The 67890-nt window shown below is 37.8% G+C and overlaps 1 protein-coding gene across 1 annotated transcript; it reads left to right on the top strand.

Annotated features, from left to right (window-relative positions):
• Positions 1-27584: 27584 nt before the first annotated feature.
• TMX4 (thioredoxin related transmembrane protein 4) lies at positions 27585-66881 on the top strand. Its single transcript, XM_029221951.1, has 8 exons — positions 27585-27886; positions 35514-35629; positions 44534-44579; positions 46209-46337; positions 53181-53226; positions 59850-59951; positions 64567-64630; positions 66487-66881. Exons 1-8 carry the CDS (start codon positions 27702-27704, stop codon positions 66849-66851), a joined length of 1053 nt encoding a protein of 350 aa, XP_029077784.1. The 5' UTR covers positions 27585-27701; the 3' UTR covers positions 66852-66881.
• Positions 66882-67890: the final 1009 nt, after the last annotated feature.

The following is a 67890-nucleotide window of genomic DNA, read 5'->3' as shown; positions in this document are numbered from 1 at the left end:
GAACCTCCATACGACCCAGCAATCCCACTACTGGGCATATACCCTGAGAAAACCATAATTCAAAAACAGTCATGTACCAAAATGTTCATTGCTGCTCTATTTAGAATAACCAAGACATGGAAGCAACCTAAGTGTCCATCAACAGATGAATGGATAAAGAAGATATGGCACATATATACAGTGGAATATTACTCAGCCATTAGAAAGGAATGAAGCTGAGTTATTTGTAGTGAGGTGGATGGACATAGAGACTGTCATACAGAGTGAAGTAAGTCAGAAAGAGAAAAACAAATACTGTATGCTAACACATATATATGGAATGTAAAAAAAAAAAAAAAAAAGAAAAGAAAATTGTCAGAAGAACCTAGGGACAAGACGGGAATAAAGATGCAGACCTACTAGAGAATGGACTTAAGGATACGTGGAGGGAGAGTGGTAAGCTGGGACAAAGTGAGAGTGTGGCGTGCACATATATACACTATCAAACGTAAAGTAGAATGCTAGTGGGAAGCAGCCACATAGCACAGGGAGATCAGCTCAGCGCTTTGTGACCACCTAGAGGGGTGGGATAGGGAGGGTGGGAGCGAGGGAGAGGCAAGAGGGAAGAGATATGGGGACATACGTATATGTATAACTGATTCACTTAGTTATAAATCAGAAACTAACACACCATTTTAAAACAATTATACTCTACTAAAGATGTTAAAAAAATAAGTAAAAATAAAAAATAAATAAAAATTTAAAAAAAGAGCTCAGAGACCCAGGGTCCATCCTGGTTCATCCACTGAGAGGATTCCCTTAAATCTTTTGATTCTCAGTTTTTTGTAGTGCCTGATACATTGTTGTGTGTTGTATGAATAAATAATGTTGTATGAATTTTCAAAGTAAAGGTAGTCTTGAACTTGAATATAAATAAATAAATAAATAAGTTACAAAGCATGAGGAATATAGCCAATATTTTATAATAACTTTAAATGGCATATAATCTATATATAAAAATAGAGTCACTTAAGTTGTAAACGTGAAACTAATGTAATATTGTCAATCAACTATACTTTAATAAAAAAATAAAATATATGTAGTTACACTACACAATATTCAAAGAGCTGTAACAAATTAATAAAAAATTCATAGGAATTTTTTATTATGAAAAAATTCATAGGTGATATGAAAAGGCAATCTATAGAGAAGCAAATACAAATAAACAATAAACATATGGAAATAATGTTCAATTTCTCCAGTCCTTAGAGAGTAGAATTATCAGTAACAGCAAATAAAACTTTATATCTTTCAGACTGGAAAAAAAATCAGTGTGACTACAACTGCCACTGGCATGGTTGTGGGAGAAGGTATCCCCTCCCTTGGCCGATGTGGATGTGTACTGTTTAAGGCACACTTGGAATGCAATCTGCAATACTTATTTAAGTTCAAAATGCACATATTCATACCTCCTGAAATCCTACTTTGAAAATCTATCCCACTGAAATAAAAGGTCTGGTACATAAGAATGTATATACAAGTGAGTTTATTGCAGAACCGTTTGAAATGCAAAAAGATTGAAAACAAAAATTCCCGTAAGTGGGGCAACTGATGAACTGAGGGACATCAATGCCATCAAATGCTGTGCAGCCTTTGAAATAACGGGTTAGATCTCTAAGGTGGACTTGGCGCCAGAGCCACTCTATCCTAAGTGACAAAAACAAATGAATAGAATTGTGATATCGTCACAGTTTTTAAAGTAAACAGTGCTAAACCTTCAAACGTGTGTATTTGTACAAAATTAGGCCAACTGGAGAAAATAGGTATTTTCATTGTGTCCACTGGGAAGCAGATGTTGAGATGGGCTTAAGAATGCAAGTAGTTTTGGGATAGCTAGTACCTGTGAAAGATAAAAGAGGGAAGATGCAGGATAGGATAGAGTAAGCCACAGATTATAATTCAGCTCTGTCAAAGTCTAGGTCTGTCCAATGGGAAGCCCTGAAACAAAGGTCTCCCACTGAAGGAATCTCACATTGGGCACAAGTGACCAGTCATTGGCTCAGGTCTGCCCCAAGTGATGTGTAATATCAAACCAAAAGCTGAGGGGGAGCTAAAGTCCATAGCTTTCAGCAGACTGCATTCCTTGCAGCTGAATGTCTAGCTCCTTCTTGAAAGGAGATGCATTTCCAAGGCTGCACATATGCTGGGATTTTGGTAGGGATAAAAATATAAGACTGAAGGGTGGGAGCAAGGTAGAGGTGACAAAATGGGAGAAGATTATGGTGCTTTATCATTCCCTTGCTTTTGTTTATAGATTAACTACATATCCCTAAACAAAATTGAGTTTCACTTGTTTACTATCTTCATAAAAATGGAATCATATTACGTGTATTGTTTTGCAACTTGCTTTTTTTCCTTTAAAAATTACGTTCTAGCATGACACTTGTTAATTTCTTCTGGATTATCAGATATTAGGTCAAATATCATTTTTACTGGTTTTCAACCTGCAAGAGTCTGTATTTAATTTCTTCAATGAATATAAGAATGAATATTATATAAATATGACATTTAACAAAAAAAATATGTTTTAAGATTCATCCATGCTCGTGAGCAGAGTAATCTATTCATTTTCACTGCTGTATAATCTTCTAGTTATGATTATACCACAATTCATTGTCCCCACCTCTGTTCATGAACAAGTGTGTTGCTCTCTCTCTCTCTCTGGGGGGCTATTATGAACATCCCTGTCTATGTCTCCTGAATTTCCCAATCGTATGTACTGAGGGCTTGAATTGCTGGATTCCAGTCTATGACAATGGTTAGCTTTACAAGATAATGCCAAGGTGGTGTTAAAAATATTTCCATCATAGGTTTTACATAAAAGTATGTAAATTAATAGTGAGGTAGGATGGTGAGATTTCAGATGAGTTTTACTTTCCTCCATGTAATTTGATGTATCTTCTGAATTTTTTTAAGGCAAATATTATTTACGTAATCTGGGGAAAAAAGCTCAGTAAAGGTATCTTCTTGATGAGAAAAAAGTTGAATCTTAAAAAATACAGTAGCCATGGTAACACATGCTGTAATAAGAAAAGCAAGCCAGGACATTTCATTAAACAAACAAACAAACTAAAACTGAGCCATCTATCTGGGAAATGTTACTGATAAACAAAAGCTATCAAAACAGATAAGAAATAATGATCCTTGTATCTTAATCCTAGCTCATTTAACTTTCCTCTGACAGGACTCTTTCCTATTTAAACTGGAGCGGCTCTTTGAGAAAGGCATGAAGGCATGCTGTTGAATGAGAATGAAATATCCGAATGGTTTCTTTTATCTCTGAGAAGCAAGGTGTATAAAACACAATGTGTTGAGCTAACTTTGTGGACACTGTAATAGCCAGAATTCCTCAAACATATCCAGTTTTTTGTTTTTTGTGGGTTTTTTTTTTTACTGTTTTATGGGATACTGATGATTCCGTTTCAGGGTCAAAGTGTCTTTCCCATTCTTGAAGTCATTGAACTGTATTTTTCCAGTCAGTTTAAGTAATAGTATTTGCAAAGATGCTTTTGATGTAGAATCAAGGTATATACTTTGCAAAAATAGCTAGTATGTTTGCTAGATGTCCCTTTGTGTTTTTTCTATATTGTTATAAGAAATCTCTCTTATTTTCATTTTAGAATACAGTTGAAAGTTTGCTAAGTATTAGTTCACCTATCATTGTCCTGGATGAGAAATTTACCAAGTTTTCAACAGAGAAGATTCAAAGAGCACTATTGGCCAACAGAAGGTTTATCAGTCAGTGTCTACTCAGAGGACAGAACCATGCCAGTTTTGTTCACCGTGAGAATTCAATATAAAGTAGTATTAACCCAGCACTGAAGAAATAATAGCACACACACAAAAAATCACTCAATTAACAATTACAGGGAACAACTAGCACCCCAAGGGCTAAGTGGAAAAATGGAAAGTGTTGGGCTAATCAAAACTGGAAATTTAGAGAAGGTATTCTGTGGATGTGCACCTCGGGTCTCTGCATAGGGGATACTGGTGAGTTGAACTTGGAGGAGGGGACCTGTGAGCCTGGCACCCAGACCCCTGAGGAGGAGCAGGGAAGCTGCTGCTGGGATCTCTGGGCTCAGAGAAGGGGCCTTAGGGAGTGAGAAGAACTTGGGCACATATTAAATTTCACTCCAAAATTCAGGAGTGGGTCAGATATGGCCTCTCTCTGGGGAGGCAAGGACAATATAGGGAAAATATAGCCACTGACTGAACATAGTCTGTAGGTCTCTCATCTCATTAAGTGGGCCTCTTCTGTTACATGGTTATTGTGTGATGCTGAGTGACTTTTCCAAGATACACAGGAAGTCACAAGGGCCAAGCAGATGTGGAATTCACTCTGCCTCTCGTTTATAATCACACGGTCCATTTCAGCTTCATCTGATTTTAGACACTTGAAGAAGGATAGTTTTTTCTTTCTCCCTGTGTGTTTGATTACTGTGACAGGGGAACTTTTAAAATAAGTGTAGGAAACACGATTCTTTTAGGAGATGCAACAAAGTATTGATTCAGTGTAGTAATTGTCAACTGTCAAATGTAATAGTCATTTAATTGTGATTTTAAAGAAATAGCATATTTTTGAAGTGATGATTATTAGTTTAAGTAGAATGGGGGAGAATGAGAGCCGAGTGATGACATTCATTCATGTGACAAATATTTATTAAGTTCTCACCATTTGTCAGACTTACTAAATGGGGTAAACAAAAATTGCTTCTTCAAGTGTGAAGGCCAGCAAGTCCTTATTTATATGCCTGTAACAAAGGAGAATATACTGTTGTTTAACACCTACCTGTATGTTATAGTTCATATTCATATATAATATATAGCATATATAATTTATATATTAAATATATATTATTTAAAAATATATACACTACTGAAATGAAGTATTAAAGATTACACAAAGATATAGAGACAAGGATTCTGTCCTCTAGAAATTCATAGTATCTTGCAGTTATCTGAGTAACAATTATATTTGAATAATAAAGAATAATCTAAAATAAATAAATCAAATGCATGAATAATGGAGCACTGAAAAGATCCCGCAGCATCCAAGAAAAGACTGCGTCGTTATGAACTCTATCGCCATCTAGTGGCACAAATCTTAAAAGCCAGCTAGAACCAATCCGCAGAACAGTTAGAACCCCACCTGCCTGGGAGCACTCAGCTAGAGAACCAAATGCCCTAGAATGCGATTTTCTCTCTTTGTTCTCAGCCAGTATGCACTAAAGTGAGTGATATGGAGAATTAACATATGAGCTATAGGCTTATAGGTTCCTTATTTCGACTCTAAAGGAAGGGTGTGGAAGGAAATGGTATCAATGGAATACAAAACATGTTTGTGCACCATTTCACGTAGCGAAAAAACTAAGTTATCGTTATAGGAAATTTTTTATCTTCCTCTTATCACATGAAAGGTACTTGCTGCATCAAAATACGACTTAACAGTATTTTCTTTTAAATAAAAATAAGAGAATTATCAATGATTTTTATTTAAACTATTTGAAGGTATAAGACATTTTTTTCTAAGCTTTGTTTTCCTGATTTTAATAACAGATGACCATCAGATTCAGTGAAAATCATCAACCTGAAAAACTAAAGGAAAGGTAAACTTTTCTAAGGTACTGTGGCATCATATTAAGAAGACACCCATAAGCTTTGGAAGACCCATAACTTGACCTTGTGGGAATGGCCATGTGCATGAGTCTCCATGGGTTTCCTAACTTATGTTAAGATTACAAGCATGTGACCCTATGTTCATAGCAACACTATTGACAATAGCCAAGACATGGAAACAACCTAAATGTCCATGACAGATGAATGGATAAAGAAGATGTGGTACATATATTACTCAGCCATAAAAGAGGATGAAATAATGCCATGTGCAGCAACATGGATGCAACTAGAGATTATCATACTAAGTGAAGTAAGTCAGAAAGAGAAAGACAAATACCATATGATATCACTTATCTGTGAAATCTAAAATATGACACAAATGAACCTACCTATGATACAGAAACAGAAACAGGGACATAGTGAATAGACTGGGGGTTGCCAAGGGGGGAAGGCATGGAGAGGGTTGGATTGGGAGCTTGGGATTAGCAGATGCAAACTAGTATATATAGAATGGATAAACAACAAAGTCCTACTGTACAGCTCAGGGAACTATATTCAGTATCCTGTGATAAAACATAATGGAAAAGAATATAAAAAAGGATATATATATATACACACATGTATAACTGAGTCACTTTGCTGTATAGCAGTAATTAACACAGCATTGTAATTCAACTATACTTTAATAAAAAATACATTTAAAAAAGATTACAATCATGTGTGTCATGATTATAGTAAAAATGATTTTAAAAAGTTTTCTGAGTATAAAAACAGGCGATGTATAAGGTATAAACTTGTTTTGGCCTTAGCTTTTTAAAAAAAATTATTGGAATATAGTTGATTTACAACGTTGTGTTAGTTTCAGGTGTACAGCATAGTGATTCAGTTACACATATATACATATTCATTCTTCTTCAGATTCTTTTCCCATATAGGTTATTACAAATATTGAGTAGAGTTCCCTGTGCTATACCGTAGGTCCTTGTTGGTTATCTATTTTATATATAGTAGTGTGTGGCTTTAATGTTTACCTATCATGTAGACACCGGACAAAATAAGACATGTTGCATATCTGCAGTGGAGAAAAGTGCAGAAATGTTTGCTTTAGTTTAGCTGGTTGCACAGTTAAAATAATCATGCACCCAATTCTTAGGATGCTATGATTATTTCATACAAAACCTCTCTCTCATTTTATTTTACTTTATCCCTCTCACTCTCACCACCAGTATTTTGCCCTAGATCTTATTCAGTTTCTTACTATTTTCACTCCAAATTCTTTTTAGAATCCTCCCTTTGCTGTTTCTGCTCTAGTTCTTTGCATCTAATCACTACACAGTATCCATCACCTTTTGTCTGAGTGTGTTTCTAGTGGTAGCCAATAGGATTGCCTCTATGCTTGAGACCTTAGATAAAAATCCTTACATATGTCATTCATGCAGGAATGTCTCTGATTTATCTTCTCAGAGGTATTTTATAGGGATTTTACAGGTATAATTTCATAAAATAGTGAATTATTTCTCTTCTGAATGTTGCACTGTCCGAACTTGTACCTGAAGTTCAGTAAGGCTTCTGTTTCCCTGTAGCCTTGCTATCACCTGGTATAATAATACCACTGGGGTTTTCTTTTGTTTTGTTTTCTTTTTTGCCAAAAAGATAGGGTCATTATTGTCACATTCCATTTATCTGATCTCTAGTGTGATAAAGTATCTCTCCATAGCCTTGCTAGCCATTTTTGTTTCTATTAGGAATGGCTTAGTCATATTTTTGGCCTATTTTTCTATTGGATGCCCATTCTTTTCTTATGTCCTTGCATATTACTGGTATTAATATCTTACGGATTTTTGACAGTGCATTTAACTTCTCCCAGATTTTGTCTATGATGGCCTACATTGAACAGGAACTCTTAATTATGTTGTAAGTCTAATCCATCCATATTTTTACCTTATGATTTATAATTTTTTAGAGTATTTCTTAAGAAGTTTTTACCCACTCCAAAACTTGTTGAAGGTATAGTGTGAGGAATGGATCCAACTTTATTTTTATTTGTTTATCCAGTTTTTCCAAAACTACATCTTCAAGTCATCATTTCCCTACTGATTAGAGGTACCACTTCTATATTATACCAAGTTTTTTATATATGTGTGTGTTTATTTTCTGAACTTTGTCTTTATTATAATGGCTTTGTAGCATTTCTTCATTTCTGGTGAAATAGCATTTTTCCCAGAGCCCAGAGTCCTAGCCCTTGGGAGAACTCTTGTCTAGAACAAGACCCTTTTGAAGCAGCAGTTTATGGCTAGTTTGGCAAATTCTTCCTTGTATCTCTTCTTTTTCAAAATCAACATAATCATATATATGTGTCAATTCTGCCATGTAAATTTAAGAATAAGTTTTTCAGTTTCTTGAAATAACCGGATTTTGACTGGAACCTCTTTGAGATTTTAGAGTAAGTTAGGGAGAATGAACATTAAAAATATATTAACAGAGATTCTTTTTTTAAGGCAGAGATTATCCCTTCACTCAATATATAGAACTCACCTGATTTGTGATGAAGCCATGGCAGGCCAACCCCGGTTGACCAGGACACAACTGTGGAAACTCCCTGTTGACCCTCATCCTCATGAACAATAACAAACAGTTGTTTGTTATACAATGAAAGACAGCTAACACACTTTGATTACTTCAGGGATTTCTGAGGGTTGAAGTTAGTTTTTCAGATTTATTGGTCTTGCTCTGTGGTTGTTCAGGGTTAGTCTGGGGAGTGGGGCCAGCAGATCTTGCTAGTTTATTCTTTTTTTATATGTTTTCTCTCTGAGTAGAGAAGAATCCATCCTTTTATGTGATGCAGAAGGAAGATGAATTCTGATTTCACCTAGAGCCCAGAGAGCCTACGCTAAGGAGCAGTCTAATCAAGAGCAGAGAGGCAGCAGACACAAGGCTGGGAAAAGAGTGCCAACACTGTGCCATCAGCTCCTGGTGATGGGGGATCAACGCCAGTTGATCTAGTTCTAGATCTAGATCTAGAGCCTAAAACTAGAACTTCAAGGAGAGTACTGAAAGAGAAATGAGGATGGGGCATGGTGGCAGCTAACAAATGCTTAGCCTTGCAACTGTTAAAGAAGAAAGGGCTCATGACAGCTTGTGATCATTTTGTCCCCTCCATCACATTTCTTTGAAAAAATAAATATAAAGGAATAAAAGTATGTTCTCTCGCAGAGAAGGGAGCCGTCTACAAATTTAACAAATCTTATAACCAAAAGAACCTGAGCAATAAAAGTTTGGAAATTTAGATATTTTCCCAAATTTTCATAAGTATTTTATGCAAATGAAGTATTTAATTTTAATATTATAAAGTGCCCAAGTGTTATATAAAGTCAAATGTGTATTACTTTTTAAGATCTTCATTGCACCTCTCTTTTTCATTTACTTTTCTCCCCATTTACCGTGCTTTAGAGCCATTTAAATTTCAAAAAATGTCTTTCTTTTTTTCCCACTCACTTTGTTGCTCTTCTCATGCTCATCTGTTTTCTTTATGTATCATTTGCATTGCTCTTCTGTATTTTTCTTCCTTTTCTCTCAAAATCTACCATCTTCCTTCTCTTTGGAGATTAAATCTTTTTTATTTCAAGATAATTATTCGGCTTTTGCAAATCCTAGTCCTTTTTATTAACTGCATGAAAAATGCTTTTCATTTTAAATGAAAAGAAAAAGAAGACCTAATTTTAAAAATACAAAATGAGCAGAGAACCTCTTTTGGTGCTGAAAATAAGGAAATGATCAGAAAAGGATGTAGGAATGTCAAGGGAACCCAAGCTTCATCTGGAAGAGGCCAAAAGATATAACAATTTGAGCAATGAAATAAATAATGAGAATATGTATTGGCTTCTAACCCATAGAATAAAAGAAATATCCATGCATTCATGGTGATAAGACAAATACCTGAACAAATAAATAAGTGGGAGAAAATGGAAAGCTCTACCTAGAGAAGGATTCTACTTAATAAATGTAGAAGGAATGAGGAAATAGAGGATCGTGAAAAGGCAAACACCAGAGAAACAATTGTTGCAGGCAAGATCCACTGATAAATGCTGAAAGAAGTGGGCAGAGTTTGAGAAGCAAAATTTGTGCATAGTCTCAAAGTGTTTTCACTTTTAGATATTAATTAAGTATAAAAAGGAAAAATAGTAATGTTATAGAGCAGAAACCTGACAGACACCACCTTAACCCAGAGAACAGGGGTAAGTCATTGATAGTAAGACACATTTTCATCTCAACTCCCTGATAGGATGCCCTGAGAAGGGTACAGCATCACTTGTGTGGTGTTCTTGCTACAGATGCAGAACCTCAGGTTAATCCTGAGAAAATATCATATCAACACAAATCGAGGAATATCCTGACAGCCAAGGTCATGAAAAACAAGGAAAGACAAAAAATTCCAACTTCAGCAAAGCAAAAAACAAACCAACAGGGAAAGACTGTGAAATGATTACAGATTGGAGGAGAACAAGCAGACTTGGCAGCTAAATATGATGTAGGATTTTGAATTAGATCTTGGAAAAGAAAAACGAACATTAATGGGAAAAGTGGTGAACTTCAAATAAGGCAGCTTATTTAATAATATTGTACCAATGTTCATATCCTGGTTTTGATAACTGTAAGATGTTAACATCAGGGAAATCTGGGTGAGGAGTGAATGGGAACTGTATTCTTTTTATAATTTTTCTGTAAATCTAAAATCATTTCAAAATTAAAAGTTATATGTTTTGATGTACTATACATAGGTATGTGTCTGTATTAAACATTAGTTTTCTCCTTCTTGGAGTTACATTCTGTGCTGGTGTCAGCTCATATTATTTTTACTTAACAAAGAAGAAAAGGCTCCTTGGTTTCCATGTACCTTACGCTGAACTCCTCATTTGTACCTTAAAAAGAACAACAGCAATAGAACAGTGAGACTTTCTAAATATCTTATAGATTATCCATAAATGTGCAGCATGTTTTCTTGCTCACACCAGAGAACTAAGAGAAGAGGGAGGTTAGAGTTTAGAATTTTTATGGCTGCCTTGATGTTCTATTTCTCAGAAACTGATAAGGAAAATAATGATAAACATCACCCGTCTCTCCCTAAGCAGGGCAAACTGCATCCTTTTCCCAGGGTGATTTATTCTGTGATGGCGGTACTTTTGTGTTGGTGGCTATGTTGGGAGAGGGGTGGGACTAAGAAAGTGAAACTAGAGCTGCAGAGAGGACAGAACCCTCCAGGGAGGTGGGAAAATCTTAACCTAATCACCCTATTCGGTTGCTCCATTTGGAGCACTCCATTTGGTTGCTCCAAAGGCCTCTCTGCTATCAGGCATCCTGGGATCCACTGCTGCATAGAATAACTCCCTTGCTCCCCAGTAGTGAAGCATCTCTCCTTAGCATCTCTCAAAGGCAATAGTCCAATTAGGTGACAATTAGACCACTATATTGAATCCTATTTATCTTTATTATAAATGAGTTAAGATGTAAACACCTGTATATACAGCAGGGATTCTCAACCAGGGGCAATTTTCATCCCCAGGGAACATTTGGCAAATTTGGAAATACTGATGATTGTCAGAACTGGGGAGGTGGTACCAGCATCTAGTGGGTAGAGGCCAGGGGTGCTGATAAACGTACTACAATGCACCAGACAATCCCACACAAAAAGAGTTACCTGGTCCAAAATGCCTATACTGTTGTATATACCAATGACACCATTTTTTTAGGAGCTACTTTAGGTATCGAATCAGAGTTCTCTAGTCCTAAAACCAGCTGGAATCATACATAAAAAAAAAAAAAAAATCACACTGCTAACTTCCTTCTTAACATGTTTGTACTAATGATGCAAGCTGATGCATTACTCAGCCTGATTGTCTCATAACAATAATAATAACAATAAATAATATTTATACAGAACTTTAAACTATCTCAAGATTTTCTCACATGTTACACCATATGAACCTTGGCTTAGGGATGTTATCACATGAGGTTGTTCCAGGGTAGAGCTCCTTAATCTTTGCTGGTAATATCCAAATTCATGTGTCTAGGGGTCTTAGCAACAATCCATGTTCCCACAGAAGACACAGGGGCATCTAAGTAAGTTAATTCTCAGAACCAGCCTTCAAAAGCCCATGGTTCCCTAGAATAAATAGACAAACTATTAATGATCATAGATTATGTATCTAATTAAATTTTTTGCAGTAACTAAAAGAAAATCAAATTAGGTTGTTGCTATGAAGTAGCACAACAATGTTCACTCTGACTTTTTCCATTTTGAGAACAGTCAAGAAAAGAATTATCTCCACCATTAAGGAGGAAGCTATTTTCTGTTAGGTTTTTTTCCAGTTTAATGTAATCATATTTATTAGACTGGAAGAGGAGCTTAAAATTTCCTAAAATTGTCTCAAGTTTTAATTATCATTATGCTATTTTTTTCAGCTACCACTAAATGCTAATGATTTCCAAATATTGATTTCGCCATTATCTGGAATCAAATTACCAGTACCCTGTAACCATCTCAAATTTAACATAATCAAAACCCAAGGAACAATTTCCTTTCATTCTCATAATCCCATCCCCCTTCTTCCTACATGCTCAGTTTTGATAGCATGAATAGCCTCACAGCCCATGAAATCTTAGGGTGCCCTCCAAATCCTTCCCTTTGTTCACTTCCTAAAAACCAACTTTAAAAACTCAGTAGTGGGGCTTCCCTGATGGCGCAGTGGTTGAGAGTCCGTCTGTCGATGTTGGGGACACGGGTTCGTGCCCCGGTCCGAGAAGATCCCACATGCCACAGAGCGGCTGGGCCCATGAGCCATGGCCGCTGAGCCTGCGCGTCCGGAGCCTGTGCTCCGCAACGGGAGAGGCCACAACAGTGAGAGGCCCGCGTACCACAAAAACAAAAACAAAACAAAACAAAAAAGTCAGTATTAGCACTTTTTTATATTTATTTTTGAATTATGATAAATATATAACAAAATTTCCCATTTTAATAATTTTAAAGTGTACAATTCTATGCCGTTAATTACACCCACGATGTTGTATAACCATTACCGTTATCTATTTCAAAACTTTTTCATCACCCCAAACAGAAACTCTATCCATTAAACAGTAACTCCCATTCCTCCCTCCTCAGCTCCTGGTAACTTCTAATCTAGTTTCTGTCCTTACGAATTTGCCTATTGCAGGTATTTCATAAAAGTGAAATCCTATAATATTTGTCTTTTTGTGTCTGGCTTATTTCACTTAGGTTATTGCTCTTAAGTTTCATCTATTTTGTACTATGTATCAGAACTTCATTCCTTTTACAGCTGAATAATATTCCATTGTATGTATATATCACCTTTTGCTTATCCATTCATCTGTTGATGGACAGTTGTTTCCATCTTTTGACTATTTGAATAATGTTTTGTGAGAATTTGTATAAATATCTATTTTAGCCCCTGTGAGTCATCTTATAATTTTATATTTAACTTAATGAGGAACCTCCAAGCTGTTTCCCGCAGCAGCTGCATGATTTTACATGCCCACCAGCAATGTACAAGTGTTCCAATTTCTTAGAAATTGCATTCATATTTATTTCTTATTTTTATTTAAATTGTGTTAAAATATATATGACATAAACTTTATCATCATAATCAGTTTTAAGTGTGCAGTCCAGTGGCATTAAGTACAGAACTCTTTTCATCTTGCAAAACTGAAGCTATGTACCCTTAAACAATAAACTTCCTTTTCCTTCTCCCCCTAGTACGGGCAATCATCATTCTACTTTCTTTCTCTACGAATTTTTCAGCTCTAGGTGCCTCGTATAAGTGGAATCATACTGCATTTGCCTTTTTGTGATGAGTTTATTTCACTTAGCATAATGTCCTCAAGCTTTATCCATGCTGCAGCTTGTGTCAGAATTTCCTTCCTATTTAAGGTTGAATAATATTGCATTATACACCATATTATGCTTATCCATTTAACCAGTTGATGGACACTTGGGCTGTTGCCACCTCTTGGCTATTGTGAATAATGCTGCTATGAACATGGGTGTACAAATATTTTTCAAGACCCAGCTTTCAATTATTTTGGATACAGAACCAGAAGTGGAATTGCTGGATCATATGGTAATTCTATTTTTAGTCTTTTGAGGGACTGTCATACTTTTTTCCACAGTGGCTCCATTTACATTCCCACAAATAGTGCACAGGGGCTCCCATTTTTCCACCTCTTTGCCAACACTTGTTATTTTCTATTTTTTTGATAGTAGCCCATCCTATAGGTATGAGGTGGTATCTCCTTGTGGTTTTGATTTGCATTTCCCTGATGATAAATGATGTTAAGCATCTTTTCTGTGCTTATTGGTCATTTGTATATCTTCAATGCACAAATGTCTATTAAAGTCCATTTTGCAATTGGGTTGTTTTTGTTGTTAAGCTGTAGGGATAATTTACATATTTTTTATATTAACCCCTTACCAGATATAAGTTGGTAAATATTTTTCTCCCATCCCATGGGTTATATTTTCATTCTGTTGATTGTGCCCTTTGTGCACAGTTTTAAATTTTGATGTAGTCCAATTTATCTATTTTTTCTTTTGTTGACTATGCTCTTGGTGTCACGTTCAAGAAACCACTTTTCCTGTGTTCTTTTAAGACTTCAATAGTTTTAGCTCTATGTTTAGGTTTTTGATTCACTTTGAATTAATTTTTGTAAATGGTGTAAGGTAAGGGTCCAAATTCATTCTTCTGCATATAGATATCCAATTTTCCCAGTATCATTTGTTGAAAAGATTGTCTTTTCCCTACTGAATGAGCTTGGCCTTAGTATTGCATTCAAAGTTTTTTTCAAAAATCATTTCCTTTTCATCTTTTCTCACTGTTCTTGTGCTGATTTAGTCTTGAAATATAGCTAGCTTGTTTGGACTATCTCATATGTTTAGAAAGAAATGCTATGTGTATTCTATGTTTTATATATATATTCTATGTTTTATATATCTATATCTATCTATCTATCTATCTATCTATCTATCTATATATATATAGAGAGAGAGAGAGAGAGAGGGAGGGATTGAATTTTTCAACATTCTAGATCCTTCGCCAGCACTGATCCCTGGGCAGAACATAGCAGGATGTCTGGGGAGAAGCATCAGCTATCTTGTGCTAGCCCAAGAAACACCCCCTGGCCGTCTCCTCAGAGATAATTAAGTTAATGGATAGACAAATAATGGAAAGAATTACATCAAAGGCTTATAGAAAAATTTGAAAGAGATTTTCATTTTCATTATTAATTTTATAGAACACAGCTATGATGGGGAAATGTATAGATATTGAGCATAATTATGATGGTAAAACTGTAGGGTTTTTTAATACAATCACATAATATTTCTCACACAAAACGTGGAATTCCATGTCTTACCTGATTTGATGTGATGGAATTGAGACTAGCTATCTCCAATAAAAATAATCTGTGATAAAAAAATATGTAGCTCATATGATTGTGACTCTATTCATTCAAAGATCTTGATGGCCCCATTACAAGGAAGTAGTGGAAAGTCAAGCTCAGAGTCACAATATATTTATAAAGTAGCTGAAATCTGATGGATTGTTTGCCAAGATTTGTTGGGTGTCTACCAAAGTACCAGGCACTGTTACAGGAACTTTACATACATTAACTAGTTTAGTGTTTGTTAGGTTATCTTACAGATCGGGGAACTGCTCTACCATGAAGCCGGACAATTGTACCAGGGTCTCCTAGTTCATAAGAGGCAGTGTTGGTTGGGGTTTGAATCCAGAAGTCTGGCCACAAAGTGCATAATCTTGACCCTTACACTCATAAAGATCATTTCACTATAGTGCTCACTGAGGAAAGACAGTGCACTCCCAACAAGAGTGCATGTTAATGAAACTCCTTTGCTAGTGATTTCTGGGATGGACTATGAAAAATTTAGGCAGAGTTGGTCCAGGAATCCTTCTACTTTAATTCTATATTCTATTCTCATTTACCAAATATTCTAATGCATTCCTCCAGGGCTTGGTTGAGTCTAGTTTTTAACTTCTAAACTGTTCTTTGATGATGACTTAAGATATTTACCATATAGGAGTATTTTAATTTTAATTTGAGAACCTCAAAACCAAAACCTCTTTAAGACCAAAGAAATGAGTACCTAATGCTAGAATTTCAGGCATTACAATAAGTTAAAACACCTTGTTTAACATCCCTAAATTGTATAATATAAGTCATTGCTCTTTTTGTGGAGGAACAAAAACAGTCCTACTGTCAGCACAGTATTGGGGTGATCATGAGTGAGGCTCATCTCCAGGAACCTCAGCCACCTTCCACGTCTTACCAACTCTACTCTGGCTCATGCCTACCTCCTGGGGCTGACAGTCACTTTCATGAATGCTGGAACCTTCCTCATGGCCACCCCAAAGCAGCCAGGCAGGCCATCCAGAGTTCTGACTCCTCCAGACACTTGAGGATTTCAATGAAACATTGCACCTCAGGGCTTGGGTTACAGCATCCCAAGAAGCAGCTGAAAGGGCCAAATGATGCCACTTGGCAGTGCAGGGCATTGAATCCCATTTTATGAGAACTTTGGCCAGTGGGAAAGAGGAGATGCATGAAGCCTAGCCAATAGATTCCCTCTTTTTCCTCCCTCTGATGGACTGGTCTGGCGCATGGATTCTCTTTTCTGTTATCCAGGATATCCCGTGACAGGTGGATATATCTGCTGATGACCATGGCTCTGTACCTCCTGGTGTCTCACTTTCCTTCTTTCCCTCACTATTACTGCTCCAGACTTTTACACACCCCACACATTAAGCATCATTGTTGTCAACCTGGCCTCAGGCTCTGTTTTCCAGAGAATCTGGGCTGAAACAGTTGGCACTGATATCCCCATTTTACAGATAGGGAGAATATGACTGAAACTCAGAGAAGCTGAGTGATTTTGAAGTCACATAAATAACAAGTGGCAGGCCAAATCCAGCCCAAATTCTAGGTCTGTAACATATTACCTCTGCACCTAAGACAAAAAAGTTGTCTTGCTAAGGCAATAAACTGACAAGGACAGGGCTAGTATAATGTCCTGAAGCCTAGCCATTACTTCAGAAAGCACAATAAAATACAATGGTCAAACCTAGAAATGGAAATGCTATTAATTCATTCAGAAATCCCATAAAATCCACTAATATATTTCAGGAAGAAAAAAATAGGCTGTTATTAGGCAAAGCTCCAAAACCAAACACAAGAATCTGTACTGTTCTTAGCCAAAGGACTTTAATCTTGTTACACTCTCTTCCTCACTCTCAATTTTCTCTGTGCCAAATATTCCATTACCAAAATTAAATTGGCGATATTTAACGACAGCATAGAAGCATATAACATTTTTCCATGAATGTGCACAAAATAAGGATTCAGAAATATCATGTTCTACTGGTTATAAACTGCATGTTTCTAATTTACTAATTTTGCTATTTGTATTTATATAATCATTTTAATAGGTAATACATTCACATGGGACAAAAAAGATATTCAGTTTAAAATCTCCATCTTACCCCATTCCCAGCTATCCAGCTTCCCTAAGACACTGTAGTGTATCCTTCTGGGAGGAAGGAGTTAAATCAGCTGGCTGAGATATACTCGTTCCTTTACAGAGAATATGCACCCAAGGGAGAGGCATCTGGACCTCTAGGTAAATAGACTTAACTGATGTCTGTTAGGAGGCAGAGGCACTGTTTCTAAAAGGTCCCTGGGGGTCGGTCCTGGCTAAGGGTAACCTATAGTAAATAGAACCCAGTATCATTGACTTGGGCATCCTGGGAGAATGTCAGGTAGGCTATACCTGGGTATAAAATGAAGATGCTTCCTAATTAAATGCTCCCACTGTGGCAGGTGATCCTGTGGACCTCACATAGAGAGTGCAGCTCTAGCTGATGTGGGGTGGAAGGGGAGGGCCTCCATAACTTCACAGACCTCTCTGTGCTTCATCTGAGCATTTTGGTTGTGTAGGCCCTTGCCACATTTAATAAAGCTCAGGACTGGGAAATATCTCTCTGATTCATGGGAATCTATGTGTTATTTCAACTTCTAAAGAACTTCTCTGCACATACATACTTCTATTCTTTTTCTAACACTTTTTACACCCCTAGTGGTATATTATACATACTGTTCTGTAGCGTGATTTTTTTCTGTTAATTTGAAAATCTAAAAAAAAAATCAAAGCCAGAAAAAGGGGCAGGGGAGAGGGGATCACTTTTAATACCATCCAAAATATTTGTTTATTGTATAGTTTTTACATTTTCTGCATTAAGCAAGTTTGCGGGGGGGTGGAAATGGAGTATATACAAATTGCATTGACACAGAAGTACTTTCATACATTGTGGGATGTGGAAACAGGTACTTTCATCCATTGCTTATGGAAGCATAAAATTGAGATAATCTCTTTGAAGGACCATTGGGCCATGGCCGTCAAAGGTACAAATGCATGTTTCCTTAAGTCAGCAATTCTACTCTAGGAAACTCTTCTATAGATAGACTTGCACATAGGCAATTCATTGTGTGTAAAAGATTATTCGTTGCAACACTGTTTAGGAGAGTAAAGCTTAGAAATAAACTAAATGTCATCAACAGAAAACGGATTAAATTATACATAAATACTGAAGCTGTAAAAAAATGAGGAAGCTTGGGCTTCCCTGGCGGCGCAGTGGTTGAGAGTCCGCCTGCCGATGCAGGGAACATGGGTTCGTGTCCGGTCCGGGAAGACCCCACATGCCGCGGAGCGGCTAGGCCCTTGAGCTATGGCCGCTGAGCCTGCGCGTCCGGAGCCTGTGCTCCGCAATGGGAGAGGCCACAACAGTGAGAGGCCCGCATATCGCAAAAAAAAAAAAAAAAGAAAAATGAGGAAGCTCTTTATATACCTACATAGCATTATCTATAGCTAGACTAGTTATAGCTACACACTACAACACTTTTACATTCGCCCCTGGGAAATTGTTGGTGTATATATTTCAAGATTTTTGTATGTGCATGAACATACTTGTGAATTTTTCCAATATGATATTATACTACTTGTGCTATTTTATAACCTACCTAATTTATTGATTTTTCCAATATGATCAACATTATCTTATGTTAAACAAACTGCAAGAATATGAAATTTTCCAATACTTTAGGTAAAGTAACACATACATGTAGAAAAGCACACAAAACACAAATGTATAGTTCAATGAATTATCATAAAATGAAAAAACCCACTTCACAACACCGTGGCAATCTCTACATCCTCTCTCCTGACTTGTTTATGAATTCATAATCAGTCTTTTTTGGAATAAAATCCCATTTTAACAAATGGAAGTGTTTATATATACTACAAATTTTGTATTTTAAGTATTGCAAAATAGTTTCCATCTGCAATATAGGGCCAGTGATAACTTCACTTTCTGATAACAAGTTAACTGAAACTTATTTCACAGTGTCCTTCTTACTAAAACAGCAACTGCTCATTTACAAATCTGAGCTTGTGAAGGGTCTATAATGTGATACGTGTGACATGAAACTATTCATATAAACTCACTTGGCTAAACATGATGAAGACGTCTAATGAATTAAGGCCACAAATCATTTCTGAGTCTCTTTTCTATGGTTGACACTGGGCTATATGCCACACTTACCAATTTTAGTATCTAGTACACTTTAGTCAAGGACTTATGTAAGTCACCTTAAAGATGGTGATTTGAAAAAAAATGATTAAGAAAGACATTTAAATACTAAATGATGCTTTAAAAAAACAGTAAATTTTGTGAAAATTGTGTTTCTTGGACACCTAGTATTCCATAGAAAACTGACAGATGTACCATTGGAAGAAAAGAAACAAAACAGGAAAGTTTTTTCTTAGAAAATCTTACAAATATAAGTGAAAATTACCACATATGTACATATAATTTCTCTTGTTAGTACGTGGCTTTCACAAATGGTGGGGTCTCTCAATGTGTGTCAGGAAGCCCCCAGACCACACAGTTTATCAGTGACTTTCCAGTTTTCTCCTTTTTTGCTGTTGTGAAGTTGGCCTTGTCTCCTCCAGTCTCACTTTCTCTCAACCTTGAGTGAATCTGTAAATTTAGGGGCCCCTGTTGAAGAGAGGAACAGGAGGTCAAGATATAAGAAAGCTCTCCCTCAGAATGAAAGGTTGCTTTAATATAAGAATATCAGTTAATATAATACAACACATGAATCTTTTGAAGGAAGAAAACTCTATGATATTTTTGAAAAGTGCACAAAATGTATTTGATAAAATTCAACCTCTGTTCTTAAAAAAATTTCTTAGCAAACTAGGGACCAACAGGAGTTATTTAATCTGATAGTGTCTACAAGTTTGTGTGACAGATTACCAAAACATAATGGCTTAAAAAACACATATTTATTATTTCATTGTTTCTGTGGGCCACAAGCCCAGGCAGACATACTAGAGCTCTCTGGTCACGGTCTCCCATATCTGAAATCAACATGTTGACCCCAGTGTTCTCATCAGGATAGCAGGGCCCCTTTCCAAGCTCATTCAGGTAATTGATAGAATTCAGTTTCCTTCTAGTTGTGGAACTGAGGCTCTCAGCTGCTCGAGGCCAGACCTCTCCACAGCCAGCTCACAATATGGGGGCCTCCTTCTCCAAGGCCAGAGGGAGAGTGTCGTTCCTTAGGAAGGGCTAAGAGTTTTAAGCCCTTAGCCCTTAGTAGCTTAAAGCCCTTAGTAAGGGCTTTAAGAGCTTTCAAATGATTGGAGAATTTAATGACATCTGCAGAATCCCTTCACCTATGCCATATAGCTTGACCTAATCATGGGGAGATATCTCATTATATTTACAGGTCCTGCCCACATGCAAGAGGAGGGGCTTATACAGGGTATGTACACCAGAGGCCACCTTAAAATTTTTTCTGCCACAAAACTTCAGACAATTTTTTTCCAGAACTGAGTTTAACAATTAAGTGTATACTAAATCTATATTTAAAATCGTTTGCAGCCATATGTCCCAGAAACAAGTCTTAGAGGGGAAAATATAAGAGAGACCAATTAAAATAGCACTTTAAAATAGAGTAATTAGGGACTTTCCTGGTAGCCCAGTGGTTAGGACTCCTGGCTTCCACTGCAGGGGGCACGGGTTCAATCCTTGGTGGAGGAAATAAGACACTGCCTGCCACGTGGTACAGCCAAAAAAAAAAAAAAAAAGTAATTAGTAGTATACATGACAAAAAAACTGTGTTATCTCTATGGAGAAAATCATAAAACTTTAGCCAAAAACATTAAATAAGGTGTATTTAGTGCTATACATCACTGATAGATTAGAAAATTCCATATTGTTAAAATGTTAGTTCTTGTAAATTGATTTATATATCCAGTATAATCACAATTTTAAAAATCTCAGCAGTTTTAGTTCGTTTGTTTTTAGGATTGGTCCAAATCAATTGATTCTAAAATATATATGGAAAAATAGAGAAATAAGACTATCCAAGTAAATTATGAAAAGCATAGACAAAGGCATACACTTTTCTCTACCAGATATCAAGGTATGTTATAAGATACACTAATCAAAACAGTATAGGATTAATGCAGCAACATGGATGGACCTAGAGATTATCATACTAAGTGAAGTCCGACAGTGAAAGACAAATATCATATGATAGCACTTAGATATGGAATCTTAAAAAGATGATACAAATGAACTCATTTACAAAACAGAAATAGATTCACAGGCATAGAAAACAAACTTACAGCTACCAAACGGGAAAGGATGGGGGAGGGATAAATTGGGAATTTGGGTTTAACAGATACTAGTATATACAAAATAGATAAACAAGGACCTACTGTATAGCTCAGGTAACTATATTCAATATCTTGTAATAACCAATAATGGAAAAAAATCTGAAAAAGAATACATATATCTATGTATGTATAACTGAATCACTTTGCTGTATACCTAAAACATTGTAAATCAACTATACTTCAAAGAAAACATTCAATGATGTGTGTGTGTGTGTCTGTGTGTGTGTGCATTCACAGCAACAGATGCAAACAGTAACTCAACACCAGGTACATCTTTATGTAAGGACTCACTTGAAAACATACATGTTCTTTGGTTATGTTTAAATTTTTTTTTTTTTAAGAAATTTAGTAAGTGCCCAAAAGCATGGAATTGAATCAAGGGTAGTATTTTAAGTTCATAAATTTGCAAAACACATACACACACTTATATCCATATATTTTAGAAGTATTTTAAAGTTTTTAAACCCCTATCTTTAGTATTTAAAACAATAAAGGGTAAGCAATTGTATTGAGTGGTAGTAGAGTATTATCAGTGTTTGCAGTGAGACGCTGGAGTCATCTTGCACCAGCTTGTAAGAGCCAACTGGCAAATTTTCAGAAATGCTTCTAGCTGGTGGATATCAAGTTGGTAGTTTGAAATCAGTCACATGGGAGTACTTAGCACACAAAAATTGGCAAACTCAACAAGTCTGGGCTTCTCAGCCTCAGGGATGTGGGTTGTTGTTCATTTACCAGCAAGTCACTGGCAGTTGGGCAAAATGGTGTTATATAGAATCTATCCTACTATGTTTCTAATTTTTAAGTGTTATGTTTATGCTTTAATAGTAAATTGTACTATTGATTTATGTGAAATATGGACTTTTAGTTATATTTTAGTCATATTTTCTCTTGTAAGACAAGCAAAATTGTTTTCTCAGCTTCTATCAGGAACATATAAGTTACTGCGTAGTGATTATCCCGAAGTATTTTATTAGGTAAAATGAGAAATGTTCAATTCTTGGCCTGTACTGTCTAATATTTAAATGCTTATCTGTGTCTAATTTTGGATTTCAAATATGATGACAAAGTGAGAGGAGCTTGAAATATGGACAAAAATTATACTTAGGAATATAAACTTAAGTTTATTAAATGGTGAACTGTTGTTCTTTACCTTCACTGAAATGTAAATAAGACAAAAGGAAAATTTTTTTTAATGCATGATTTAAGTACCTTGGGAAATATTTGGTTCAAATATCAAGAAATATTTACTAAAATGAGATTTGTAAAATGAATTCTTGTATAGATAACAAGAACTGATGATTTAGTTAACATGTTTTATTGCCTTGGAGCAGAGCAATAAACTCAATGGACATCTTTGTTCCTTCCCAGTTTCTTCTCTACGATAAAAGTAAATCTTGACTAACTGTGTTAAGTACACGAATACAGTTAGCCTGATTTCCCAACCTTCAAATGCCAAGACAACAGATATTTGTTCATAATAAACATGGTTTAGATTTTTTTTTAAGGCTGAGAGTTAAATTTGGGGGTTCTTATGCTTTCTTGTTATCAGGGCATCTTCTCCATCTGGAATTTTCTCTGCTTCTTTTCTTTGTCTGTTCTATTCCTATCAGAGGAGCTCTAAAGCTCAATATCTTCTGTGGCATTTTCTCAACCTTCCTATTCTGAAATGCTCTAGACCATTGAATACTTAGTGTTTTCTGAACATTATTTAACTTTTATTATGCCTCCTCATTAAGAATGGAGACTCATGCCTCTCTTGATCTCACAGAATCTAGCATAAGGCCTGCACATAATATATGCTCCATAAAATTTGCTGAATGAAATGAAGAAACCGCCTGGTATACTGCAATATCCAGGGCCTGGTGATTATTAGAGATTACCAAACATTACACATAATATTTATACTTGGAGTCCTTGATGGTTTTGTTTTCCCCCTTCATGTACAATTTGCCAGATTTGTAGCACACAATTGCTTTGAATAAAATTTGTGCCTCTCTCTTTTCCAGTTCCCATTTAATCCTACTTTAAAATTGACACTAACTTGCCAGGTCCCCAAATATCATGTAATCAGACAATATAATCAGAAAATGAGGGGGCAAGTAGTTACAGAAAGGGAGCTATTGTAATTAGAGTCCAGTGAAGACTTTATAATATTGGGGTGGCTGGTCCTAATCTCAGTTGACTGGACTCCAAGGGGAATCACAGGGAATTATCAAATAAACTGTATTTGCAACTATAAAATGTCCTTTTTCTGATCTGCAGTACGCAGGCACAGGTTTTCATACTCATCTGGCATTTGGATTTCTTCTTCTGTGGGTATTTATTTTCTTTTCTATTTTCCTTATTGGGCGGTATATCTTTTTCTTAATTATTTGTAGAACTTCTTGAATTTAAACCTTTGTGTGTTGTGTGCATTTCAGGTCATTTTGCTCAGTTTGGCTTTACTTAAAAATTGTTTTTATTGGGTGACAAATTTACCAGAATCCTTTTATGGCCTCAGTGTTTCTTGCGTTACTCAGGAAGGCTTTGCCATCAGATGATTATAAAAGTATTCCCCCAAAAGCTTTCCAAGAACATTTGTTATAGTATACTTTTTCACGAGTGGATCTGAAAAATATTTGGATATGTAGATTGAGGTAGAGATATTTTTTTCCTCAATGAGGAGGAAATTGTCCTAACACTACTATGCATCAGTCCAATTGCTCCCACCTATTTGAAACGCCATTTTTGGACATTATTAGTATGCATCAATATTCATTTCCCATGGATGACCACCCTTCCTATAAGTGATGCAGTCTTATGATTAGTTCTGGCCAGTGGACCATGAGCTGAATTGGGATGTGCTACTTCTGGCCTAAGGAAGCCAAAATCTCCTTGCGGTTTTTACTTTTCCCTTTCCCTGCTATGATCATGGGGAAGGTCTCGTGTTGAGGTGGCAGAGCCATAAGACTGAAGCAGCATGTATTACGTAGACCCTGCCTAGTGTTCAGCTTCCCCAGAGTCTCTTAGGCCAAAGAGGATTTTGCATGACAGAGAAAGGAACTTTATGAGTCAAGCCTCTGAAATTTGGGGGGTTGTTTGTCACTGCAATCTAAGTCTACTTTATCCTGTCAACTACACCACGTTTAACATATATAAATATCCATATACATATAGTTTTGTTTATTGAGTCTTTACTCTGATCCATTTTTCTATTTGCTTCTTCTTATACCAATACCTCCCTGTTTTATTGTAACTTTATAGCAGATTTAATACCTGAGAGAGCAAGACCTACATCATTGGTCTTTTTCAAAATACTATTGTCTAGGCTTAAGCATTAACTTTTTATGATAGATTTTTAGAATTCTAAATGAAAGAAGTTGGTTGGATTTTGAATCCTATTGCATTAGATTTACAGATTAACTTGGGGAAATTGACATCTCCACAAAGACCTCTAGCTTTTTTCATATGTCTTGCATGTTTCTTTCTTTCTTTGGGTAGTTTTTGTTGCTCTTGAATGTGATGTTTGTCTATATTACATTTTAAAATTAATTCTTACTGGTATATAGGAAGAGAATTGACCTGTGTATATATCTCTTGTATGCAGCTTTTCCTGAGCTCACTTATTAGTTTTGAAAAAAAATTAGTTGATTCTCTTTCCCCAGCAGGTGGTCCTGGGGTTTCTGTTTGCTGTTTCTTAGAGGCTTATCATGGCTCCTTTTGGATTCATTTCTAGTCACTAGCCTGGAACAATTCAGTTTATTTCAATCATTTATGGTTTCTTCTACCATCTGTTCTAGGAAGTGTCCTATTTAATAATTCTCCCTCCACCTCTTGTTCCTGTAAGGCATTTAGCAAATCTGTTTGTGTAATTAAATTCCTGTACTATTATTACTTTATGGACTAATTTTACAGCATTGTGTAGCTTATTTAATGTTTCCATACCAGTTTCTCCATCCTCAATAGGAAAATCAGTGCATATTACTTCTATAACTTATTACTATGGAGTTTGTAATCTGAATACAATCTCCTTATCCCTCATTGATTATCTTAGTAATATTAAGTCCCACATTGCCAATTTTATCAAGGTCTTTGCTTGTTACTATGTTTTTAAAGTTTCTACCATTGGAATATTTGTTGTTATCTGGCTTCCTTTTCCTACTAGGAGCCATGTGTTTTTGTGTAACCATAGCTGCCCACAGTGCCACCATTGGAAACTGCTCTAGGGACAAAAGTTCTTTCTCCCAGTGCCAAGGACCAATCTTCTATAAACTGTGATTCCATGCTTTAAACATGAAAAGGATTGAGCCCTGACCTAATTATCTAGGCATTATATTTATCTCATTTAATCTTTATAGCCACCTTATGCAGTAGGTTCTATTATTACCTGCATTTAAAAAGAAAATTTGGTGTTAACTGGTTTTAGCCCCAAGTCACATAGGTAGAAAGTGTCAGGCCAATGCCCTAGCCTAGTCTGTGCCACCCCACCACACACTTGCCCACACATGCTTGCTATACTCCTTCCTAGTGACCCTAGTCTGAAGGCCAAGAAATGCAATCCTTGAACACTCATTTTGTGTTAGAAGTAAGGAAGAGCTTCAGCAATGATACTCTCCTTTCCTAACTTTTCATTTTGCGAATTTTCCAGCCTACACAAAAATAGAATAGCAAAAATGAACTTAGCTTCAGCACTGATTGATGTTGTGCTACTTTTTTTCATCCATTTTCCTTCCACCGCCCCCAAATTTTATTTTTGGAGTAAAGAGAATTTTAGACATCATATTATTTCACCCATAAATATTTCACTATCTGTAACCAATAAAGGCTTCTAAAATATAATCATAACACCATTATCACACCCAACAAAATTAACACTAATTCCTTAATATCAGATCCTATTTTAAGAATTTGTTTTACCAATCATATATCATATACAAAAGCTACACTGAAAAGAATGATAGAATTTCTGTGTATGCCATTTCTTTCTAAAAACAAAATAAAATATTTCCCACTGAGTTTATAGGACTGATCTGTATAAAATAACTGACTTTTGGTAACATTTATTGCAAGGCCACTTTCCAAGTTTACAGTGGTTTGTAAATTTGGGTCTTACAGATAAGGGCTGGCTCCACACAGAATTGAGCAACAACTAATTAACACCTAATTCAGGTATGATCATCTCTGCCAGCAAAATTCATCTTTCTCACCTGTAAGTACTGATTGGAGATTGATCTCATGTGCCCTGCAATACTCTTAGTTGCATAGCTGTCTTTGTTGATTTGATTCCTGCCCAGACAGAAATCACACTTTTTCATGATATATTGACCACACTACCCAGTTTTATGCTTTTCACATCTAATGAATTCTTGTAAAGCAACACTTTGAAACAGCACACCCGACCTCTGATTTTAATTCAGTCTTACATACTAAGGGTGTAGTGATCTCAAGGTACAGATGCATCGAATGGGTATCTGGAAAGAGATGTGGAAATCATTTAAGGCCATTCTCATTTTAGATCTAACAAAAGTGTAGCCAAGAGAAGCGAGAAGTCATTTAATCGCAACTGGCACTATTCTTATTGACTCATTTTATCTGTTAGTACCCATGTTTTAAACGTTTTTTTGTGAAATTAACATTATTTTTGTAAAAAATACAATTGCATGGTCTAGTTTCATTATCTCCAATTAGGCAGTGCTACTTCATTATACACAGGCAAAGAGTACGTAAAATTTCCTCTCCCATTCAGTAAGAGATGCCCAACATGTCCTTTTGTTTTTCCATTCAGCAGTTTACTTGTAGTCCATTGCTGTTATTTTTGCTACCATTGAATAGGTGATGCATTTTTACTGGAGACGTTTCTCTTTAGAAAAAGCCACACGCACCAACCCCCCCCCCACACACACTTACTGGAGCCCAGGCACACGCCGGGCAGGCTCTAAGTTAAGCAACAACGGCTCATCTGTTTATTTTCAACGCCGTGGTCAGGAGGGGGAGGGCGGCCGTTGCCAAGGCAACCGACGCCCCGGGCAACAGCGAGTCGAGCCGGGAGGGGGCGTGGCCTCCGCGGCCCGGGCAGATAAGAGGCGGTGACTCCCATCCCATTCTCGAGCTGGGCTGGTCGGCGCGGTAGGGTGGAGGCGGGGCGGCCCGGTTTTTCCTCGCACTACTTGGGAAGGCCCGGTCCGGAGGCCGGCCGTACCCTCTGCCCCAGACCCTGCCGAGGAGCCTCGCTCCGCGTCCCGACATGGAGGGCGGGCGCCGTGGCCCGCTGCTCACGGCGCTCCTGGTCGCCTGGGTCGCGGCGGCGGCAGCTGCGGAGGCGGAGGCCGGCCCGGAGCAGGCCATGCTGCCGCAGGAGCGGAGCCTGGTGCGGCCCATGACAGCCTCCAACTGGACGCTGGTGTTGGAGGGCGAGTGGATGCTGAAATTGTGAGTGTGCCCGCTCGCCACACGGCCCTCGCGGCTGCCGCCCTCTCCCGCTACCGCAGTGCCTACTGGGCTAGACCTCGGGCCGGGACCCGCCCAGCCAGCGACCTGCAGAGCTGGGCCAGGCCCCCGACGCTGCGCATGCGCGCCCGGCCCTCCGCGTTGAGGGCTGCGGGTGTAGCGCATCCTCTCCTGCCTGACTAGTTCCCTATTTTGAGAGGAAGTGTTTTAGGGATGGGGTGGATGAGCGGTTTACCAAGGGGAGGAAGGAGAACAGAGAAATCTGCAAGAAAGTCTCTAGCTTTTGATAAAAGTGTATGTAGAGGGGAAAGGGCTGTCATTCAGTGACGCTTCTGTACAGAACAAATAACGTAGCACTGACTAGGCAAGGTACTTGTTGAATGAATGATTGCAGCATGGTGAAGGGCAGACCAGTCTGTACAAAGTATCTCAGTCTTCATTTTGAAGACCCGATGTCCTTGTGAAAGATAAACGGAAAGGTGGGTGCATTTGAAGTTTTAAAACAAGATTGCAAATAAATGTTGATATTTGCTATAGTTTTTAGAGGTAGAGATTTCTGGGTAGGTATCATAACTTAATTGTGCTAGTGTCTTAAAGAAAAGGATATTAATAAATTGCCCCTTTTGAACAATAAAAGGTACATATTGGATAGTGCCTTGGCTTGAGGAGAGGTGGGAAAATGCAGTTTTGAGTTAGGAGCAGGGAAGATTTATTCATTATAGTTTAAAATTTAGGAAGGAAGTAACCATTCGAAAGACGGCTTGAAATAGGCAGTGGGCAGATGTCTCAATAGGCTAGAGAGACCATCGTGGGGGGCTTGTAAGGAAAATGGAGAATGGCTGAAGAAATAATCACCGAGACCACATCTCCTTAGCCTGTGGTTTTCAGATGATACACATACTTGATTGCTAACATCTGTTAACTAATTTTACGTTGAGGACACAGACTTTTAACAGAATTGAAATTTTCCTTCATTTGTCTTAAGACTAAATTTTGATTCTTTGAATTTAGATTGCAAACAGATTATTCTATAGACTGAAAACCTCAGGCCCAAAAGTTGTAAGTCACTTAGTAGATGACATTGTTCAAAGAACATAATGCACAGTACTGTTTCAAACAAGTATTTACCTTTTGGTCACAAAGGGGATATTTTAGACTTCAAAGTAAAATGCCTTTGGTATCATAATAAATCAATGAAATTATTAAAGAGATCTGTAGACATGAAGCACTGATTAAAATTAACCAATTAACCGCTTTGAATAGAGATGAGGTCATTTTCCATTTAAGAGAGAAAATTTTAAAGTAAGCATGACAGGACTGTCATGTTTGTAATAATTGCAAGAGTTTTAGAGAGATTGTTTTATCAGCTAGTAGTACAGAAAGTTGTTTTTTAAGTAGGTGCTTGTACAATGGAGGTTTTCTAGATGTCAGTTTTCTGATTAAAACCGAGTTTGTGTATGTGCATGATGAAGGTCAAAGCAGAGAAGACTTGTTATGTTTAATGGCCTCAACTCCTTTATAGTTCCTTTTGGAGTAGCTATGTTCTTATTTTTCTTTTTTTAAGTAAAAACTGAGAACACTAAAGCTCAGGTAAGTGTAGGCCAAGTTAAGATTATAAACAAGCAACAGCCAACAACTCTTATGGCTATGTTGATGGTTCAAATTTTACTTCATAAATGTACAAGCTGAGGTGTAGTAATCAATTGTTGTAAGCTTGCTATGTGTCCATTGTATGGAGTTATGTTTGGGCTCTGGTTCAGGATGATACTTGTAACCGAAAGTAAGCTGTGTAGACACTTGAGATCTTCTTAGAAGTTCTCTTTTCATCGAGTACACTTCAGAATAGGTTGATATGAAGTGCAGCTAGAAAGGAAAGAACCATTACCTCCAAATTCCAGAAGCTAAGTGCTTGTCCTGAAGAAAATTGTGGGTCTTTATTTGTGATATTCCTCCTCCCTTTGACAAAATCCAACACTTAAAAAAAATAAAATTTATATCTTCAGTACCACTATAAGCCTACTATAAATTTCTAGAAATTCTTTCAAACATCCAGTAAGTTATCAGATTTTTTTTTCTGGTGTCTATAAGAGGAAAACAAAATGTGTTAATACTTGCTCCCATGTTAGTACTTTGTTCAGATGAACTGGTCATAATAAATGGAGATTTTTAGGGATCCACAGGTGATGATATATTTAACTTCTCAAAAGAAGCAAGTTAGGAGGCTTTCTGATAATATTAAAATTTTAACATTACTTTGAATGACAGTTCTTGTTCATTTGTTTATATGCTACCTCTCCTCTGGGGACTTTTTCTTTTTGATCCCACTTCGTACAAAGTTCCTATAATACAATTCTTGGTTAGATTGGTATCAGTAATTTATTTTGATGCACATAGCAGTGTTTGCTCTGAGACATGAAAAGTCCTTAATGTAAAATTTAATTTGTTATGTTTTCTTTGACTTTCAAACACTTTTTTATATTCTTGCAATTGAATTTTCAATTTTTAAAAAAGCACTTCTCTGTTAAGGAGAAATATCAGCTAAAACTATATTTGCAGTAATTCACATTTTTATTCTGAAACCTTTTAAAACCTGAAAAATTCTCCCATTACTATTAACATTTTCTTTAATTCTGTGGATTTTTTATACACTCAGTTTTTCTCTTCTTATTTGCTTTCATACATTCTTTTATACTTTTTACCCCTGTTTCTGCCATGTCTCTATAATTGGTTTGCTGTGCTTTCTTCCTCTTAACCTCTGTTGAAAAGTTTGTCCTTTCTTGGGTTAGGGAAGATTATCTAATCTTTAAAAGACCTTCTGATATTTTCTTTTCTCTCTTTCCATTGTTTCATACTGTTCTTCCTTCAGTTGCTTTGTAACCTTTTGCTGTTTTAAACACTTGCTTGGTTCCCATCATATCAGTGCTTGAGAATACTACTTTTGTTCTTTTGAAACACAAAAATATACAATATAATGCTGTTCTGGTGGCTTTTTTACCCCAAAGACATAAGTAGATATCTACAAAGCTTAATTTTGACCCACATACTTTAAACTGATATCTAGAGGAAAAATATGTCTTTGGGTTAAAATATCTAAAATATTTATCTCTAAGGAATAGAAATCTTTATAAAGCAATACTTTTTCTGACTTTGTTCTTGGGATGATCATGTTTCAAAATTGAAACTAGTCATCTGGTGATGGAGAAAAGCCTCATTTATTTCCCTAGGATCTCTTGGTTTTAGCGTTGTTTTTCTAGTATCCTTCTTATACTTGGAGAGAACATCATTGCCTTAACTTGCCCATATCAAATAGTTATAATTTCTTGCAGTTTCATCGATAGTGGTGATTTGTTGATTGAATGTGTAAGAGATAGTCATTAAATGCTTGTTATGTGTCAGGTTCAGGGTTGGGGACTTGGGAGGATGAAAGTGAATAAATTACATTTCTTGATCTCAAGGGACTGGCATGTCTGCTGGGCTGTGAAGGAAATAAGTAGCATAGGTAGCATTTGTTTATTTAGCAAATGTTTGTTGAATGCTTCCTCTCTTGAGCATTCCTCTGTGGTTCTCACCAGGGTACTATTACCATTTTGAGTTGGACAGTTCTTTGATATGTGGGGATGGCTCACACATTGCAGAACCTTTGGCATCCCTGGCCCCTGCCCATAACATTCTAGTAGTCATGTGACATCAAAAATATTTAAACCTCCATCCCCTATACACACTTCCAAATGCCTCTGACTGGAAACCACTGCCTTAGGTACTGTTATGGGTAATTTAAAAGCATGCAAAAGAGGAGCTTATAGGCTAACATAGAAGTATTTGATTTCACATTGTTTCCACAAAGGGTAATCATCTACATCTTCTCCATCGTCATCATCATCACAGTAAATAGTTACATTGCTAACATCGGTGTAAGTGATTCAGAATGCCCTCTTTCAGAATTTGAGCATCCCAGAAATCTGGTGCAGAATTATTATTCTCATTAACTAAAGGAGACGAAAACTTCGGAGGTTAAAGCTTTAACCCATATCCTTAGTAAGTGGTGGGCAAGGCCAGAGCTAGAATGCTGGCCTGAGTTTTGCAATCCCCAGTGCAAGCAGAGGAGAGTAGTTGTATAGTGGGGGAGCCTGGAGGAAGGCACAGAGCCTGGCTGACTCATGCTTATGCTTTCAGCTGGCCTGCACCCTGACCCATATAAGAGGAGGCCTTTTCCCTATGGGATTCAGAGGTCCACCCATGACTTAGCATCTCTGTAATTTCTGCAAACTAAGAACATCGCTTTGAGTTCATTCCTGACACTCCTTACCATTCATACAGGTGCCCTGCCTTCTCTGTACCCCAACCACCCAGGAAAATTCTTTCTTGTTTGTATCTAGCATGACCTTATCACAACTTATAATCAATTTATATGTTTTTGTACTTGGTTTTTGTCTTACTCCTCCTCTAGATGATAAGCTTTTAAGTAGAGGAACAAAGTTTTTCCTCCTCCTGTTTACAGAACCTTAATAACTGTCAAGTTCTAGGTGTTCAATAAATACTTTTTGACTCAGTGAATGAATGAATAATAGACTTTAATTGTTCTTTAATAACGAGCTAGTATATCACTGAAGGAAACAGCTGTATATATTTTCTTAGGTACTAAGGATAATCAGTATCACCTCCCCTTTGTTCATTGATGTAATAAGTATTTACTGTGACCTAGAATGTGCCAGGCTCTGTTCTAGGTACAAACAATGCACCAGTCACTGCCTTCATGGAGTGTTCATTCTAGTGAAATTTCTCTAGCAGGTGTCATGGTAGATCCTAAATGACTATCTTTTAGATGCAAAAGAATACTAATAGTTTAAAAAGTTGCAACAACAATGGACCAGTTCCCACTTCTGAGACTCAGGGCTGCTTTATCTCCGTCACCAAAAGAACACACTAGGTTAATGGATGGCCTTGGTACATTCCAGCACAATAAACTCTGATTAAATCTTAGCAATAATGGCATTAACAGTGCCACAGACCAGTGGGTAACAGCGACAAAGAAAATGGAGTATCTAAAATTACCTCAGTGGCATTTGTATATTTTGAGGGTCAGTTTCACGAAAATCCCTATTTATATAATAGTCTGTCTAGAGATTAGGGACTAGGATTTTTTAAAATGATGAAATTTGCATGATTTAATCATTACTGATATAGCAAATATGTTGTATGCAGAAACAGTTCTAGGGAAACAAAGCAAAGAGGATCAGAAGTTAATTAAACTGTACCTCAAACTTTCTTCCTTTCTTTTGGTAATGTCTTTCTTATTCCTACTGTCTGTCTCTCTGTCTTTCTCTGTTGGATCTTATTTTCCTTGGACATTTTTATCACACAAATACCTCCATCTATGTTCCTGCTCTGTGTGGTCTGAGGTGACTGTCAGCAAGTCTCTCTGAATCTGCCTTGTTGCCGTACAACAGTGAGGCCATAAGGTTCAGATGAGCTAACGCATCATAAAAATGTCTCTGAAACCAGGCGTATATTACAAATGTCATTTACATTAATGATTTTCTTAATATGTGCCTGCTTTACATGTGTCGTCTGATCTTTCAATAACCTTCTAAGGTAGCTGCTGTTATTATCCCATTTTATAGTTGAGAAAGCTGAGGCATGGAGGGATTATTAACTTGCTCAAAGACACATGGTTAATTTGTAATTGGTCTCTCTGATGCCTCTGGCAGAACTCTTATCCAATATATTGAAATGCCTATTGAAATGTACTTAATAATAAAATGTTCCTTTTTTCCCTAGAGTTTACCAACTGCTTGCCCCAGTTTCATCTGCCATTTGGATATTTAGAAAATATGTAGAAAACAACTATTTTCTCAGATGAAGAATATAATTTTCTTTAAAGTTTGTTCACTTATGTATTCTGCAAACATTTATTGAGCACTTACTCTATACCAGGATGTACTTTGCCTTGGAAGTGTAGGTGTACAGTGTTTATAGAAAAATCCACATTCAAAGATGTCATGTCAGCAGATTGTTCTTGGACCATGTTCTCTGGTCCATGTCTCCTGGACCTCAGGGATTGGACAGTGAGCTATAATGGGACGATTAATGACCTTTTAGAATGATCTTGGAATTGGCTATACTAGTCTTTTTTTTTTTTTTTTGCGGCACGCGGGCCTCTCACTGTTGTGGCCTCTCCCATTGTGGAGCACAGGCTCCGGACGTGCAGGCTCAGCAGCCATGGCTCACGGGCCCAGCCGCTCCGTGGCATGTGGGATCTTCCCGGGCCGGGGCACGAACCTGTGTCCCCTGCATCGGCAGGCGGACTCTCAACCACTGCGCCACCAGGGAACCCCTATACTAGTCTTTTTTAAAGATAGAGCTAGAGAGGGCCAGCCTTCTACCTCTTCTCTTTGCTTCCATCGTATTCTTCCCTGATCCATTATCCACAGAACTGCTGGGTGCATTTTACAAAATGTGAATCTGATCAGAATTCTCTTACCTCTTTAGGGCTAACCATGGAGCTTCAAATAGAGTGCTAACTCTTTATACAACTTTAGTTAAATGCTCAGTACTCTGCACCTTCACACACATTGTTCTCTCTGCTTAGATTAGAACATTCCTTGATCCCTCTCTGACTGTTACTCCTCCTTTAGATCTTAGCACAGTTGCTTCTTTCTCTTTGGGCCCTTCTGAGATCACCCAGCATCTGAGTGTCTCTATACCATCTTTTCTATACTCACATTTGCCACCTGGTTTGTAATTACCTCTTTGGACTGTATACTCCCTAAGGAGAGGAGGCACATGTGTCTTGTTCACAGCTATAGCCCCAGCTTCTTGGCTGGTGCTCAGTTCATGTTTATTGAATGAAAAAAGTTAATGTAAAAAGCAGAGTTCTGATTGAAGACACAGGTTCTTCTAATTCTTAAGTGTCAGGTAGAGTTTGTTTAGCCTATAGCTTCTGCTTTCTTTCTCGAAATAGTTCAGAACTGCCACAGATCTTTGGAAATGACTCACGTTCTTGGGGACCCACTAGCAGATCTTGTGGTCTTTGCTCATCAGATTTGTAGCTTTGATGGATTTGAAACTGGTTTGGCTAGTTTAGGGGTACCCTTGTGAAAATTGTTCTCCTTTAGTAGCACTTTCAAAACAGTGTGCACCCTCAAATATCAAAAACTATCTGGAAAGTGATAAAATTTGGGTTGATTGTAGCAATAACATTGAAATAAAATACTTTAAGTATTATAGTAATTTGTGAAAAATCTTAAACTTTGGCTAATTTTTTCCCAGGGAATTGATATTCCTCCTGGAATATATATATAAATATATATATATATAAATATTATATACTTATAATATATAAATAATATAATATTATAATATAATAATATGTATTTATAATATATAAATAATATATAAATATAAATATTATATATTCATAATATTTATATTAAATTCTAGGAGGGAAATGTGCTTCTGTTTTTCGTTGTCTAATGACTTTGGGAAAACTTGCTTTTGTGTCTCCCTTTAGTTAAGAATTTATTTTGTCAATTTAAATACTCTATTTCTCTATTTTGTTTTACAGATATTTTTCATGTATGTATATTGATTAGCTATTATTCTTTTATAGTTATGCCCCTTGGTGTCCATCCTGTCAGCAGACTGATTCAGAATGGGAGACTTTTGCAAAGAATGGTGAAATACTTCAGATCAGTGTGGGGAAGGTAGATGTCATTCAAGAACCAGGTACTGTAAATGTTGAACATTAAATGCAAAAGTTAGTTGCTTTTAATTTTAATTTTTTCAAGCATTCAGAAAAGTTGGAAGACCAGAATATTGATTACCCATGAACTGACCACCTAAAATCAAGATAATATTTTAGCATATCTGCCATCTGTCTGTGTTTGTATTTACACATACATATGTGTATATATTTATATTTTTATTATTTTTTTGCTAAGTCATTTGAAAATAAGTTGCAGACATCATGAGACTTCACTCTTCAATACTTCAGCATATTAAAATCTCCCTAATTATTTCCCACATGACTTTTTATAGTTTTTTAAACCAGGATCCAATCATGGTTCACCAATTACATTTGGTTGTTATGTGTTCTTAGTCTCTGTCAATCTAGAATAGTCCTCCATTTTTCCTATGCCATTGATATTCTGAAGAGAACAGGCCAAGGATTTGCCTAGATGTTTCCTTATGGTGACATTTAACTTGTTCTTATATTTTCTGTAAACTTAAACTTCAGTGTAAATGCATAATTTGGATTAGACATTTATGGAAAGGTGATGCTGTGACTTTATATTGTATCCCATCGTAAGACATGTACTGTCACTATTAGTGATGTTGAATTTGAGCATTTGGTTAAGGTGATGACACTAAACATCTCAGTTGTAAAGAAAAGACCCCACTTTGTAGCTGGAAAGTAATCTGTGGGGTGATACTTTAGGCTTTTAAGATCTGTAATGATCTTACCTGAATCAAATATTTTATTAAGAGCTCCAGAATGGTAAATTTCTAATTCTGTCACCATCTACATTTATTAGTTGTTAATGATATAATTTTTCAAAAGAGGGAGATAAAGGAGACTTTAATTCTGAAAAGATACAGTAAATTTGTATTTATAGTTTAAAAATAACTTTATGTAACTTTGTGTATTATATATAAATTGAGAAAAGTTGGGTTTTTATGATTTAAATCTCAAATTTGACTATTTTAAAACTTTATAAGTAATTGTTTTCCTATCTACATTTAATTTCTACCTATTGCATCCTTTCACAAGGGGGAAAAAGATGGTAGGTGTGGAAATGTAGCTATTCCTTCTCTGTAATAACTGAGTTCAATAAACACAAAATAATGAATTACCAGTTACTGGGACAACAAAATGAATGATGTCCGTTAAGATCTATGTGTTGACAAACCCATGGAGAGAGATTTCTGCTACAAGCCATGAGTCCTCAAGCCTCAACCTTTTTAAGCATTTAAAACAAAACCACTTCTGCCTCTCTGCTATTTAGAGATGGACAGTTATAGTTATTAGTTCATGATTTGGGCTATTATAATTAGTTTTCCTGCTTGGAGGTCAAATCATTGCAATGACATATCTGTGGTAAACTTGTTTTTGTGTTTTTAATAGTTTGAGTCCTTGTTAATTTGTGGGCACCAGACACATTTTATGATGAGTTTCTTAGACATGCAGCCGGCCTATTCTCATTTCAGCCTTTTGGCATACCTGCTGTGAATTCACAGCATGATTTGAATTAAACGAATTAAAGTTAGCTTTGTGATGGATTCACAGATCTAAAGTCTAACTGAATACTGTCTTTCCTCCTAAAATGTAGACTTATAAACTATTTTTCCATTGTGAATGGATGAAATGCTTTTTCGATAATGAAGTAAGAGAAATTGATTATGACAAAATATATTAAAAGCAAATTTATCATTGACTCATAGTATTTATATAAGTGTAAAACCTTTTCAAAGAAGAAGAAAAAAAGTCTTTGGTCTGATGTCCTATGAAACTAGTGAAGAAACAAAGTCCAAAAAACAAAATGTGGTTGTTTTGTGTCTTAGTATTTTTAAAGTAGAGGCTCTAGAATTCTTTTAAATGATAACAACTGAAAACCTGTAACTGATAAGTAAAAATTAGGAGCCAGAATTCTACACACATGACTGAGTGGCCTAGAGAATATTTCACTTTAGATTATTTTATGTTTATAAAACTTTTATGTTTATAATTTTACTTTAAATTACAAACCTAATGCTTTCAAATAATATTTTAATAGCATTTAGAAATAATATGTTTATGCAACCAATTTTTGAGTTGATACCATGCACCAGACCCTGTTCTGGATAGCAGTGATACAGACGAATGATGCAGGTAAATAATGGTGCAGGTGAATAAGGAAGAAAAGACCTGGCTCCTCATTGAGCTTACATTCTAGTGAAGGGGATAAACAATCACAAAAGAAAACTGGGAAATAATGTCTGGTGGTAGTAAGGTCTATGATGAAAAAGAAAGCAGGGTAAAAATGTAGAAAATAGTGGGAGCCACTATTTTAATAGGATGTCCAGGGAAGGGCTGTTTGACTGTAGGTCTTGACAAATTAAGGAAATGAATTTCAACAAGGTTTAGGGGAGGAGCATTCCAGGCAGAGCAAACAGCATGTGCAGGTAGGAGTACTTGGCTTATTTGAGAAACAATATGGTAGCCAATGGGGTCCTTGAGACAAATGGGACTGGAGAAGGAGCTAGGGACCAGACCATTTAGGCTGTTGTTGGCCATGGCAAGGAGTTTAGGTTTTATACCAAGTATGATAGAAAGGAAGCTACTGGAAGGTTTTGAGCACGGGAGTGACATTATTTGATTCATGTTTTAAAAGTATTCATTTGGCTATGTGAAAAATTGTCTGTAGGAGGTCGGAAGTGTAAGCAAGAAGAGAAGTTCAGAGGTTAATGCAATAGCCCAGAGTGGAGAGGATGGTGGCTTGCACTAGTAGCAGCAGTGGTAAGTGACTGGATTGGAGATACGGCATTTGGGTGGAATATCCTAAAGGATTTCCCAGTAGATTGGTTGTAGCACTTGGTGAGAGGAAAGAAGATGGAAGAGACTGAAGGAGGATCAGGTTTGGGACAGGGTTTAATTTGGAGATGTTTCATAGAAATCCAAATAGAGGTGAGCTAGAGATAGGCATTTAAGGATCATCAGTGTAGATGGTATTTGAAGCAAAGGGACGAATTGAGATTACCTAGGGAGTGTGTGCAGAGAAGTGTTCTGTGGATTGAGAACTGGGGCATTACAACATTTAGAAGAAAAGAAGTTCCAGCAGCAGAAAAGGAGAAGCCAGTGAAGCAGGAAGGAGATGGAGAAGTATGGGGTCCTGAAAGCTGAATGAAGAGAACATGCCTTATGTGGCAAACCTCTGGGGCAGTTTGTCCCTATTCTTGGAAGCTATTTAAGTATTTACTTCATTTTTACAAAATCTTACCTCCTGAATGAGTGGGAAACCGTCAAAATGATATTATTTTCCCCAGGGCTGAGCTCTTTACTAGATATTTCTGTATACAGATTGATATTTGGGTACAGATCTGCATTACTGTATCTTTCATCAGGGCTGCTGTGCACAGGAGTGCTAGTTAGGGATAATTTCATTTCTTTTTTAAAAAGAAGGGAAAGCAAGAATTTTTGAGGTGTTAATGCATACTCTTTAGTTATGCCTGTAACTGTTCCATTGGTATATCTAATAAGAGATTTTTTAGGTATTTGAAATAGAAAATAAGATTTCAGGATTATAAAGACACTGCATTTTTACAGCTGAGATGTAGAAGTCAAGGAGAGCACAGGCCTTAGATTAGATTGCATTATATTGCCTGTTTAATACTGCATAGGCCAGATGATGTTTCAGTTGAGATGACTTTGGAAAATTAAATTTAATGAGTATATACTTGAACCTTCTGTTCCATGTGGATGAGCTTAGTTGTCCAGGACAGGAAAAGAGCAGCTGCTCAGAGAACACCCATGGCTGTTGCACTAGATGAGAGGTAAACCAGACCCTTACCGTGGTCAAGAATAAGTGCTGTCTTTAAAGCCACTAATTTATTATAGAAGACAATTTAGTTTACTGTACTTTAGTTAGTGTTGATATTTTAATTTTATAATTGTAAAACTTAGTCTTTTGTATTCTATTATACTGACAACTTTATTTCAATTTCAAAGGTAAGATTAGTTCTACTTTTTTTTTTTAATTGTTTTCCTTCTACTTCTCTCTTTGGTGATAATAACTAACTGTGGAATATTACTCAGCCATAAAAAGGAATGAAATTGGGTCATTTGTAGAGACGTGGATGTACCTAGAGAGTGTTATACAGAGTGAAGTAAGTCAGAAAGAGAAAAGCGAGTATCGTATAGTAACTCATACATGTGGAATCTAGAAAAATGGTATAGATGATCTTATTTGCAAGGCAGAAATAGAGACACAGACGTAGAGAACAAATGTATGGATACCAAGGGGGAAAGGGGTGGGGAGGGAGGAATTGGGAGACTGGGATTGACACATATGCGTTATTGATACTATGTATAAAATAGACAACTGCTGGGAACGTACTGTAAAGCACAGGGAACTCTGCCTAATGCCTGGTGGTAACCTAAATGGGAGGGAAGTATGAAAGGGAGGGGATATCTGTATGTGTATGGCTGATTCATTTTGTTCTGCAATGTAGGCTAACACAACATTGTAAAGCAACCATACTCTAATAAAAATTAATAAAAAAAAAAACCTAACATTTAGCAGCATTTACTTCAGCCTGTAATTGTGTTAAGCACTTACATACATTTTAGCTTCATTATAATCCTAGGAAGAACAAACTATTTATATATTATTACTCATAAAACTGAGGCTCAGAGAGGTTAAGTAACATGCCTAAAATAACACAGCTAATAAATGATAGAACAAAAGCTAGTAGCTGTCCCCATTTTCTTAATATTAAATTTAAATAATTTCTGTTGTGCTTTTGCATATGAAATTAGTTCCCTGCCATAAATTTTATTTCTCTAATCTTTAATTCTTCTTTTTCTTTTGCTATATGTGTTTAAGATAAGCTTGCTAATAAGAAATTAAAATTTTTTCTGCATTTTGGATTAATGTCATTTTATGCTGCAATGCAGTCTTCATTTTAAAGTGGAAGTTACCCTTAAAGTATAAAAGGTACCGTAGAAATTTTGGGATGTCTCCTTAAGTATTTGAGGTGTGCTTGTTTCTTCCATACTTTCTGAAGTTTGTGTCAGTGAACCATTATGCAAACCTTGAAATGAGCTGCTGCCCTGTTATAATTCTTTAATATCTATACTTGTTTTTAAATCATAAAGCCACAACCTTACATGGTGCTTCTGTGTTCCAAGGTGGTCATGGTTTAACTTTTCAGGTGATGAAGGTCTCCCTTAACATTTCATAGTATCAGTATTAAAAATTAGAAGACATTCATATCAAAAACTATAAATTTCTTATACCCTTTAATGTAGCCATTTGGGGAACAAGTGTGCTGTTGTACCGTCTAGCCTGAACGAGAAAGATGCAGAAATCTCAGAGACCATCCATCACTGTGTTTCTTTTTTATTTTCGCATTGATTTTCATGGGTGCATTTATTTATAAAATTTTAAGTTATGTTATCCAAAATAAGGCACAATTTCCAAAGCACTTAAGACTAAACTAGTGTTTGTTACATCTTTATTTTATTGTAACTTTGAATCAGAGATTTAAATAAAGAAATTAATAACATTTATTAAGTACTTATATGTCAGACCCTGTTTTCTATGTGCTATATAAATATAAAATCACTTAATACTACAATACTGCAAGATAGAAATTGTGATGCCCATTTATAATAAGAAAACTAAAGCCCAGAGAGTTTAAATTAACTGTCTCATATTAAAAACTAAGAGGCAGAAGTGGAGTTTAACCCCAGGTAAGCTGGCTCATGAATCTGGAAATTCATATTGTATAATTTAATGTGTTTTATGAACTATTTTTTTTTATACAGCAGGTTTTTATTAGTTATCTATTTTATACATATTAGTGTATATATGTCAATCCTGATCTCCCAATTCATCCCACCACCACCCCCGCCCCGCAGTTTCCCTCTTTGGTGTCCATACATTTGTTCTCTACATCTGTGTCTGTTTCTGCCTTGCAAATGGTTCATCTGTACCATTTTTCTAGATTCCACATATATGCGTTAATATATGATATTTTTCTCTTTCTAACTTACTTCTCTCTGTATGACAGTCTCTAGGTCCATCCATGTCTCTACAAATGACCCATTTCGTTCCTTTTTATAGCTGAGTAATATTCCATTGTATATATGTACCACATCTTCTTTGTCCATTCGTCTGTCAATGGGCATTTAGTGCTGCAGTGAACATTGGGGTGCATGTGTCTTTTTGAATTATGGTTTTCTCTGGGTATATGCCCAGTAGTGGGATTGCTGGGTCATATGGTAATTCTATTTTTAGTTTTTTAAGGAACCTCCATACTGTTCTCCATAGTGGCTGTATCAATTTACATTCCCACCAACAGTGCAAGAGTGTTCCCTTCTCTCCACACCCTCTCCAGCATTTGTTATTTGTAGATTTTCTGATGATTCCCATTCTAACTGTGTGAGGTGTTACCTCATTGTAGTTTTGATTTGCATTTCTCTAATAATTAGTGATGTTGAGTGGCTTTTCATGTGCCTCTTGGCCATCTGTATGTCTTCTTTGGAGAAATGCCTATTTAGGTCTCCTGCCCATTTTTGGATTGGGTTGTTTGTTTTTTTAATATTGAGCTGCATGAGCTGCTTGTACGTTTTGGAGATTAATCCTTTGTCCGTTGATTCATTTGCAAATATTTTCTCCCATTCTGAGGGTTGTCTTTTCGTTTTATGAACTACTTTTAAGATTTTGTATAATTTAATGTTTTATGAACTACTTTTAAGATTTATTTTTGGGCTTCCCTGGTGGCGCAGTGGTTGAGAGTCCACCTGCCAATGCAGGGGACACGGGTTCGTGCCCCGGTCCGGGAGGATCACACATGCTGTGGAGCAGTTAGGCCCGTGAGCCATGGCCGCTGAGCCTGCGCGTCCGGAGCCTGTGCTCCGCAATGGGAGAGGCCACAACAGTGAGAGGCCCGCGTACCACAAAAAAAAAAAAAAAAAAAAAAAAGATGTATTTATTTTTTATTTATTGCCATGGCCAATGATGACCAAGATCACATGAAGGATTTTAAGGAAAAAGTTAAAAGTACTGCTTTCAGTGATACCTAACATTTATTAGAAATCCTATTTATTCTGATAAAAATGAAATCTAAATAGAAACTTGAGGTAGCGATGGGATGCTATTTGTTCATTCTACTTTAAAAGGCCATATACACAAAGCATAATTCCTTAATACTGTAACTCCTTAGATAAAATTTTTGAATGGTCATAAGAATCTCTAGCTAGGAGAGAAATGAGATGAAACTGTTTGCAATAATTATTTTAAGCTTAAAGCATATAATAGTTTAGGATTACCAATGCTTTTTCCCCTAGTAATTTAGCATTGGAAATTTATTAAAAAATACCCTTGTTCCCCTGCTGGGCTGTATTTCCAAACAATGTTAGAGGTGAACATGCTTGTTAAATCCTCAGTGGACTTCTCAGGTCACATGTGTTTTTGCAACTGCCAGTACAACCTTTTTTTTTTTCCCCCCAGATGTACAATGATAAGTGTATGTAATAAATGTTTCTTTTTGTAAATTGATTTTTATTACCTTCAGAATACTATCTTTTCTTTTAAGTGCCATAGGGATGTTTTAGAGTCTTCTTTGTTTGATATCAGAAAAAAAATAGTAATTGTTTTTTTGGAAGACTCATCATTAATTAATAATTATTATACTGAATATAGGTTTAACTTATAGAATGGATATAAGCAAATTTCCTGTGTTATTAAAAGTAAAGCTTCAGTGTTTCAAATTGCAGGTGAGACAGGAGAGATGTAAAATTTGAGCCACTTTATTTGAATAGCTATTTGATTTTGTCCAGATTGTTCTTCAATGGGAAAAGCAGAAGTTTTGAGAAAGGTGAAAATAATGTCTCATTTTTCCATGCTGGCCAGAGATAGCCTTCAGCTTTGCTTTTCTTTGCCAGAACCAGGCTTACTCACTTTTGGTGCCCACATAAACATTATTTATTTGTAAACATTTAAAGAGCATTATGCTCATTACTCCTATATCATTCAGGTTTTTGTTGCATGCCCCTTAATATCATCAATCTCTGTTTGTAGTCATGGTTGTGATTATTTTGATTAAGTTTTTCCCTCTGCCACTAGACTGTACGCGTTTTTTGTTTATCTATATCTTGAATAGTTATCACAGTGCCCAGAACAAAGAAGGTGCTTAGTAAATATTTGCTGAGTGACTAAGGGTTTTCTTTATCTTTGTCTTCACATGTACCTGGCATAACAATTGATATGTAGTTAGTGTTCAGTAAAGGTTTGCCAAGAGAAATTGAAAAAAATCTATTTAATGTATATAGAATCCCTTGACAGTACTTGCAAATATTATAAATGTGCAAAGATTATACATAACTTATTTCGTATTCCTTATTATTTTTTAAATGTATGACTGATGTAATAATACCTATTATTATTTAGAGTCCTTTACTATGTGCTACACACTTGATATAATGATCCAATATAACTTCAGAACAATTCAGTTAGGCTTTTATATCCCCATTTTATAGATGAGGTAGCCAAGACTCAGAAAGGTTAAGTAATTTATCTAAGGACACAAAGCTAGTAAATGGAGAATTTAGTTGTTTAACCCAGATTGCATGTCTCTAATACCTATCCTTTCAGCCACCATATAATTCTAAGTATTACACAAGCCAGAAAACTCTAGTTTAACACATCAAAGATAAGCAAGTTGTATGTCATGACTAGAAAGTATTAGGTAAATAAAAATGGGTAAAAATTTATTTTAAAAAAATAGTAAATGTGATTCAGTAATGGGAAAGATTTTGCTAATGTGGTTGTAAGAACAAGCTCAAGGCTGTTTGTTCTTGCACCTTAAGTTAGATGCTTGGTTTAGTCTGAGTTTGACTTGTAACTTTTTTGTCTATGCTTCTTGTAGGTTTGAGTGGCCGCTTCTTTGTCACTACCCTCCCAGCATTTTTTCAGTAAGTTCAAATAATTTTCTGGTTTTACAAAGATTAGAAATCAGTAGATGTGTACCAGTATTCTAAGTTGTTTTCCATAACCGTCACTCATGCAGCTTAGCATTTGAAGGGAGAAAGACTGGTCTGCACTGAATGATAGTGATTAGAAGAGAGGGATGCTCAGGGTGCTGCAGAGAAAGGAACCTAATTTCAAGTAGCAAATAGGTGAGGAGGTCAAAGAAGATTTTTCTGATGATGTAAAAGATGGGATGATTCTTAATAGATAGGAAGGAATAGGTTAAGCAGGCAAGGTAGAGAAGGCCTTTCCAGATAGAGGATGTATCATGGAAAAGCCCGGGAGAAAAGGAGATAACCTTCAGAGAACTGTAACTAGTTCTCTGTGGCTGGCCCATAGGGTACAGCTGGATCATCCTGGGTGATGGGGCTAGAGAGGCTTAGGTAGTGAGAGGGGGGAAGGAGAAAGGGATGGATTCCGGAGATACGTAGGAGATGGGATCATTGGAACTGGTGATTGATTAGCCATAAGGAAGAAGGAGCCTGTGATGACTTACCAATGGGCCATTCTTAACTAGTGAAAGCTTTTGAGGAGCCGTTAGAATAAGGTGAAGTTCGGAAGATAGAGGCCAGAATAGAGAAGATAATGTGAAGGGTTTATGCTAATTCCAAATGGGGAAGTTTAGGTGATAGCTTGATTTCAGGATCTAAAGCTCTTAAGAAAGATCTAGGCTAGAGATACATACTGGGGTTTAGATAACAGTAGAAATATAGACAATGAGAAATAGATACATTGGGAAGAGAAGCAGGTCAAGGATAGAACCTGAGTTGACCACCATTAGGATATCTGCAAAGGGAAACAGGGAGTGTGGAAATGAGAAGGGATGGACAGAGTAGTAGGAAGAAGTCCAGAGAGCTCATGTCATAAAAGCCAAGGGAAGGGAGGCTCAGCAGTGGACAGTGCCAATGACCCACCCAGGAAAAATGGCAGAAAAGTGCTCCGTGGATACGGCACTTAAGAGTCATTGGAGACCTCTAATATGAGCAGTTTCCATGGAGTCATGGACGCAGGACCCCCGACTGCAGGAGTGTTGAATGAGTAATGTAAGAGGAGAAAATGGCAAGTGTAGACTCCTCCTCTAGGAAGCTTGACTGGCAAGAAAGCGAGAGGGAGGGAAGACGAAAGGCGTATGTGAGACTAAGAGGCATTTTGTTAATTTTCAGGGGAGGGACTTGGATGACATAGATTTGGAAATGTGGATACAATTTTTTAAAACTTGATAACAATTGCTGTTTTGCTGCTATAAGAGAAAAATCGGAATAATTGGTTGCAAAAATAATAAAAAGTAACTTGGCAGATTAGACAGTGCCAAGGACTTTGCTTATAGGCACAAATTGTGCAGTAATAAAATAGAATAATACTTTCTGTTTTGGAATTCCTCATTTGTACTAGATAAGTATTTATGCATGCTTTCTGACTTATACCTAACTATAACATTTCTTTTTCTTCATTTGAGCCAAGTTAAAATTCAGAGTGGAGTTCACATGTAAAACCAATAGTTATTTTGATTTTCATTGTCTGTAATACTTGATATTTTAATGGATTTATTTTCTATTTGTTTTTATAATTTACAGTGCAAAAGATGGGATATTCCGCCGTTACCGTGGCCCAGGAATCTATGAAGACCTGCAGAACTATATCTTAGAGAAGAAGTGGCAATCAGTTGAGCCTCTGACTGGCTGGAAATCCCCGGCTTCTCTAACGTAACTTGTTTTTTTAATGACAAGGTGTTATTAATAGAACAGATGGTCTCAAGTTAACAACCCATAGAACTTGACAGTCTACATTTTTCTTCATATTCACTTCTGGTTACCCAGACTACACATGCCTATGCTTGGCCCATGTTGTGTTTCTGGTTTTGTGACCCACATATGTTTCAGCTGGTTGTTAGGATACTGGGAATTAAGTACCCAGATTCAGGTGGGTTACAGAAATCCTCTCCTCTAACTTTTGCACCATGTCACCTGTTTTCTCTTTACAAAATATGGTGAACACCATTTACCATCCTTCCTTCTGTATAAATTATTCATAAGATAGAGGAGCAACTGTTTCTTGAATTATAGTTCATGAAGGAATTGCTCATGTATCCATGTGGAAAATAAGACTGATGGTGTCTTTGGCGGCCCAGCAGAATACTGCTGGGGTAACTTTTGGCCATAATGGCAAACTGTATAATGCTTGGTGAGACAGATAAGGCCAAGCCATAATAACTTTTTCACAGTTTTAATTTTGAATGAATTGTCATATTTGTAATTAATTTTATGTTAGTATATATAAGTGTAAGGACTATCCCTGCTGAAATAGGGTCAAATCATGCCATATTTCAGGAATAAGTAATCTGGTAGCATTTACAGGAAATACATGGCTTATTCTAAAAGCAGCTCATCTCTGGCATTTCATTCTGCAAATATGTGAGCACTGATTTTATGCAGGTACTGTTCCAAGTGCTAGATGTGCAGCAGTGAACAAGACAGATGTGACCCCTCTGCTCTCCTCGGGTGACTTAAAGTAAGACAGATTAAGAAAAAAACTAGGGATGTAAAGAATCATAGTCTAGATAAGGACTGTTCAGAAAAAAACAAAAAATAAACCTTTACTAAGTCAGGGACTAATTGTGGGAGCGTGGCCCTGCATTAGACATTAGATGGGGGCTAGGAGAGGTCGCTCTGAGGGGAGGACTGCAAGTGAGATTTAAAGACAGCATGGCCCAGCCAGGTGACGAGCAGGGGAGGAACATTCCCAGGAACGGGTATAGCATCCGCACAGGCCCCAAATCGGAAAGAGCTCCGTGTGTTGAGGAGCAGAAAGGTGGCCAGTGAAAGGGAGGGAGAGGAGTGTAAACTGAGAAAGCGAGGAGGGCAGGAAGCAGATCATGCAGGCCTGTGGCCAGTGAGGAGCTGGGATGTTTAGCAGCGCACGCGGTGAGCAGAGAGTGGAGAAGGCCATGTGGAGAGGTGAGACAGGTAGAAGGCTGTCTCAGAGTCTAGCCCAGGGATGGTGTCAGTGCAGATCAGGGTGGTGGCAGTGGGGATGGAGAGAATGGGTGGATCTAAAATATGTTTTAAACATCTGCCCCACATGCTGGAAGCCATCTCGCGCCGGTGGCAGCGTGCCTGCCACTCCACATCCCACCGCGCCGAGCCCCTGCAGGGGTCATCATGAGACAAGCTTGCCAAAATGGCCGCAGCCAGTTAAGGAGACTGAGGGAAATTTTGAGTCACTGGACCTTGCAGACCTTGCTAAAAAGCAGCCATGGTGGCGCAAGGTGTTTGGATAGGAATCTGGGCCTTCAGCCGAGAAGTATAGCGTGGCAACCCAGCTGTTAATTGGAGGTGTCACTGGATGGTGTATGGGTTTCATATTCCAGAAGGTTAGAAAGTGGGCTGGAAAAGGGACTGATCCACAGGATTTTTGAGACTTTATGAGTTCTGAGAATGTAGAAAACTTGGAATTAATTCTTAAACTTGCAGGTGATCCTTTGAAAAATGTATGTTTTTCAGACCTTCCTTTTAAAATGTTTGCCTTGGACTGGGGCACGAACCCGTGTCCCCTGCATCGGCAGGTGGACTCTCAACCACTGTGCCACCAGTGAAGCCCAAAGTGTTTGCCTTTTAACTTATCTTGGGAATGATGTATTGAATTTGGAAATTGTAGCTACCAGTAGATGTGTGGCATTTTTAGGAATTCATCCATTTCCATTTTTTTCCTTATTATATTCTGGTAGTATTTTAAGGCAACATGTTATTTTGCTTGTAACAAGTATGAATCATACACAAATCATAATGGTATGAGCCACTTTGTTCTATATTTTTGTACAAGAACTCAATTTTTTTTTCACTTTTTATTATGGAAACTTTCAAACATACATAAAAGTACAGAAAATAGTACAGTAACCCCCATGTACCCTTTACCCACCTATAATAATCATCAAATTATAGCTTTTTTAATCAATTGTTTTGAAAGAGATACCAAATGTGTCATTCTGTTAAAGGTAAGAACTCGTTTTAAAAATCATAAATACAATACCCTATTATTATACCCATCTGAACCCACCCAGACCAATGGAATGGGGGCTGCAAAACCTAACTGAAGTGCCTTGTGCCCCTTTGGGCTGCAGGTAGTGGGAGTGGTCTCTCTAGTGGGGTGGGGGTGGCCTTTATCCCCCTGTGATTATTGGTGATGACAAAAATTAGCAGGTTGCTCTAAGCTGCTTTGGGCGGGTTTCAATAGATAATAGACTGAAATAAGATTCTAACTTCTTCCTGAGGGACGTGGTTGAGGTCCGTATTGCAGGTTGGCCTCATCCTATTGCAGTGAGAATGGCCTTGAGTTTTGCCTGCTGAGCGGGGCCACCACTGGTGGCCGTGCAGAGTGGGTGCTGAGGTTGAACAGTGGCGGTGCTGTGATGCACATCACTGGTGGCATTTAGGAGAGCTCCCTCAGGCACTCAGGGGAGCCTCTAAATGGAGACACTGTTGCCAGCAGCTTTGCCTCAGGTGAAGTGAGAGAGATTTCCCCCAAAGAGCAGCTACCACCCCTCCATGCCAAACTGAGATACCAGGACCAGGCAACTGCACCCATGGATGCTCTGTTTCCTTGTGATTGGCAAGACCTCTTTAATGAGGCATGCATTTTTCTCCAGTACCCAGAATCCAATAATGTGCTGGGCCTCCTTAGTGATGGGGACTGAAGACACAGCAGCTTTTCTTTGACTGACAGAGGGATTAAGCGTTTTCAGTCATCACTTTGACCGTGTTCAGGTTTCAGCTCCCCTTGCTCGGGGCTTCCCTTCCTGTAGTTTGGCCTGGCCTGGAGAACCTCTGACAGCTGGTGGCTGGAGTGCCTGTGAGACTTTTCCCTCTTTTCACTCCTCACCCCAGAGCTCCTTCTATCCCCTCCTGGCATCCCTGCCACTCTGGGCCACCCTTTGACCCAGCCTCCCTCCTTGTGATGGACCAGGTAAGATGGGAGCTGTAATGCAGAGAGGGAGAGGGATCCAGTGGCACTTTCACTTTCCGGCTGCTGCCCACTCAGGGCCAACAAATAGATTCTCATGTCTTCAGTCTTGCTGAGGCTCTGTATCCGCATTGTTGACATGGTTTGAGCTTGAGCAGTCCCATTGTCATGAGCATCACTGTCATTGTTATAACATACAAACAAGGCTTTCCTCCCGCTGTCCACCTGGGCCACTTGTCTGCTCCCACCTCTCACCACTCAGCTTCAGGGACATTCATCAGTAGGCAGGGGGCCAGGGGTGGGGATGGGGGAAGGAGGCGCCTGACTGTCACACCTGGCCTGCCAGCTGGGTGAGAGCCCTCCTTACTGGACCTGGCAGGACACAGGACACAATTAAAAGGTGAATCTTACATAATTCTAGCTAACATACCCTTGGGTTGGGTGCTTGTGGTTTTGAAGTGTGTAACTGTTATAAAGATGCTCTCTCCATCATCCTTTTGTGTGACTTTTGCAGAAAGATGGACATGACTGATGGTTGGGCTCTTACTTGAAACTTTTACTTTTGTGTAGTTTGGGAAATGCAGTAAATTTCTGGTTGAAAAAAATGGCTTAGGGATAGATTTGAAATATCTGAGTATCATTAGTATTTCATGATGATGTCAGTTTCTTCTCTGAGGGAAACTTACTTAAGGCCACTTTTGGACCCCGTAGGCAAAATTAGGCTGCTGCCGTCTCTGCTCCCTCCACCAAATTATCAGCTTCATTTCTTTGTCGTGGATTCCAGGTCTGGGCCCTTCTTAATCACTTATACAATATTAGTGTGATCTCTTTGAGAATTGGGCAGAAAACATGCCTTATTCTGGACTCGATTTCCCAAAAATCATGCAGTGTGGCTTAACGTCTGTGATGTTGGATTCTTCTTAAGGAATTATGAGTTTCAAGAGCACTAGTTTTCTAGTGAAAACTGACAGTGTTGCACTTTCTTCACATTTTCAGAGAACTGTAAAGTCAGCTTATTGATTCGCCAAAACTCTACCTTTCTGAATTTGAAGTGGTAAGAAGTGCCATTACTATGATTGAGAGCAGTGGTTTGCATCCTTGCTTGTCCAGGGGAATCACCTGTGGACTTTTGAAAACTACTGGCCCCTGGCTGCCATCCTAGAGACTCTGATTACATGGGTACTGGTGGGGCAGCCTCGTGTTCCTGTGGAGCAGCCAAAGTTGGGAACCACTACAGACTTGGAAGCTGGTGCTAATAAAATTATAGTTCTGCTGTTAACAAGTGACTGCTGAACAGGCCTTTAAAGCCTTTTAAATTAAGTGCCATACAACTTCAGATGCCTTCCGAATACCAAACATAAGTATAATATTACAGTTTATTAAATGTTATAGGAATCGTGTGGAGTGGATGCATGAAAGTAGCATGATGGCCGACCAGGGCCATTGTCATCAATACTTGTAAAACTCTTGGGCAGAAGATTGTGGGGTAATGGGTATTTGTATGGTGCCAACATATCACCCCACAAATGACCTACCCATTACCAAGGGAAAACTGCATTTCCACTGGAGAGGTCTGTCTCAATCACTGGTTAACCAAGTGATTAAACTTAGCATCACTCAGAGCCCACTTACAGCAGGCTTTTTAGTCTCTAAATGGAAGATGAGATCATATTTTTCACTTTCCCAGCTCTTCCCTGAAGACTGAGATTCAGTGCTAATCATGGCCCCTAATAAATAAAAAACACTTGGCAAATGTTAAGCTTTGATGCTTCTTTTGTTTCCCTGTATGTCATAATAATAGCTAAGAAGAATAAGATTGAAATCAATGTCTGCTAATAGATGTTGAATTAAACTGAGACAGGACTGAGTTTAAAGATAGGAAGGAACAATTGTTTGAAGCTTTAGGAGCCCTAAAGAAAGGAGTATACCTGGAGAAAAAAAATAAAGCAGTCTGAAACTTGAGTAGTTAACTCAATAGAAATAACTGTGTAATAAAGCAAAGGAAAGCATTCTCTTTGATCATGTAGTGATTGCTAATGTGAATCCAACACCACTATCGATTGATACTTTTAAATGAAATTTAAATTTTTATATGATGTAAATATAGTTGTAAAATGTTTTAATAATTGTTTTACTATTAAAATAAAATATGTTTTAAAGGTAGACTTTGCTCAGGTGAAGGAGAGGGAAGATTCATACACACACACACACACACAACTCCTTGGTTTCTGGTTTGAGAATTTGATGGTCTTGGTACCAGTTACTGATTTGAGCAAGAGAAAATCAAGGGTTCAGTGTTGGACATGTAAAGTTTGAGATGCAGACTTCTTTGTAGAGCTGCCAAGTTGGATGCATGGAGCTGGGTCTCCATGGAGAATTCAGGAACACAAATACAAGGCATATAGATGGTATTTAAAGTTTTAGAAGGAAGGGGATCACCTAGAGAGAGAGAAAAAGAAAAGTGCTTGGGCCTGAGCCACAGGACACTCCAAAGTTAAGAAGTTGGGTAGAGAAGGAGTCAGCAAAAGGAAATTGAAAATGAGTACCGGTGAGGCAGGAGGACAGGCGAGGGTACACAGTTTCCTAGAAGCCAAGTAAAAGGTGCGCAAGAAGGAGGGAATAGTCACTCGTGTCCCATGTTACCAAGGGGTTAAGAGAGATCAAGTCAGATAGAGACATTGAGTGAAGCAATGCGATGTCATTGTGGCCTTGACAAGGAGTGATAGTGCAGTAGTGATGGAAGCCAGATTTGAATGGGTTAAAGATACGGTGAGGAAGAAGCAGCAGCAAGCGTAGGCTTCTCTTTGGAGAAGTTTGTGAAGCTAAGCTGGAGGGCCGTCTGAGGTCCAGTGATGCTCTTTTCAAAAGATGAGAGAGGGTAGAACCTGTTTTCGTGCAGATGAAAATGATCCAGCAGAGAGGAAGAAATTACTGATGCAGGAAATGGGATGACAGGAAAAACCAAGTCATTAGCAAGACAGAAGGGATGGGGTGCAAGGCACGAGTTGAGGGTTTGGACTGTGCTCAGGCAGGTAGCCTTTCTCTGTTGCAATAGGAGAAGGTGGATGCAGTTGTACACCAGGCTCAGATTTGCTGCTGGGAAGATAAGAGAGATCACATAATGGCTTCTGGTTTCACAGTGACAGACAAGGAGTGTTTGTTAGCTGAGAGTGGATGGGGAGGGGAGGGTGTGTAAAGTTTGAAGGGAGAGAAAAGGATAGGAGCTATCATCTCAGGTAAGAGCCTAAAAGATTACAGTGGGACTGGGCCGTATTGAGTGCTCGCTGAGGTTTGTGACTGTGAGGGGAGATCGTGATTTTTCCCCAGAGACATTCAGCTGCTCAGGGTTAGGGATTTCGCCAGGCATGCACCATGCAGGGAGAAAGGATCAGGGACTTGACCGTATTTACAGAAGAGTAATTCAGATGGTGACCATGGGGTCTAAGCTCTATAAGGATGGAAATGAATCCAGGAGAGAGGACAATGTATTGCAAGAAGTGGAGGAGTAGTCCTTGTGACTTGAATCTTGTGTTTGTTTGTTTTTTAATACCATACATCACCAGTGGTTCTCCTTCTCTTTATGTTTTTAGGATGTCTGGAATGGCTGGTCTTTTTAGCATCTCTGGCAAGATATGGGTGAGTAAATATGCCCTTTATTATTATATTGGCAGAGGGTTCTTTTTAAGAGTGAAACGGTAGCTTCTAAATAATTGGAAAATAAACACTTATAAATGGTTTTATAATTTCCGTTTTCTTTTTAAGTCACAGAACTACTCTTACATGGGGTCACAGTGGAAATGTGTCTTTGTGTCCTTGTAAGGACATAAATTGGACAGAGACCTGTAACTACTGTGTCAAAGTCATATTTTCTTAGATCGGTAATGAATCCTTTTAACAAAGCTGAAAGGGCTTATGTGGTTTCTCTTCATCTTATTTTCCCATTGTTGTAATCTCCCTACAGATCAAATATTTGTCAGGGATCAGCCAACTTGTGTGTGGGCTGGGCCACCCTTTTTGGTAAATAAAGTTTTGTTGGAACACAGTCACATGCACTTATTACTTGTATTCTGTAACTGCTTTCACACTACAGTGGTAGAGATGGGTAGTTGTGATGGAGATCATATGGCCCACAAGCCTAAAATATTTATGATGTGGCCCTTTAAGGAAGAGAGCCCCTGATATGTGTGATTGTATCATTTCACTGAGTCCTTTCAGTGGCTTAGAACTTATTTAGGTTAAAATGTTGAACTGTTACATAATCTTGAATGTATCACATAAGCTTTTGCTCCTCTTTACATGTAGGGTGAACTAATAAATCCTACCAGATTTGACAAAATTGCTGTGAAGTTAAATATATATCCTTAAAGTATTTCAAAAGATCTTTAGAAGTGAGTCCCTCCCTATATTTGTCTTTTCTAAGCTATGATTATAGGTCATGCATCATATTTGGAACTTAATATTCAGGGAGCTCATGAAGACTCTCTGTTTTTCATGCATTTACTGTATGTTTAGGGAAATTTAAGAACAAATTTTTGTGTCCTAGTTTCTCAGTTGTATTATATTTCCTGCCTTGTGAGATACCTACTTTAGGTTTTTTTTGTTTAATTTTTAAAACAGAAAGCAAATTGGTAACTTAGATTCAGTCTTTTTTTGGTTAAGATTTGTTAACTGGTTTTTTTGGCATTTGTATATCATATTAAACAATAACTAGCGTTTTTCCCTTTTCAGATAGTTTGAGTTTCATATGGTTTTCTTCTGATATTTTCGTAATATTGGCAAGAAGTTTATTCAAAGGTTGAGAATTATGAATTGCAAACCAGGAACTGAGAGTAAGGGATTCAGCCTATTGCAGTATTTTGACACTAAAGGTTGATGGAGTCATATATTCTGATAGCTATCTGAAAACCTTATAGCCATATAATGCCTAATCCAAGAGGATAATTTAATAAGTGTGAGGAATCATCATCAAGATCTTAGCACAGAATCTATTATAACTGCAGGTCAAGAGATGAATTTGTTCTGAGGGTTAAGAAGAGCTTAGATGGAAGCTGATTGTGACCTTCACACATTGTTAAAGAGTAGTTTTATTTTCAAAGGTAGTACCAGGGAAAATAAATGATTGCTCAGACCTCTTATAGCTTGACTGATAAACAAGGAGTTGCAGTTTTTCATCATGTCATGCAAATGATGACAATATGTGGCATTTGGAGCACATCAAGGCCAGGAGTTGATGTTTTATCTTTGTAGGCACAGTGCACAGCCTTGGGCAGCATGGATGGATTCTGTGTGGATGCATTGGACTTCAGAGAAAAGGCCATTTGGAGAATAGAATATGATCCATCTCTGAATAACCAATTAAGATGTTCTTATTAGGACTGAGAAGTAAAGTATATATGATATTTATATATTTTATATATACGTATGTTTAGACTTTCCAGATATTTTTAAAAAGAACAAAAAATACAATTTTATAAGATAAACTAGAATTTGACACATAGCAATTGTATTTTACATTCTATTAGGTCATTTTGTCTAATATTAATACCATATTTTTTCTTTCTGCTTAGTGTATACCTGGGATACTTTTTTCTACTTTCAGCCTTTTTGTTGTTATGTTTTAAGTGAATCTTTTAAAAAGCATATAGCAAGAAGTAATTCTTTTCACTGATAAAGTTAGTCCATTTATATTTATTGAGGTCACTAATACATTTGCCCTGATTGTAGATTGTGTGTGTATGTGTGGTGGGGGGCGGGGTGGGGATGTACATGACTAAAAGAATATAGATGGTAGGTTTGTAGGTTATTTTAGTCTCCTCATATGTGTACACTACCTTAAACATCTATAATAGAAATCTGGTATTACTCTCTGTATCAGCATCTGGTTTCCTCAAGCCTCTTGACAAACTTTTGTAATTTCTTTTATTCTTAGAAACAAGTCCCCAGCCTTTCATCAAATCTCTGGGAAGGGCTCTCACCACTTGTGTTTTCAGAATTCAGCCCTTGTCCTCTTATTCAGAGGGTATGATCTCTGGCCTGGTGTGACCCAGTCCTTGGCTATGCATCAGCCTCTGATTCCCACTGCAACCTCTAGCTATAGTTTGCCTTGTTGTCCTTACAGAACTACTGATACTTAAGCCCGTTCTCCTAGCTGACCACCTGGCTGCTCAGTTAGCTTATTTAGCTGGTTCTTCTCCCATGCCCAAGATCCTCACATCAATGTTGAGTATGTAATTGTGGGGAACATAATCTGTTTTTAACTCAAGTCTAGATAATATAAAACTGTAGTGCAACTGTATTAACAGTGAACAGAAGAAACACAGCGCTGGAACTAAAAGAGTGTAAAGACTCTGAGGAAGAAGGTAAAAATAGGGAAGAAAGAAAGACGCAGAGGGGCTAATGCCAGTGAGGCAAGATTGTTGATGCCAATCCACAGTCTCTTAACCATACTGAGATTTTTGTGGATGCATAGACAGATAGGAGTCAGTCTTTTCTCAGCAACAGTGTCCCATGGATGGGTTGCTAGTCCACCCGCTGTATGTTTCCCAACCCATTTGTTTTCCCTGCCATAGACAGTTGTTCTGTGCTTAGCATAGAACCTGGTGCCTATCATGTACTTGAAAACTGTTTTTTGTTACTTTTATTCATTAATCATTGCTGTCATCATTATTTTACTTTTTCCGCCGATTAGACAACAAGGAATACTTTATCTTTTTTCACTTATTTTTTAACCACGGTTGATAGGATTGAAATAGGGTTTTATGACAGTTGTACAATGTGTACTTTTGTTAACTAGGTTTAGCATTTGAATGTATTTAAGCATTACTCTATTTGTTGAATTTGTGCTGCTTACTGAGCTAATACAGGATGTAAGTTAATACCTCTCCTCAGTGTTACTGTTGTTATGAAAAGATGCAGGCATATGGCAAATTTTAGTTACAATAAGATGTGCTACACCTTATTGGACATGCTGTGTGATGGAGAAGATTTAATGCTTTATCAGTATCTCATGATGAGAATTAAAGGCCATGAATGTTTAGACTGGAGAATAACCAGAGTGAATTTTAAAACTCTAAAACATCCCCCTGTGTTTTAGATGGTGGTGTCTCTTCTCTTAGTGTTTTTGGATTTTTTGTTGTTTGTAAAAATATCTGGAACCATATTACAGTGAGATGGTGGCCATCCACAAGTCACCTCCCCTTGAGCCTACAAGAGGCTGCAGATTTGTGTCTTGTTGGAGGTGTTGAGAGGGTAGAACATAGAAGGGGAAGTGAGCCCTTGGTGATCACTGGAGAAGGCTTTCTGAGCTACTCCCACACAGGGAGGATATTTTGAGGATTCTAATCTGTGTCTGAAAGGGGTTTAAGGATCATCCCCAAACTCCTCAGGGTATATCCTGTGATGCAGATGGGATTTAAATTCAAAAGGCTCTCTGTCCTTTGGGGCCAGCCCAGCTCTGAATGAGACTCTGGGACGCTGGGCTGGATGAGTGGTGCCCTTGGGCGGGATTTAACCTGACCTGCAGTAGTTCAGATCCCAGAGGGCTTGCTGGCCTCCCTGGGGAGGGGAGGCTCCACCTCTGACCCCTGGACGCCTTGGCCTGGCTCCATTCCTTAAATCCATCTGACCACTGGTTGGAATATTCTTCTCATTTATTCTGCATTTAGTTCTCTCATTCAAATGTATGTAGCCAAAATGTATGTAGCCAAAAATTAGCTCTAATTCAGTCACCTATTGCAAAAGTATAAGGTATTGGGCCCAGCAGGCGACATTTTCGTGCATAAGTAAACAACAGGATGCTTCCTTGTAATGAGCATATATAATATTGAACTAGGTCAGTATTTTCCACAAGTGAAAACTGTTACTTTACCTGGCAACGAATGGAAACACAGAAATCTAAAATTGAACTAGATCAGTTTTAATCAGTTATTACTTGGAAACATATATACAGCAAAACTTCAAGTGCCTAGTACCAGGAACCCTAATACTCTTAAAGGTACTCTGAAACCATCGTGGACTCAGACAAAGTAAACAGGTAAAGATTTGTGGCTGCAGTTGTGAGAGCACAACTTGATTAATGAGGCTTTAGTAATAATCACCTAAAAAGACCACAAGATGGCAGAGTTTCTCTAAGAAGCTCAAATAAATCCTTTAAAGAGTGAGTTGATACAAGAAAATTGAAGTGGAACCTATTATAATAAGAGGATGTTTTTGAAAGCACTAAGACTGACTCAGAATGCAGTGATTCAAAGGCACACAATTTACTGAATCCTAGAAAAAAACTTAGAAAATTTATTGAGGGTTTCTTAAATCATTTATTTTGCAAAAGGGCACAAGACACTGTCCAGAAGGACTTATAACTGGATGCTGTTATTCATTCCAACTATATGGGCAGATATTACTTATAAAGCAAGTTCCAGAATTCATACATCCATGGGTCATCACAAAGGAATACTGGCTTGCCATGTCTTCTAATTCTTTGGCACATTTCACAGTTTAATCTTGATGATGATATTGAATAATCAAGAAAAGGCATAAATAAACTGTTCAATATACAAAATTTCCTAAAGTAGAGAACTGTGCAATGCATCTTAAAACTTCCATTGAACGGAATTTGAATGAAACAACCTTTTGTATCCCAAACACCTCTTTTGCCTACTTGGGCTGCAGAATACTAGATTCTTCTTTTTTTTTTTTTTTTTTTTTTTTTTTGCTGTACGCGGGCCTCGCACTGTTGTGGCCTCTCCTATTGCGGAGCACAGGCTCCGGACGCGCAGGCTCAGCGGCCATGGCTCACGGGCCTAGCCGCTCCGCGGCATGTGGGATCTTCCCGGACCGGGGCACGAACCTGTGTCCCCTTATTTATTCTTAATAAATAATTGCCCTGGCTGAAGACAGAGTGACGACCAGTGCCATCAGCAGAGGACAGATGACAGTTTTTCAAATCAAGAGTTGTTTGCATTTCTTATGAATAGTTTAAGGATTTGCTAGTATCTTTTCCTTATTCAATAAATATTTATTGAACACTGATTATGTGTATTTAAAAACTTGATGAGTCTTTAGATATATCTCTACTGCTGAGTAAAAAATTGGAAAGAGATCTCAGATTATTCTAGATCAGTTAACAAGCTTTTTTGTTTATTATTCTGAATTAAGCCGGAATAAAATATATTATTTAATTGTATTGACAGTTATAAACTGAGAAACCAATGGGAGATAGTCGAGTAACTTAGGTTTTGAGAAATATTAAAATAGAATCTTGGCCTCATTTTCATCAACCTTATCAGTTCTAGGCAAGTCATTCAGTCATTATATCTGCTTGCTGGTGGCATTTAGCTTGGAGCCATTTCATCCTGTGCCCAGTAAATTTATAGATAAAACTATCTAACAAAATCATAAAACTATTGTTTTTTTAGTGAATGTTTTTAAAGCTGTAAGAGGCTAAAATAGATTATCACAAAGCCATCATGAGGCAGCATGGCTCTTGCAAGTCCATATATAAATGGGCTTTGACTCCAGACTAGCAGGCTCATATCTGTAATTCCTGTATGATTTAGCATGTAAATAACTTCTAGCTAAGATTGTATCTCCTCACTTATTTTTTAGTGTTTGGCATCAAATAGAGTCCCAGGGGACAGTAAACAAGAAGGGATGTGCACTCTATTCGAAGACTGATGAAATCTTATTTGTTCATAATGAATTAACTGGAAAACTTCTTCTATTATTACATTCAGGTTTTATGGTGATTATGAAAGTTGTTAAGGATGAGTGAGGGTAGAGCAATAAGAGTCTGATTAGAAAAGGAAGCACGGAGACATTTTAAATGGTTGATGTTCCGTAAGTAGTAATTTAGTTCTACTTAAAAATTGGTAAAGGCCGAAGAAGTTTAATTTTTTACGGATGCCATATTATGAGTAGAAATTAAGATTATAAATTATTATGGCAGAGTGACCAAAAAAATCTCAGGATGGAAGAAGGGACTAGATAACCAATTCTACCAGAGTTCTATTTGATCATGAACTTCAAGGAAGTATAACTCTTACTAGATATGACCTTGATTATTACTCTCAGATTCTCAATGTTGTAAAATTTGACTTGTTTTTGAAGAATCATATAGATGCATAAACTGCTGGACCACCTTTGTGGGGGCTCATATAAGTAGAAACAATTTGCAGACTTGAGTTATAGGTAAAGAGGGAGATTCAAACATTCTTAGTCCTCATTATAAATATATTTTTTTTACTTTTTTCTTCTGATTACAGCATCTTCACAACTATTTCACAGTGACCCTTGGAGTTCCTGCTTGGTGTTCTTATGTCTTTTTCATCATAGCCACCTTGATTTTTGGCCTTTTCATGGGTCTGGTAAGAGATAATGCCAATCTTTTTTCTTGTCTTTAAAGCCAGTTGGTTTCATGCAAAACTGGAAAGCAGCCAAGAAAGAAAAAGCTCATAAACAAACATCATTTTGTGTGTAATCTAAGCAGTTAAATAATATTTGCTTGTTTGATACTGCTTTCAATGGAAATTTGAGAAATACTGGAAAATTCATTAAATTATTATTGCCTACTCCTCTCCCTTAAATATTCTGAAGTCATGTGCTGCCCAAAATACAGGCAGTAATGAAGAAAGAAATAGAGACTTACTCGAATTCATAGTCAGTTTCCAAGACAACTGAGTCAGCTGTGAATTCACAAATTGCCTACTTGATTAGAACATTGTGATGATAAGGCCAAAGCTGTGAATTTGTTCCTTGGGTGAACAAGATGATCTTTCCTGTTCGTATACTCAAATTGAACCTCTAAACTCACCAGCTGCTTATACATACACTGCAGTTTTCCCCAGGTGGAGTGTGGAAGATAATGTGGATAAAAAAACACAATCATTATTATGTGAAAAAATAAGATGCAAACCACATCACTATGTCTTCTTTGGATATGAAAATTACTATCCATTAGGTATGTGTGTATTTTCTCCCTAGAGTTTTAGGTAAGTGTTGGAATAATACATTTATTTACTTAACTATATAGGCAACTATAAATGTTTGGGCGTGTTTTACTCTTGGTTGTATATATTTTTGAAATCTTTCTGTTTACCTACACTTGATCAGTTTGGGCTTTAAAGTCTAAGAAGTTCGTAAAAGTTACTATACTATATACTAATCACATAGCCCTTAAACACTGTATGATAGGAATAATTGATGATCGCTAAAAATTTGTATGAAAAGGACAGCCCTTTAGGTAAGATTGTCTTAAAGTCTATCCTTACATTTTGTAATGTATTTCAGCTCTTTTGCAAGGTCTTTTAAAAAATAAACTTAAAATGTTAGCAGTCGCCTTTATAGCAAGTCACAACTTGGTACTACAAAGTCATATTCCAAGGAGCCAAGGAAGCTCGATTTTATTTTGCCATGAACATGCTTACTTCGTATTATGGTTTATATTTGTCATTTGATTGCTGATGTTAACTTCATGGGTGGGGGTAGAACTTAGATATGTCATTCATTAGGTCCTAGGTATGTTCCATTCTGCTGCATTAATCTTACTGCTAACTAACATTTCCCTAATGCTCTGGCCTAAAATGATTTGACTTTGGATATAACTTTGACTTTGGATATAAATGTGCTTCTCCCATCTACCGTCTACTCTGGAGCTGCATCAGTGTGAGGCTTCTGTAGGGGGAACAGTATGAGATCCTGGGTGATTCTGAGATGGAATTATGGGGAATGTAGTTTGAGCGTGGGCCTATTGGAAGATCACTGAAAAATCTTCTCACATAAAGAGTTTTAGAATTTTACTTTTGAGGTTGACCGTAAGTCCAAGAAGTCAGGCCTGCCTAAGCCCTAAGTTATTTGGAAACTTAGAGTCAAATAATCAGTGTAGGAAGGTTATTAGAGGCTTGACATGAAGAAAGAAGAGAGTTGATTCTAGACTATTCAAGTGACTAAGTGATAGAGATTACTGTTCCTTCATAAGAAGTTGGGAAGAGAATGTTATTTAAGGAAATAATAATTTCAAAGCAGTAATAGACTCATACATTTTCTGTTAATACATTTCCATAAAATAGCAAACACATGTCTCTGCTCAAAATGTTTTCTACAACTGTAACATGTTAAAAGAAACACAACAGCTAGAATTTTTGCCTTCAATGAGGTCTGCAGGTGATCAGTTCATTGCTCTGTGTCACCTTTGCCATTAACTGGGGGCTGAAAGCAAGCCCCAGTGTGCAGTTATGTGAAACTTGGTCTTGGTGACCTTGGAGGGTCTCCTTCCCTCTATGAGTCTTTATGGAGTTTAACTTTTGCAGTGGCCAGAAAGGGCAGGATGTTTTCCATAAGAAGTGATTTCCGGATCAAGTCATTGTTTCCCATAAGCCTGACTATTACATTTCCTATTTTTCCTTAATTTTAAAAGATGGGAAGTCAAAACAAGGCTGCTAGTTTGATTTTTGCTTGCTGTCTTGATTGAGCCTAGTGGTTGAAATATTTTACTAAATGTTATTTTTCACATGTAAACAAAGAGCTCAGTTTTAGAAATCAAGTATATATTTTGCATTTTAAACCAATATGGGAAAGATCCTTAAGTGCATAGTCTGTGTATCAAATCACTCAGGCTGCATCATTTTCTGACATCAGCAACTCTGCTTTGAAGGGTGGAAGATAGCAAATCTGTAGACAGGCAGAAAAGCAATGGAAAACACAGGTAGCAATCTTTTGCCTCTGTTATCTGGTCTCCATTTCGGTTGGTATGTATAGACACTGTCTGGATTTTGCAGCTTGGGTGGACTACTTTTCTCCATGCTGCTGACCAGTTCCTAGTGGAAGAAAGTTTCATCTTTCCTGTGAAAGATGGCAAATCCGTCTACTCTCCTCTTTTAGATGCCTGGCTGTCTGCTAAGCTGAAACCTGAAAATCTAACCATGGAAGGGAAGATGAAGATGAGGACACCAATCCTATATAGACCCTGTTCTTAAACAGTACCATTCTTAGTGGCTCAGAAAGTGACTCATCCCAAGGGAGTGGTTCTCGAGACTGGAAAATAGATCCTGAACTGATAGAATGAGAGGGTTTTCCTCCCAATTTCTGGGAAGGAAGACAGTATAATGGAATTATATACTCTTAGAGACATAAAACAGCCCTTAGTGATAGACTAGTCCCAAGCCTGTCCTTTCAAGAGAAAGTGCCAGTGAGAGAACAGTTAAGTGACTTGCCCAGGGTCACACAACTGACAAGGTTGAGGCTGGTGTCCCATAAGTCTTTGCTAGGCCCCCTTACCTAGCGCTCTAGATGGCCCAGGTATCTCGCAGGTGGGACTTACTCCCTCCCAGGCTTTGTTGTAAATGCCAATTATTTGTCACTGGCAGGTGTTTCTTCTTTCCCTTGCAATGTATCAGGACCAAAAATTTCCCCTCCAGTTGGTATTAAGAAAGCCAAAAGGAAAAAAACAAGTCACAAAGAACATTATGTCCAGTGAATAGCTACTATAAGCAAGTGACTGTCATATTAGAAATAGGTTTTCAACCTCAGTCTTTTCAGATGGAAATGTTTTCCTCTTTGCTGTTCAAATCAATTTGATGGCTTGGAGCTTGTTCCTTCCCAAGGAGGAACACTGCCCAGCACATGGGTCTCCTCAGCCTGGCATTTAGGCCTTCCTCTGGATCCAAGAGCCCCTGTGGTCCAGTTTGGTGTCGCTTACAAGAGCCAGATAGCTGCTGCTGCCCTTCCGCTCCTGACCATGCCCAGGACCCTAAATGCCACCTTTCAAGTGGTCATTCTAGAGTCTTCCCCACCCCCATAACTGGTTGTAATCTCTGTATCTCTTAAGCATCTATCAGAGAGCTTTCTTCATTTTTTATGAGACCCCTGTTCCATATTGCTTCTTAATTAAACTGCCATTTTTTTCTCTTTTTGAACCCTTCCCCTCAGAAGTTAACATGGTATCTTGAACCTAATGAGGCAAATATTAAGTAAAGTAATAAATGAATATACAGATGGTAATAAAGTGAGGTTCTCATTTGATGTTTATAAAATTGAATCAAAAGGACAATGACTTTGGGTTTTTAAAATTTTAGAGCCCCTTAAAAACATATTTATGAAGTACTATTCCTATTTTAAAGACTGGGCAGTTGTTCAAAGTGTAGGTGAGCTCCAGGAGTTAGCTAGGTAAAAGAGGAACTGTGAAGCCCTTCTCAGTGGGCAGCTTCCTCCTGTGCTGACTTCTCTGTGTTGTGCACTGTGTAGGGGAGGACATGGGGAGGGCGTAGAGAGCGAGGGGCTCCCGCTGACTTGGCCCCGATTCACACGTCGTCCTGTCAGTTTCATCACCACGGCCCACACCATCCAGGCCCGGAACACGGACTAGAATGAACCTGCCTCTTAGGAGCTTGTGGTTTATCAAGGGAAACAGCATGTTTATAGTAAGTAGCAAGTGACTCAATGCTGCATTCAAGGTCAGAGGTGTGAAGCCAGTCAATCACTGTTTAAAATAGGATTTAGTTCACATCACTGAAGTGTTTTCTCACAGTTTGTCCCTGTAGTAATTTCTTATAGGACTCTTAAGAATTCTACACCCTGAAGTATTCTTCCACACAATCAGGGTTACCCACTGGTGAGAGACAACCCACGTACAGACTACTTTTATTTGTCAGAATATGTTTTCTTTTTTAAAGATCACTTTAGTCTTGGCTGACAGTGTCTGTTTTCTTACACTTGCTTGATTCATCTATTTTTAGTGGTCTGTGTGTATACATTTGACTTTGTGACCCCTGTTCTACAGTTAATAGTGTTTTCCTATGTTATATCACATTTGAAAAATAGAAAATTCTTAATTATACCCTTGTCTTTTTTTGAGGACTTTTGACCAATTGCTGTGTATTGATATTTGTCTATGAATGTCTGGTTATAGAAGCAGGACCTAACTTTGAGGTTGTTTGGTAACAAATGTCCTATCCACTCACTGTGAAATCACTTTTTTCCCTCCAGGTCTTGGTGGTCATATCAGAATGTTTCTATCTGCCACTTCCAAGGCATTTATCTGAAGGTTCTGGTAAGTATGACAGATTCATGAGATAGAGTATTTTTGGAATTCTGTGGTGTGCCCTTTCATGCTCATATAGATAGTGGATTTTTCCCCTGATTTGCTAGGTGACCAAACCATCACCATTACCAAATTCCTTTGAAATATGTTCTCTAGATAGATTTGAGCAAAAATTCTTTTTTTCTCCTCTCTTAAATTAAGGAACATTTCATTTTGGCAATTGCTTTTTCCCTTGAATTGTTTGCCCTTCATTAATCAGTTGACGTCTTTTCCTTCATTGAAACTGGAATGAGCAGGGAGGGAGGGGAACTGACACTTACTGAGTGTCTACTGTGTGCCAATAACTGTCCTGAGTCCTTTAAAAGCCATCTCCCCAAATCCTTTCACTATTTCACACTGTTCCTGGGACCAAATACCCCTGGATTTCCATGATTTTATTCCTATTGTTTGCATGAAGACTCTTTTTTATTTTTTGGCTGGCTGTGCAGTGAGGCATGTGGGTTCTTAGTTCCACGACCAGAGATTGAACCCATGTCCCCTGGAGCGGAAGCGCAGAGTCTTAACTACTGGACTGCCAGGGAAGTCCCCATGAAGACTCTTATGAGATTTCATAATTGTTGAATTTTATGTGGGAGTTCAACTAAATAAGCTTATATTTCTTTTTAGTTCTTGACGTTTTTAAGGCTTTGAAACTTCCATATATAATTATAAAATATGTTCCTTTGAATTCTTAAAAGTAACAGAATCCCATTTTAAAACAACTTAGGGGAAAAAAGAAAAATTTATTAGTTCACAAAACTGAAAAATCCGGGGATGTTCTGGCTTCATGCACAGCCCAAGGGATGATAGTTTCTACTTCATGAAGCTGATTCAGTAGCTTTCAACAGCCCCAACTCACATTTTATCAGCTTAGCAGTCCCTGTAGAAAGAGAGAAAGCTTTTGCTCCTGACTCTGGCCAAAAACTCCTGGAAAGTACTCTGATTGGCTTGGCTTAAGTCACAGTTCTGAACCAATCACCATGACCAGTGAGTGGGTCACTGAACATTCTACACAGTATAAAATACAGAGCACAAAGAAACCTTTGCCCTCCATGCCCCTGGGCTCTGCCAAAGTCAACATGGTTAGTGAAGTCTCCAGAGAGAGGTGCAGAGGCCATGGGTGGGGCCAGGATGCCATCCAGAGATCTGTCCTGTGTGATAACATAGTTCCAAGATGGAGAAGACTGTCATATGCCCCATTGTTTCATTTCACAGCTAAATGTACTCAATTGCTGAATGACCTTTCTTTAATTGAAGTATAGTTGATGTGCAATGTTATATTAGTTTCAGGTGTACAACAGAGAGATTTGATATATTTATAGATTATACTCCATTTTAAGTTATTATAAAATATTGCTGGGGCTTCCCTGGTGGTGCAGTGGTTGAGAGTCTGCCTGCCGATGCAGGAGACACGGGTTCGTGCCCCGGTCCGGGAAGATCCCACATGCCGCGGAGCGGCTGGGCCCATGAGCCATGGCCGCTGAGCCTGCGCGTCCGGAGCCTGTGCTCCGCAACGGGAGAGGCCACAACCGTGAGAGGCCCGCGTACTGGAAAAAAAAAAAAAAAAAATTGCTTATATCCCTATGCTGTACATTACATCCTGTGTCTTATTGATTTTGTACCTAGTAGCTTGTACCTCTTACCCCCTTCCCCTGTCTTGCCCCTCCCTGTTGGTAACCACTGGTTTGTTCTCTGTATGAGTCTGTTTCTGTTTAGTTATATTCATTTGTTTTATTTTTTTAGATTCCACATACTAGTGAAAACATACAGTATTTGTGAATGCCCATTGTTTATTCAGAGGATGTTCCCCTCTCTTCCCTCCACAGAGCAGAATCTTAGGTCAGAGGAGGCTCATACAACTGAACAGTTGCAGGATGCAGAGGAAGAAAAGGATGATTCAAATGAAGAAGAAAACAAGGACAGCCTTGTAGATGATGAAGAAGAGAAAGAAGACCTTGGTTATGAGGAAGAAGCAGAGGAGGACGAGGAGGACAGCCCGGCTGCTGGCATGGACGAGAAGAGGAGTGATGCCCGGGACCAGGGGCCCCTGAGGGAGGCCCAGGAGGATGAAGGACCTGCTGGGACTGAAGAGAATGCCCCAGAGCAGCCCTGTCCAGCTGGCACAGAGGCAGCGGAAGACACAGTGAGACAGCGCAGAAGTCAGCATGCCGACAAGGGACCGTCAGCCTGATGACAGTGTTTCCAAGGATACAGACCAAAAGAATATGTCTGCTTCCTTCTGGTCTGCAGTTTAAACCAAATCCTTATTTTTTCTTGAATGAGCAAGCTTCTCTTAAAAAATGATCTCTAGCCCATGTAGTCTCATGGCATTAAGTCTCATATATGTTAAGGAGAATCTTTCAGGCATGACAGGGTACAGAAAAACAAACATGCTGTTAGGGTCTGTTTGGGACCTGTGATGAGAACAAATTCATTTCCTTGGGGCTCCAGAGTTTTGACCAGAGGAAGCAATCCCCAGCCATCATGAGCACTGTTCATGGGCAGTAGACAGGGCTGCAGGCCCCTAACATGAAAGCAGGGCGAATGAACGTCCTCAGGGTGTAGCTGATAACTTGCTTCCTCTTCTTGTATTGAATATTTATTTTTGTCAAACTGTAAGAAACGTCAGGTACCATAGTACAAGTGTACTTTTTAGAGATAGAACTTGAGAGGGCCTTGGATATTATTGTAGAAAAGAGCTTGGAAATCTTCCTAACTCTCTAAATCTCCCTTCTTATGTTTTATTTCTTACCTTTAGCATTTCCAACTTTCCCACCATGGGCCTGCAGGCCCCTCACACTCTTCACAATCCGTCCTCAGTGAGAGGACTCAGACAGCAGTCTACTTGACATCAGCTGCGTTTATTCCACCTTAAGGGTTTAGATAATCAAGAAGCGCAGCCCATGAAGCCATGACTGCCAAGCATCTCAAATGTTGTAACCTTTGGAGATTCAAAAGGAAGTAGGGGTTTTACAAGAGAGATTTTTCTTGTTGTTTTTAGCCAAAATGTCATTTTTTTTTTTCAAAAAGTTCCTTTAGCAATATTCTTTTTGAAGCCAGAAGTCTCCTAAGTCTTGCCAGTACAAGGTAGTCTTCTGAAGAAAACTTGAATACTGTGTTGTTTTGTTTCTATCTCAAGGGGTTCCCTGGCTCTTGAACCACTTTAATAATAACTGAAAAACCATTTCTGGTTTTCCTTCAGTGATGTGCTTTTGGTGAAAGAATTAATG

This window comes from Monodon monoceros, unplaced genomic scaffold (assembly GCF_005190385.1).
Source record: "Monodon monoceros isolate NGI ecotype Baffin Bay Population unplaced genomic scaffold, NGI_Narwhal_1 Super_Scaffold_13, whole genome shotgun sequence".
Lineage (NCBI taxonomy): Eukaryota > Metazoa > Chordata > Mammalia > Artiodactyla > Monodontidae > Monodon > Monodon monoceros.
The sequence above is the reverse complement of the archived record's forward strand: the minus strand, read 5'-3'. Positions and strand labels throughout refer to the sequence as shown.

Coding starts and splice junctions, on each gene's coding strand:
- TMX4 (XM_029221951.1), top strand. CDS start 27,702: ATGGAGGGCGGGCGCCGTGGCCCGCTGCTCACGGCGCTCCTGGTCGCC. Junction 46,338..53,180: donor AAATCCCCGGCTTCTCTAAC/GTAACTTGTTTT, acceptor TTATGTTTTTAG/GATGTCTGGAATGGCTGGTC. Junction 59,952..64,566: donor TTGGCCTTTTCATGGGTCTG/GTAAGAGATAAT, acceptor TTTTCCCTCCAG/GTCTTGGTGGTCATATCAGA.